Consider the following 54,277-nt stretch of genomic DNA (forward strand, 5'->3'; position numbering starts at 1 on the left):
CATTTTCAGAGTGGAGAAAATAAAGATGTTTGTAAGGAACTTCAGAGAAACCTCAGCCAACAAAGTGACTTGATCAGATATGCAATGATGGAGAATTACAAAACTTTTGAAAAGTGCCTACAAGAAGGAGTCGAAAAATCCAAACATTCTTTTGAAAAAATCTTGAGGACCTTTCTCTATCCTCCAGTATGTTTTTGGATACTAAAAACCTAGTAAACAGTACTTTGTATTTATTCATACTCTGAAATGTTTGTATTTCTTCAGAGAAAGAGTGATCGTGGTTTTTATAAACAACTAAGAAAATTGGTCGAAAATAAAGGGGTCCTGAAACCAAAACGTCGGCCCGAAAAAAACTTGAACACAAAGTTAATTTCACTCCTGACAGATAGCATTGATGAGGAATTCAAAAAAACTTTCCCGTAAGTATTGTACTTTATAAGCTGCTTAAATTAGGAGAATGTGTGCAATAAACAATGAGTGTACTAGGGATGGAACGGTTTTTGAAAACCGTCTGAACCGTTCGGTTCGACTGTCTCGGTTCGGTTCATGCGCTGCTCCATTTTCTCATAGGCGAAGCGTGTACACTCCAGAGCAGAAGGTGGCGGTACTGCGACCACAGCCAACCACCAGTAGTAAACAAGAAGAAGAAGCGAAGCAGCATAGCAGAAAAAAATTAGTTGTTGTGGAGAATCGTGTGGGTATGGCGAGTGGGAAAGAACAGGAGTTGGAAGACGCGCCAGCAGCACTTTATAGGTCTGCTGTATGGGACAACTTTGCATTTAGAGTGACCTACGATGACGGCGGAAAGAAAGTTGTGGATAAAAGTGCAACAGTGTGCAAGCATTGTGCAACACCTTTTGTTTATGCTAACAGCAACTTGACCAACATGTCATGTTAACCCCGAAATCCCACATACTCTGTTAGTGCTCCGCCCCGCTGGGCTCTAGACCGCCTGCACAAAGCAAAGCATACAGCCTCCACTGTGGCTCCCGTCCGCTCCGCTCTGAGTTCCTTGGAGATCATAGAGGGCATGCGCGAGATGATTGAATTCAAAGCAGTAAAACATGCAGAAATGATCCATGGTTTCTTTAAAAATAATTACAATTCATTAATTTTTGGGGATTTTTTTCATTAATTTCATTTAAAAACAAATCATTAATTTTTATAATTTTTATAAAAAATTTTATTTTTCGGTGTAACAATAAACATATACCGAACCGAAAACCGTGACCACGAAACTGTGAACCGAACCGTGGATTTTGTGAACCGTTCCACCCCTAGAGTGTACTAATTTAAAGAAGTGTAAGATAATCAGAAAATACATTTAAATATTTCAGGAATGACGGAAAATGTGGTCCAATCTACGGAGTAATCAAAGAATTTTCACTTGATGTTGAAGGGCTAAAACAGAAGTACAGTGATGTTGAACTACAGCTGGTATTTCTGAAGAATGAGGTAACTGATGGGGAAAGTATTATGTTCATGTCAATCAACAGATAAATGCTTTTTTACAGACCAACAACATGTACAATTAATACAGTTTGCCCAAAAGTCTGTTTTTTTAACAGTTCATTTCTAATATTTTTCTTAGGAAGAACAATTAAAGACAAAACTGACCAAACTTATTCGTAACCGTAAAAAAAACATCTACAACAGTCTAGCAAGGACAGCTGAGGAAATCCTGCAGGAATGCTATGACAGTAAGAGTAATTGATATATAAATTAACAAAAGTTCTGCATTTATGCATTCCTTGTCATTTTACATTTGTAATAAATTTCAACATTCTCTTTTGCAGAAGCAGCAGGATTTTCAGGAACTGGTTTACTGCAGAACATGAGGGAAACTATAGAGAGACATGTCCATAAATCAAAGGACATCCTGTTTGAAAAGGCTAAAGATGAAATGTTGGATCTGCATAGCAGTTTGACGGTATGTTACATATTATAAGTTGAAATAAATACGAAAAATGTTTTCTTTCATATGAAACTATCAACTGCTACCATAGTCGCTTGTGCAATAAACTTTCCCAATGTTGAGTGCATTGATTATTCTGTAAGAAACCATTTTACTAGGTCAATATCCTTTTTAAAATACATTAGGATCAGTCATGCTTTTAACCACTGATCTTTATTTATTCACTGGGTTGGACTCCAGATGAGTTAGAGGAACTGTTACCAGCAAATACAGAAATGTTTAAGAGTCTGACCGTGACAGAGAAGCTATAGTTGGATAAGTCCTAAAATAAGCCTCTCCACTAAACCACATAGTAAAGATCTCAGAAAACCAAAATGACATTTAAAAGATTAACTTTATCTTCTACTTTGAAACAAATGATTTACTGCAATAAATGACACAAATTCAAATGCCAACTTAGACGGAGATCTTGGCGACTCTGGAGAGAACCATGAAGGAATCAATTGAGCTCTCATTCAAGATTGATAAGGAATCAATTCCAGGTAAAGTACCTGTTCTTTAAATAATATTAATTAACTTTCAATAATAGTCTAAGGAGTATGTCATCAAAACTGTATGTTTAGACGTTTCAGAAGAACTAACCAGGGTTCAACAACTCCATGAAGAGTTTCTGAAAAGCAGCTGAAAATGGTAAAGTTCTTGGAGATGACATATTTTAAAAAGTTGTTCTGCTGTTTACTATCATCAAAGCTTCCAGTTATATTATTTTGTTTGTTCAACAGCTTTCTTTGATCGCAGAACGGTCATCATGACGTGTGGGATCTAGGGTTGTTCGAGATGAGGGAGCCTTCACTGAGGATGAATTGTTTGCCACAATTGTTTTTGTAATGTTTGGTTTAGAGTGATTTACAATCAATATCAGTGTGAAAAAATGTTTAGGAAAGAGAAACTGTTAAAAAAGTATTTTTTTTTTTTCTGATGAACATACAGTAGTAGTAGCCTTTTTTACATCAGATTCTTTGTAATTACGATGAAGAATGTAATACAGATGAAGTGAGGGGGAAAAACTCAAATTCTATTATTCAATCCAATCAGAAACGTTTTTGGTGTCGATTTTTTATTGTTCTAAATTTAGGATTTAAGGAAATTTATTCATTCAATATTTTGTATCAGACTCTTTTTCTTTGGTTCATGTAATGGTAACAAAATAATAGGATTTAAGATACACCATGAAAAGATTAATTATCAAGGCTATACACTTTGCATTGAAAATGAGTAGTAACCAATGAGAGAAAAAAAGAAAGAGCTACTTTTTTATTCTGTGTTTAAATTATCTTTTGTTGATTCAGTGCCAAACAGGTAATATTTTAATAACCATCCAGCAATGTTTGATTTTGTTAATTCTGACTAAATTCATGTGCCTTGCATAATACAGTAAAAAAAAAAGTGAAAATATTTCACTGCAAAATGCAATTGGTATTTTTTTTTTTTTCACAGTTTAATATAAGTGTTGAGTGTGTCCAGTTGTTTGGCTTGTTAGCAGAAACTAAGTGTTAGACACAGGAAGTCAGGAGCAGCATGTTGGGAAGAACAATAGTACATAAACTAGTAAACATAGAGCTGTACACGGTCCGGTCCGTGTGCGGGGTGGGGGGCCGGGCTTGAAGCAGGAAAGAGATGGGTTGGTGTGGCGGTGTCGCCGCTCCCCTCCCCTCACATCCGGATTTTAGGTTCACTTATGGGGTCATCCGATAGTCCCGGGACCGACCACCGGTGTCGCCGGGTTTTTGGTCCTGGTATTATTGGATGTGAGTGTTATGTGTGAATGTGTGTCCGCGTTGTGATTTTCTTTATTTATTATTATTATTATTATTTTATTCAATTTTTATTTTTATTTATTTTTTTTTATTTTTTATTTTTTTTATTTATTATTTTTTTTCCTTGTGGTACGAGTGGGGGCACTAGGGAGGGAAGGCATGATTGAGATGGTGTGTTTTTTTTTTTTTTCCCAGGTTGGGGTCTCAACCGCACCCTCTCCCAAATACATCTCAAGTCTCCGCTAAGTGCGGAGCCCATTCCCCCCGTCCTGCTCTCCCTCCGCTGGCTGGCGTCGGGGCTCACCGGTGCACTGGTGGAGCTGGGGGTGGATGCCCGGGGGACTGCTGGCTCATTCCTGGCGGCCTCTCCGCTGGCCCCGGCCGGCCGGGGCTTTGCTGGGGCTCCCGTCTGGGGATCGGGTGCCCTTGGGGGCCTCGGATCCCTGGGGCCTGGGACTGGATCCGCTTCGGGGTGGGGCTGGGTGTTGTTCGGGGATTTTCGGGGTCGGTGCCGGTGCCTTCGCTACGATGCCGGTTCCTGGGCGGTGTTTCTTTCCTATGCCGGGTCTGTGGTATCGGTTCGGGGGGGGGGGGCAGCTGCACGGCATGGTGGGGTGCGGGTCTTGGGTCCTGTTTTGGGCTCCGGTTTTTCCGCTTGCACTTCTCCTCTTGCCTATTTATTTTAATTGTAATTATTAATTTATCAATTAATTTATGTATTTACCTATGTATTTATGTTTTTTTTATTTTATTTTTACTCTCTTCCTCGGTGGGGGGGAGCGGTTGCGGGTCGGTGTCTGGTGTCCGCTGTTTTTTTTTTTTTTTTTTTTTTTTTTTTTTTTTTTTTTTTTTTTGGGGGGGGTTTGGCATGTCTGTTTTCTCGGGGGGCGGGCGGGCCTGCTGGGTGGGGGTCCTGCTGGCGTGTCTGGGCGGGCTGGCTGCGCTGGCTGGGTATTCGGGTGGGTTTTCCCTCCTGGAGGCATGGCGGGGCTGCTCTGTTCCCGCTGATCGCGGCGGGTGGGGCTGCGGGGCGGGTGGGGGCCTGGAGTGGCTATGGCCGGCGTGTGTTGAGGGGCCGGGGCGGCGGAGCTCCTCTGGCCGTGTGTCAGGTCCTGGTGCGGGCGGCGGGGGGGGGGGCGGCGGGCATGGCTGAGCTGCTTTGGCTTCGTCCGGTGGGGGGGCGGCGCGGTTCGCTCCGCTTTGTGCTGCCCCTCGGGCTGCTGGGGGGGGTGGTTGCGCCGGCTGCGGTCTGCTCTTCTTGCGGTTTTGCGCCGGGCGGCTTTTCTGCTCTCGGGCTGATTCTGTGCGCGGTGTGTTTCGTTGCGCGCTGTTGGCATCGGTCTCGGTGGGGTGGGGCTGCGCTTTTGGCCGGGGGGGGCGTTTTGGAGGGGTCCCGCGGCGCTCGCGGCCGGTTCGCGGTGGATGCGCGTGGGCCCCGGCCGGGGGCGGGGCCGCCTGAGTGTTTTTCCTGGGTGGTGCGGTCGCGGTGGGTGTTGCGGCCGGTCGCCGGGGCTTGGTGCCGGGGGGCGGGGCGTGTTTCGGTGCTCTGTGGGGCTGGGGCGTTTCGGTCGGCGCCGTGGGGGGGCTGGTGTTCGGTGCCCGGCCCTACTTCGGGGTGGCCGGCTGCCAGCGGGGCCCGCGGACTCGTCCCCGCGGCTCCCCGGGGTGCCGGCATGGCGATGGCTGGGGGGCTTCTTCGTGGCTGTCTCTCCTCCTGCCTTGGTGGGGGTCTGATTTCCGGGGCTGGCCCCGCCTTGGTGCCTTCGCTTCTGGGGTCCCCTTGGGCGCTTGGGGCTTTGGGTCTCCCGGCGCTGGACTCAGTGCTCTGGGGGGTGTGCCTCTCCGGCTCTCCACAACCACTATTGAGCATTTTTTCTATGGTTAAAACTTTACATGCACAAGTTCACCCTCACAAACAACTACAGGTGCTAGGCTTCAGGTACTTAGAGATTCACTTCCAAACAGAAACCCCACATTCATATCTTCAGGTAACACAGAGTACATGTCAGACTTAATAATATTACTTTAGCGATAGTTTCAAGGTGTTTGCTTTATTGTATATCTCGTACCGTGTCTTTTGGTTGTGCTGTTCTTTTTTTTTTTTTTCTCCATCTCATTACAGGTGTTGAAGCAGACTGAAAATGTTTTGTCATTGTCTCCTTCCTATCTCCTCTTTCTTTCATCTTTTGTCCTGTTTTTTTTTCTTTTTCCTTCTTCTTCTTCTGTTTTTCTGCTCTACTTACATTGTAAAAGTCCCTGCATAATTATAATAAAGCAATTTATATACATGAAACAAGTGGAGCAGTATGGCAATTGCGATACCGCTACACTTGTGAAAGTAAAATCTGTTGGCCTCCTTTTGGCATCAAGACAATTATTCTTATTGCCACCTTGCCAGACAGGACACTGTAAAAAAAAAAAAAAAGTAAACATAGAGCTGAAATACAAGGAGAAAGTGATATTTGATACCACTGTTGAATAAAGATTCAATTCTTTTTATATTATTGTCTGTTCATTTGTATATCTGTTCACTCTTCTGTGTAAGTTAGCTAAAATTGACATTCTTATGTTTACATATGATGTCTACAGTGGCTCCAGAATCACCTTATATGGTAAAACTCAAGGCTGTGTGAGAAGGTCCAAAGCTGAAGCTGGGCTTTGGGGAGACACCTCGTTGCACACTTATAGATAAAATTGGAAAGTGTGCAGAGGCTCTTGGCCATTTAGCTGGTTCTCCCAGCTGAGGGGTGAAGATGTAAAAAGGGCCTAATATAGAAGAGATCTTTTTCTCTAATTTGTGCTTATATCAATGATTTGTTAACCATGACAGGAATACATTCTGTTAATGCTTAAACATGTTTTCTCCTTTACACAATCTGAGAAACATTACCTAATCGGATTGAACTGGAGTGATCAAAGGATGAACCAATACCACCAATTCCCTTTTACAATCAGATACTGTATAAAACACTTGGTATTGGTGGTACTAATCGGACACAGATAGTTTTTTGCAAATAAACCTTGGGTCTAATCTTCAGAAGGTTAGCTTGTCTTTAAACGGATGAAAAGGAATTTCCATACTTCAACGACCTGATTCAGGTGTGTGGAAGCAGACCCAGATCTTAAAGGTGCAAAGCTCTGGAAATCAAGGCCTAAGGTTGAAGACGCCTTATTTAGATTTTTCTTATTGCACGGTATTGGTGCCAAAATTAAGACTATTGCATACCCACCAGTGCATACTTCATTGGCACAAGAGGCTATATCCATTCCCATGCCAGCTTCTGATCTGATCAATTATAGGCTGGCAGCGGTAACTGAGCGGCACGCACTAGCAAATGAGATGCACAAGCTAGTAACTTAGAGGAAGAGAACTCTTGCATTAGCTTTGGAGAGGCTGGGGTCTACCATGCCTATGCTGGTCACTCACTGAATTAGCAACTTCTTCTGCTGCCCATCAACACAGATCAGCTGGTATTAGCCTTGGATAGGCTCCTACAAGCATTGGATAAGCTGGCGTTAGAAATTGATTGGCTGGCATTAGCACTGGATGCAATTCAATGATTCACCAAGACAACAGGCAACACAAAGTGCCTATTTCATCCCACTTGACCTTGAGATTTTAATGAAGAAATGGAAAAAAAAGGTAATGTGTTTAAAAGACAGAGAAACGGCATTACAACTGCAAAGGAGAGGAAGATGGCAATGTTTAGATGAAATTTATAATGGCCGCCACCAACTGAGAAGAGAGTAAAACTGTTTAACTGAACCCAACATAATAAATACTTAATCAAATTTGCCCTCATAATTTCTAATTTATCTTTAGGTTATTGTCACTCTGCCAGTTTCTGATGGTCCTACTGGTTTTCCCATCATGCTTTCCACCATTTCCTAGTTTAAATCTTTAACTTCAAGATACATGCTGTTTTAAAGAAATATACACTTGTAACATTTTATACATGTTTACACATGTGTTCTAAGCTACTAGTGTGAATTACATGTGTGTGGGACAATTTTTAAATTAAAAACAAGCAGGATGCATTTTTGGGCAGGTCCTTGTCGAAAATTGCATCCCATGCTAACTCAGAGGAGTTGACACTTGTATGACTGTATTCCTGTATATCCATCTGTAGTTAAAGGACAAGGGTCAGCAAATGCAAATTCTGCCCTGTAAAACAATGACAGCGCAATTGTCGCTGTATCTGAAGCCTTTACACAGGCTTTTGAAAAACTTTGATAATTTGTTGCTGTATTATTATAGATTTTTTACAATAAAAAGCTAGCAGATTTGCATAATCAAAAATGATAGAAATACAATTATAGAGCATTCAGTGTTGTGAGAAAGCCCACACTGTTTCTGAAAAAATATATTATTGTATGAGTTAAGTTCTGTTCCGTTATGTCTCTTTCCTGTGTGTGTAATAATCTTGTGTGTAATGTCCCATACTCCTGAATCCACCATAGCTATCTGACACTCGTGAATGCATCACACTGGTCTGTGAACATTGTGCTGTGTAGATGCGCATCTAATTTTCCACTTAAAACTTTATTAGCAGATTTCAATAACACTAGTTGAGATTTCCAAAATGTCTTGTGTTTTGAAAAAAATAATAAGTTGTAGTTGTATGTTGTAGTGGTGAAACACTTTTCATTTCACTTAGGAAGAGAAGGTTAAACAAAACACTTAACAGAAGCTTCAAGATCAGAAGAAAATAATCTACCTCAGCCTGACACAGACATCCATCCATCCATCCATTATCTGACACTCTTGTCCCAATTGGGGTCGCAAGGGGTGCTGGTGCCTATCTCCAGCAGTCAATGGGCAACAGGCGGGATACACCCTGGACAGGTCGCCAGTCCATCGCAGGGCAACACAGAGACACACAGGACAAACAACCATTCATGCACACACTTACACCTAAGGACAATTCAGAGAAGCCAATTAACCTAACAGTCATGGTTTTGGACTGTGGGAGGAACCCAGAGTACCCAGAGAGAACCCATGCATGCTCAGGGAGAACATGCAAACTCCATGCAAAAGGACCCTGGGCCGGGAATCGAACCAAGAACCTTCTTGCTGCAAGGCTGCAGTGCTAGCAGCCTAGCATGACACAGACAATTGAGCAAAAAATGCAAAAGTTCTACAAGAGTAAGAAATGTTTATTTTGAAATTAGATATATCTTAATTCGTTCTATACCATTTGTAATAAATCTCTAATCAACTATTTTTGCAGCTGCAGCAGAATACTCAGGTACCTGGAGAAAATGAGAGAAACCCTAAAAAAGCGTGTTCATTGATTAAAAGACACATTTGAGGATGCTAAAAAAGCCATGTTGGATCATCTCCTGGGCTCAAGGGTTTGTCGATCAACTAATTTTGAAACAGTGTTTATGTTGCACAGTCTAAATTAAAGCTGAACTTTACAAATATATCAGAATCAAAACCTTCCACAATTATTAAATATGGTATTTTTTATTATTGGGCCACAATTATGTTCTCAATCAACCCAAAAGACTCCTTAATATCAAAGTTTCATATTTTTGGAAGTTGATGTGGTCTTTGTTTTAGATTTGGCCATTTTATAAGGATGTCTGTGTGTGCAGGTAAATATTACTGTGCAGAATTATTAGGCAACGTAATAAAAAACTAATCTATACCCATCTCACTTGTTTTTTTCAACAGGTAAACCAATATAACAACTCAAAATTCCGAAATAAACATTTGCGACATTCAAAAAAAACAAAAACAAAAAAACAAAATCAGTTACCTTCCATCCATAGATTTTGACAGTGTCTTGAGCTGTTTGCGATCCACATTGCGTGCAGCAGCCACCACAGCCTCCCAGACACTGTTCAGAGAGGTCTACTGTTTTCCCTCACTGTGGATCTCACATTTCATAAAGGACCACAGGTTCTCCATGGGGTTCAGATCAGGTGAACAAGGGGGCCATGTCACTATTTTTCCTCCTTTTAGACTTTTTCTGGCGAGCCAGGCTGTGGTGTATTTTGATGAGTGTGACGGAGGGTTGTCCTGTATGAATATAATTTTTTTCTTGAATGATGGCGACTTCTTCTTGAACCACTGTTTGAAGAAGGCGTCTTCCAGAAACTGCCAGTAGGTCTGGGAGTTGATCTTGACTCCATCATCAACCCGAAAAGGTCCAATAAGCTCATCTTTGATGATACCAGCCCATGCCAGTACCCCACCCCCACCTTGCTGGCGTGTGATTTGATAAGGAACTTGCTGCCCTTTACTGATCCAGCCTGGTGTCCATCCATCTGGCCCATCATTTCATCAGACCCAAACACCTTGGAGAAATCAGTCTTCAGATATTTCTTGGCCCAATCTTGACGTTTTGTCTTGTGTGTCTTGTTGAAAAGTGGTCTTTTCTCGGCTTTCCTTACCTTGGCCAGATCCCTGAGTATTGAGCACCTTGTGCTCCTCGGTACTCCAGACATGTTGCAGCTCTGAAATATGGCACAACTGGCGGCTAATGGCTTCCTGGCAGCTTCATGCTTGATCCTTATCAATTATTATTATTATCAGTTATTTTGCGTCTTCTTTTTCCAACACGCTTCTGGCACCCCTGTTGGTTATTTGCCATGAACCGCTTAATTATGCGATGATCCCGCTTAAAAAGCTTCGTAATTTCCAAACTGCTGCACCCCACTGAAAGACATCTGGCAATTTTAGACTTTTCAGAGTCTTTTAAATCTCTTTTCTGACCCATTTTTCCAAGGTAAAGGAAGTTGCACCCCTTCTCATTACAGAGATGCACACCACCTGATTTACGTAATTGCTAGTTGGCTTTCAAGCCTATACAGCTTGGAGTAGGATAACATGTATGAAAAGGATGATGTTGTCCAATTACTCATTTGCCTATTAATTCTGCACACAGTGTATGTTTTGGAGTCCATACTTTCTACCCTTTCACAAGATTCCAAGATCATTCAAAAAAATGCCCACTGCATCATAAATCATTTTTAATCATTAATAGAGGCCATTAGGACCCAGCAGTGGATCTTTAACCCGGTTCAAAGGACCCAACGGCGAGCATGTTTTAGATAAGTCCCTGCCTCCACACAACCCTTTGGTGACTGCTGACGAAAGAATTGAATCATTTAATACAGGTGTGCTGGAGCAGAGACAGAGACGCTGGAGCAGAGATTACAGTATAATATTCAGTACATTGGTCCTGGGGATTATTTGAAAACCACTGCAAGATAATATCCTCAAATAGATTAAACATTATTACCAAAAACACTATTTTCACAAGAAAATAAAATAAAAACTTGCTTGGCAGAAAGATAATGAATTATAAATATATAGCAATAAAAACTATTGCCTGATATGTTTGGTATGTGCATACATTCACACAGTGGTGTCTGGTGGAGTTTTCTCCAGGGGAGGCTAAAAATTCAAAATAGATGTATACCAAAAAACAATTAAACATATACTAAGTTATCATACCAGAATATTTATATGATAGCCAACAACAACAAAAAAAAACATTTTAAAAACATTTTTGAAAAAAACAAAACTTAATTTCACATACAGGTTTACTTTTTGTACATAAATGTTGCTCTTATGAGGCTTTGTGAAGGCAAATCTGTGTTTTGCATGGTCCAATACTGTGTCACACACCTAAAAAAAATATGTACCAGTTTAATAGGATAACACAATGCACACATACGTACACTCTCACCCAAGGACAATAAAGAGATGCCAGTTAACCTAATAGTCAGATTTTTGGACTGTGGGGGAAGTTGGAGAACCCAAATACCCCATGCAAACTCCATGTAGAAAGATTCTAGGCCAGGAGTCAAACCCAGCCGCTCTGTAAACTGTTCCACCTTACAGTGGTCTAACTTTAATTATCACTAAATAGTGAAAGTAATTTTTATATGATCATCAGATCATTATCGATTAAAAGTTTTTGTTTACTTTATTTTGAAAGACTTGAGTTTTTTAAATTTTTTAACTATTTTTTTTTTCCAGATATTTCAGATAAGAGTGAAATCTCAAATTAATGCTGATGTTTAATCTGTGCTGGTTATAAGAACTCTGGTTTAATGGTTAAAATAAGTGTGATGTGAATAGCTACAGGTAATGTTTCTTTCTTCTTTTCTTTCTATCATGCTATCCTTCTTTTTCTGCATTTAGGTTAGTTTATAGAGAATTTGCTTACATTTGACTGCGTGTGGTCACAAGCTGCCCCCCCCGCCGTCCTCCCTTTCATCATATGAAAAGGCGGGTTTTACACACACATTGCCCTGCTCCTCCCGTTTGCTGAACGAACTTCTGCTGCTGTTGAAAATGCATTTTTAACCATTTATCATTTAAGCTGAATGTATTTTATGTTGCTTTAATTGCACTGTTGTTCTCATCATACCTGCTGCAATTCCAAACGGACATTATTGAATGTATTAACATCTGACCTATCTTGGGCAATCTCAGAAGCCAGTTAAGCGGACTCTTAGGGTTGTTTTCCTTTTTCTTTCAAAACTAGTCATTTAGTCTACCTCAAGTTTATTTTATAATACGGTGTAGTGTTTTTTATAGATGTTGGATTTCTGTAATCCTGAACTATTAGAATAAAGCTGTCATTGTTTAACTTACAGTTGTTTGTGATTCATATACGAATGGTTTATCACTCAGGCCAGATCCGCCCTCTTTTGGTGATAGTTTAAATAGACAGAGTGTCATGTTCGGCTGAACGTATTTTGCCCACATGCAGAACACACACGGCAACAGGGATCAGTTAACTGTTTATTGAGAGAGAGAAAATGGAAGCAACGGAGTCGACGGGGAAGCCACAGCACCGGGACCCGTTCGACTTCTGAAAGGAGAAGTTAGTGATTAGCCGGAAAGGGCAACCAGGCAAAAATGAACAGAGGAACGTGAGCTTACCACCGGACGCAGCAACCTAACCGGGGGAGGAGGGAGCGGACTCAGGCTCTGATCGATGGAGCTGGTGGCGGGTGTCTCAGTGACAGGAGGGGCTCGGGCTTGAGGGTGACAGAGCTGCGCTTACTTAACAATGATCCGGGGCAGCAGGAGAAGCCAGAGTGGCTCGAAGCACCTTGCTTGGAGCCAAGAGAAAGGGAGGACCCTGTGGGAACTCAGAACCTGGAGTCAGCACGAGTGGGACCCTCTGAAAGGCGATCGAGAGGTAACCTGGGGAACACAGAGGTTTGGGTTAACGAGGGAAGTCAGAACTCAGTAGAGAGACTGTGGCCTTAGTCGTACCACTACGGTTAACACTCTGGCGTCCTCCTGCTGTCTGGATGCTGCTCTTATAGTGCGATCAGACGAATCTCAACCAGCCGCAGGTGCGTGCGCCCTGCCCACCTGTCAACTGCAAACACCTGCGGAGAAAGCAGAAAGAAGCAGAACCGGCAGAAACTGCATGGCCCTGTCGGCTGAGTCCGGACACCACCCCCCCTCAATGGTCGCCACCCGGCGACCTAGAGGAAGAGGAGAGGAAAGAGTCCACCAACAACCTGTCAGGGAGGGAGGAACCAGAAACCCAGGAACGTTCCTCCGGATCGCAGCCCACCCAGTCGACGAGGTATTGATACCCTCTACCACGCCGACGGGAGGCCACGACCCTTTGGACCTGACGTCCCAGGTGGTCGAGGGTGGGTGGAGGGGGTTCGGCCGGAGGGCAAAACGGGCTAGAGAGGATGGGCTTGATTTAGGAGACATGGAAGGTAGGGTGGGTCCTGGAATGGGACTTGATAGTTCGGAGGATTCCAGGATGGGCCGATAACTTTTCAGAGTGGGCCCACTGGATGAGGCGGGGCCGAACGGAGGAGGGGACATAGGTGCGGTTAGGTGGGCCATTACCTGGGTCCGGGTCAGCAGGCAGAGCTTGGGAAATGAGGTCCAGAATCTCCCACTGGAGGGCCCCAAAGGTGCAGGTCGGAGGTAGGATGGGAGAGGGCTCCTTAACTGAGTCGTGGGGGGCATACAGGCGGGACAGAGCATCGGGTTTTAGATTCTTGGAACCAGGTCGGTAAGAGATACTTAAATTAAAACGGGAAAAGAATAGGGACCAACGGGCTTGCCTAGGATTGAGTCGTTTAGCTGTTTGGAGATAAGCTAGATTCTTATGATCTGTCCATATTTGTACTGGCTGCCCCTCCAGCCAGTGGCGCCACTCCTCCAGGGCCAGTTTTATGGCCAGGAGCTCCCTGTCGCCGACGTGTAGTTGTGTTCAGCGGGGGACAGACGACGGGAGAAGAAGGCGCACGGGTGCATCTTCTGATCCAGGTCCGAGCACTGAGACAACACAGCTCCAACACCAGTGTCGGAAGCATCTATTTCAACAATGAACTGTTTGGAGGGGTCTGGATGAATGAGAATAGGGGCCTTGGAAAACCTGTCCTTAAGGTCACGGAAAGCTGAGTCGGCCTCTGTGTTCCACCTGAACGAAGTCTTCACAGACGTGAGGGCATGGAGGGGGGCGGCGATCTGACTGTACCCACGGATAAAGCGCCGATAAAAGTTAGCGAAACCTAAAAACCGCTGCAGCTCTCTTCTATTCTCTGGTTCAGGCCACTCGAGAACAGCCCTTATCTTTTCAGGGTCAGACCGGACACGCCCCCCTTCCAGGATGAGACCAAGGAAGGTGACAGAGGGTTTGTGGAACTCGCACTTTTCTGGTTTCACAAAAAGACGATTCTCCAGAAGGCGCTGAAGAACGAGGCGGACATGGTGTCTGTGTTCAGAGAGGGTTCGTGAATAAATGAGTATATCATCCAGGTAGACAAAAACTAAGAGGTTTACAATAGGAAATCACGGAGGACATCGTTCACAAGGGATTGGAAGACCGCTGGAGCATTGCTGAGCCCAAAAGGCATTACCAGGTATTCAAAATGGCCCAAGGGTGTCTTGAAGGCCGTTTTCCACTCGTCCCCCCGGCGGATCCGGACCAGGTGGTAAGCATTACGCAGACCTAATTTAGAAAAGACCGTAGCGGACTGGACCGGTTCAAGAGCGGAGGAAAGGAGAGGAAGGGGGTACCTGTTCTTTACCGTTATAGCATTTAACCCACGGTAGTCTATGCACGGGAGAAGGGAGCCATCCTTCTTCGCAACAAAAAAGAACCCAGCCCCGAGGGGGGAAGACGAGGGTCTAATCAGCCCGGCAGCTAGTGACTCCTTAATGTAATTCTCCAAAGCCTGTCGCTCGGCCTGAGAAATGTTATACAGGCGACTGGCTGGGAGCGGGCGCCCGGCAGGAGGTTGATTGCGCAATCGTAGGGTCGATGCGGTGGCAAAGAGCAGGCCTGGGACTTACTAAAAACCAACTTGAGGTCGTGATACGACTCTGGAACGAGTCTTAACATATCCGGACCAACCTCAGCAGAAGGCTGGACCGTGATCGGGCTGGCGGGTTCCGCCGACAGCAGGCAGCTGGAATGGCATTTAATCGACCAGGCTTCGATGCGCCGGTCAGCCCAGTTAATGTTTGGGTTGTGTTGCTGTAACCAAGAATAACCCAACACCAGAGGAGCCTGCTTAACAGAAAAAACCAAGAAGGAGATCTGCTCCCTGTGAATTCCTGAAACCACGAGCTCAAGGGGCTTAGTACGGTGGGTTATCTGAGGGAGAGCCCCTCCATCTAAGGCAGAGACCTGGAGAGGGGTGCACAGGGGCACGGTTTCGAGCTGGGAGCGTTGAACGAAAGAACAGTCTATTAAATTAAAGTCGCACCCTGAATAAACCAGAGCGGAAAACTTAAAGGTTTCACGGGAAGAAATTAAGGCGTCGCGTAAGCACAGACGCGGAGGAGCAGGGGCTGTCAGCTTAACTTGGTTCGACGGTCTCCCTGCTACAGCCGGCGGACCCGGTCTTTTGACCGCTCAGGGCAGTCGCCAATAAAATGATTCGGGGAAGCACAATAAATACATAATTTGGCAGCTATACGCTGCTGCCTCTCCTCGGGGGTGAGCCGTAACCGGCCCAACTGCATGGGCTCAGGAGGAGAAGGAGGACGCGCTGCGGGCCGACCGGGAATAGGATCAGGTGGAGAAGACGGGAGGGATCTCTCAGCTCGTCCTCTAAACCTTCCCCTTAGACGGTTATCTAATCTAACCGCAAGGGAGATGAACTCATTTAAAGAGGCGGGCACCTCTAGACGGGCTAATTCATCCTTTAGTGGCTGGTCTAGAGCCTGAAAAAACACAGTCTTAAGCGCGCGCTCTTCCCAGCCATCTGCAGCCGCAAGAGTTCTAAACTCAATTGCGAAGTCTGCAACGCGCCCTCCCCGCTGCCTGAGGGCGAGGAGCCATCGGGAATCAGTCGTCTCATCCGACTCGGCAGCAAAAACCATCTTGAATTCTGTTATGAATTCACTAAATGAGCAGCGGAATGTTCGGCAGTCTGGAAAACGGGATTCCGCCCATCTGAGGGCTCTCCCGGTGAGAAGGCGCAAAATAAAGGCTATTTTGGAGTCGTCATGGGGAAAAGAGCGTGGACTACGATTTAAAGCCAGGGAGCATTGGAAGAGAAAACCAGAACAATCTACACTGTCTCTGGAGAATTTCTTCAGACTGGGAGAAAAAGTCTCAGGGACAGGTGAAAACGAATCAGCTGGCGCTGGACCGGGGGCGGGGTCGGGCTGTGCAGAGGCTGCAGGCTGAGCGCTTGCATTCAGTAAACCTGTCAGCTGATTGAGCTGGGCGGCTATGCCCTGCAGCTGATTCTGAACAGCTAGAACAGTGGACTCTAATCCCCGAATCTGATCCTGCTGGGCATTTAACGCCCTGCCGAATGTGTCCGCTGGGCCTGTCTGGCCAGAGTGTTCTTCTGTCATGTTCGGCTGAACGTATTTTGCCCACATGCAGAACACACATGGCAACAGGGATCAGTTAACTGTTTATTGAGAGAGAGAAAATGGAAGCAACGGAGTCGACGGGAAAGCCACAGCACCGGGACCCGTTCGACTTCTGAAAGGAGAAGTTAGTGATTAGCCGGAAAGGGCAATCAGGAAAAAATGAACAGAGGAACATGAGCTTACCACCGGACGCAGCAACCTAACCGGGGGAGGACGGAGCGGACTCAGGCTCTGATCGATGGAGCTGGTGGCGGGTGTCTCAGTGACAGGTGGGGCTCGGGCTTGAGGGTGACAGAGCTGCGCTTACTTAACAATGATCCGGGGCAGCAGGAGAAACTAGAGTGGCTCGAAGCACCTTGCTTGGAGCCAGGAGAAAGGGAGGACCCTGTGGGAACTCAGAACCTGGAGTCAGCACGAGTGGGACCCTCTGAAAGGCGATCGAGAGGTAACCTGGGGAACACAGAGGTTTGGGTTAACGAGGGAAGTCAGAACTCAGTAGAGAGACTGTGGCCTTAGTCATACCAATACGGTTAACACTCTGGCGTCCTCCTGCTGTCTGGATGCTGCTCTTATAGTGCGATCAGACGCAGCTCAACCAGCCACAGGTGCGTGCGCCCTGCCCACCTGTCAACTGCAAACACCTGCGGAGAAAGCAGAAAGAAGCAGAACCGGCAGAAACTGCACGGCCCTGTCGGCTGAGTCCTGACACCGTCATAAATAGTTCTTTGATTGATAATTAAAAGCTCTGCTGATAACCTTGCCCAGGTCACATTAATTGTCGTGGATACCTGGATTTTAACAGCTGCTCCAGGAACCATCCAGAGGTGAAAGGCATAAACCCTGGTAAGTAAGAAAATTAGAGCTACAATTATTCAACTAAGAACACTAAATTGATTTCATCTCCAACGTTTAATAAGCTAAATAATTAACTACAACTCCAGTTCTAGTTAATCATTTATTCATTATCTGCAGGATATCGTTTTGCACAACAACACCAAACCTTTACATCCTTCTCATTAATACCACAGATCAGTGGCAGCCGCTGCCCTTATCGGGTACAGTCCAGATTTGGCACCAACCTGACTTTGGGGTGAATATAAACCATTGCTCTCTCAGAAATTTTCTAGTCCTAGATTTTATGTGGAATTTCACAAAATATGTGCCAAGACAGCAATTGCCCTTGAAATATATTTTCATATTTATATGTCCTGTAGTTTCTTGACAAATACACATTACTGTAGCTCCTGATTTGTTATTCTGTGTTTCTCGGGTAACTAAGCAGTTGTCCCATAATAAGGCTGGTTATTCCCCATTAAGTACTGGTTAAATAAACAAATTACCCATTTGTTTATTTATCACTTCTTTCCCTGCTGGTACAGAACCTTTACATTCCTCCTAATCTCTGTCATAAGACATGCCACACCTTTCACTTTATACAGCAGTCTCTTTGTTTATAAACAAAACCAGTTTCATCCCATGTGGGATATCCCACATGGGATAGTATAAGTGAATGTATACAAACACTGGTACAAATGTTTGTATATGTTCTACTAATTTATAAGTAATCACATATTAACCAGAAGAGATTTGGGGAGTTGAAAAGTTAAGCTATAACAACTACTTCCACAATGGAATTAGTGATATGATTTGTCTTTCAGCTTCTGTGCTTTTGGATGACTTTGTTTGTCGCTAACTGAAATCAGTCAAAAAAGAACACATTGATAAGTTTAAATTAGGGATATAAATACTAATGTCATGCTTTCGGTTTTAGGCGATATTGACTTTATTGGGCCATAATATTGGTTAAAATTCCAACACTGTGCATCTCTAGTTTAACAAGCCTCTACAACATTATCGCTCTTGTGCAAAATATTATTGTTTTTTTTTTTGTATAAGGATTAATAACCATGCATGATGAAACAAAATAATTATTACATAGTTAAAACCTCGAAAAAGTTGATTCTGCATGATATATGGCTTTAAGCGTGGCGTGACAATATGCACTAAATGATTGCTAATGGAAATGGAATTTTGTTGATCTGGTTGTCTGCTGTTAATCATATTTGTTGAAAGTTAAATTGGAAACTTACTCTGAGGTCCAGAGTGCTCTGGATTGTATTTTGGAATCTCTTTGTATTCTTAATCTTGTCATCTTACTTTAGCAAAATACTATTTTAGAAAATCGGAGCCAGATAATTATAGCGTCACTACCTCAAAAGGATGATATTAGTCAGGTAATAACTGGTTTATGTTTTTTCTCAAAACATGACAATGTTTTTTCTCAAAACATGACACGAGGATTTCACAAGACAAAGTTGTATTCTGGTTTCTATTTGGATTGTTTGTTCAAATTGAGTCCGGTCAACTGAATTTACCACAGACAGACGTTAATAAAGTTATACACACAATGGAACATGTACTTGTTCTCACTTTTGCATGTCATAGCAAAAGATGTGAATGCTGACTGCAAGCAATGCAAAATATAAATTTTACTTTTCAGTAAAACTTTTTCGTCCCCTTAATTCAAATGATTCAAGTATGTTGAGGCATTAGGGATTGGACTGGATAATGTTTGTGTGGATGACAAAATAATTTTGATAATGCATTAAACATTCACTAAAGGCCTTTAATACTTCATAAAGAGGGGAATATTAATGCAACCCTCTGTTGCCACAATATAATGTGTCATGATCCATTTATGGCTCCAATTTAAATGCTTTGACTGGTTTTATATAAAAAAAAATATTTTTTATATAAAACATGATAAAGATCTTTTTTTTTTAACTGTTGAAAACAGAATGCAGTCTTACATCCCATTCCAAGCTATAGAAACCAACAAAATTTTGTCCAAACAGGAGTTGCAGCCTTTTCCTGTTTCTAAAAAAAGTCATCTAATTTCACTACACAGTCGGGGACACACCTTCAATAGTTTCTGCGGAAGTTATGTGGCTGCATGTGACTGAATTGGTAAGTATGAATCATATAAGTAAATATAAAAACACTGACTGATTTAAAGGAGAACAGAACTTAACAGAGTCCATAGGTGGATCCGAGAGAAGCATTCAAGAACAGACCTAAGCTGTTGAAGGTACCGTCCTACAAGGTAAACATATTTTTTTATTTTCAATCTAATACTATAAAACTTATGTGTGCTTTGACAGTTGAACTAGTATGTTGCAGCTTAACAAAGCCACAATCATTTTTTGGTTTACAAATACAAATGTACCGTTGTTTATAACAGTTCTTAATTTATGAAACTTTTACATTTACACATTAACTTTCTTTGTTAAATGTGATATTTGATCTAAAATATTTGAAAAGATGATTCTTTGTTTTTTCCAAAAGTATTGCCTAAACATCCAGCAGATGACAGCCACTGCAAGGGGGAAAAATCTAACTACAGTATATGGCCAATTTACTGGGGGAAAAAAGTGCTGATGTTAGGAGGATTGTGGCAACCAGAAGAGCTCTGAGTCTTACCACAGCCAGGGCTAGCATTAGCCCGTCTACAGCAGCCCTCTCTCATTATAGTGGATGTGAAGTACTGTTGGCTTTAATGCCGTTTTTATTTTTTGGCAAAACATTAATTTGTCTTGTGTTTATCTGACTAAATGAAATACGTAATGTATCATTATCTCAAGACTATCAATAACAGGAGGTGAAATGCAGGTCCAGATCACCAGTGTTGGTGGCGATGTCATGAAAATGTTTCTGTTCCATTTCACACAGATTTGTTCTACATGTTGCTGTTCTCCCTGAGTCCATACTTCCTGTGTTCTTGTCAAGAACGTACTTGGTGAGAAAACAAGTTCTTGTGAAATGGCCCGTGAGACAAAGGTAAGGTTTACAGTCAGAGTCATTATGGGTTTAACTCCTATCCCCTTCCTGTTAAAGTGGTTATGGATATGTTGACAGATTAGGTCAGATAAGAAACTCTTTGGAACATGATGCCTTTGCTGTTCTGTCCACTCAGTGCAGGGGGAAATAATTGGACCATATCATTGTGAGGTCCAGAACCACTGTTTTTAGACAGGGATCAGATCTCTGATGTTTGCAGATGACCTTGTGGTCTTTGATGAAAGACTTAGGCCAGGGATATTGTGACAAAAGAATGTCAACAAGATTGAACAAGAAGTCTATTAGAAAATAAAGAGACATGTGATGATGTATAGTTTGGAGACAGCATTACTTAAATAGACAAAAAACTAAAGGTGTTGAGATTTTTATATGAAGTACAGTAACCTGGAAAAGAGAGAGATCACAAAGAAACTGATGGACATAGTGAAGGAGGACAATGACAAGGTTCTGTGTAATAGTTCATCAGGTAACAGATAGGGTTAGGTAGAGGAAGGTTATATGGTATTATGAACCCTCAGAGAAGCAGCCAGAATAAGATAATGTTGTAGAGTAAAAAAAGAACAATTTTATTTCCTCATCTCAGCTAAATAAAGTAGTAAATAAAACTTTAATTCATAAGATAAACAGATAAATTAAGTGTAATGCTTTTAAACAGTTGCAAGACGTTTGTTAATAAATTCCATTATTTAATTTACAGATTTCACCATCTCTAAGTGTTACAGGTAAGACTCATAGTAGCCTTTACTATATTATCCCTTATTTTAATCTTAATGTCTTAACTGTGTGTTTTTTATAGTGCTCAAGCATGTCTGAATGCAGATGGAGAAAAAGCTATGTTGATAAAAAGCCAAAAAAGCCCCTCTGGTCATCATCACCTTTCCCAGTGACAAAACACCAGCTCACTATGGACCACAGTGTACCATCTCCCCTTTCGAGGTTGGATGGAAACAACTTCACTACCACCTGCATGTCATTTGGTTTACTGAACATCCGCTCTTTGAACAAGAAGAGTCAAATTGTCTACAGGCTCCTAGAGGACAAACAGTTGGATTTCTTATGTCTTACTGAAACCTGGCAGCAAGAAAATGATTTTATGCAGCTCAAAAAGGCTGTACCATCTGGATTTGTTTACACCTGTAAACCACGTTCTGGTGGAAGAGGGGGTGGTCTTGCAATGATCTACAGTAACAAATGGATTGTGTCTCCTCTCCAAGTCTCTGCCTACAACTCATTTGAAACAGCAATATATCAAATCCATGGACTTCCTCCCATCATTTTAGGTATCCTCTATCGACCACCAACACACAGTAAGGATTTTATAAGTGATCTGTCTTCTCTTTTAGGGCATCTGCGCCCTTTATCCCAAAATATTATCCTGCTGGGAGATTTCAATATTCCCATGGACAAAATCAACAGCCCTCTGGTGAGAGATTTAGCTTCTGTTTTAGACAGTTTTAAAATGCAGCAGCATGTTAATTTTCCCACACACAATAAAGGACATATCCTTGACCTTGTATGCTGCTCCGCTCTAACTCCTTTCAGCTTTGCTGCATCAGATCTGAAGGACTCTGACCATAAACTTATTTTATTTGATGTTATGAAACCATGCAAGACCAATGTCCTCTGAAATGTAAGAAACTATTATCTTCTTCCTCTAGATAACATAACAGATTCAAGGATTCTAAAAATGTTATGAACTGTAAAAAAAGAAAAAAAGAAAGAAAAAGAAAACTTCAGCAAAATCCCACTTTTTGTGATCAAGTGTCCTCCTGTGTCCATGTGCATTAAGGTTAGCTACAGTCCTATGGATCATGAATTTCTGAAAAATGTATGGAACTGTAATCACAGGAACATCAAGGTACTTGGAGATGGTTTTTAAGCCTTTACCTTTGTCCATAATTTTAGTCCATGTTGGGTGCAGTATTCACCATGGCACCAAACAGTACAGTGACTACCTATAGCCTAAATATACAGTATATAGGCCCACTAACTAATTACAAGATTATAGACACCTCTAAAGCTAATTAGTGGACAAACCTTAAATTAATATGTCCCTTTTGTCACATTATTTTTCTTTTGTATAGGTACCCTCATTCTCAGACCCCTTTTATAAGTTTATTAATATATCATTCTGTTAAAGCATGGTTGAAAAGCAATATCTGACTTTAATTTGTTCTTATATGTAGAATTTTTATTTGTCACTATGTTTTTCAGATTCAAGTTATTTTTTTGAGAATTGTGTTTGTTTATTTTTTAATAAATGAGGGGTATGTACCGTTTTGTCTGAATCTTTTGAGCATATGATGTCCCTTTGCAGTCACTTTTTTATTGAAGTAAATGGAAACCATCTTTAGTCAATGCCTATTAAACTGTGGGAAAAAAAACACTGAGAACTTGCAAAGGCTTCCTATAAGTTAAGCACTTTGCATTGTCTTGGTGCTGAAATGTGCTATGCAAACACATTTGCATTCCTTGGGCCTAACCCTGGGGCCTAAATTTGCTTTAAACTCAATGAGCACACATAGGAAAATCATGCTCGAAATTAAACAATTAATACTATTTTTACATTTATATTGTCAAGGAATTTCAGGGAAACCTAAAAGTTTCAAAATAGCAGTGCTAAGTGATAGCTGTAAGTCCCATTGTCATGATCTTATCAAGAGCTCAGACCCACATGAAGATAAAACCAGTCCAGAGAGACAAGGGAAAAAGTTTAAAAGGTTTATTGAGAAGTTATTGTGGAGATTCCAGTGTTGCTCTAAACACTGCTCAACCGGAACTGAAAGGTGAGGGGAAGACACTGCGGTTAGTTCAGGTTCAGTGGGAGAATTGACTCTCGAACTTGAAGACTCACGTTTCCAGAGATTAGGTTTACTCTTAGACTCCAGCAGGTGAGGAATGTGTTCTGGTGTTTGTCTCATGCGGAGGAGGACGGACAGGGTTACCCAGAATGCGGTTGCTTGTAGATGAACGGAGAAAGACTGACTGTCACTCAGATTTCCTGTGGTACGTGAAGATGAATCCCTTGCTCGGTGTGAAGCTCAAACGTTTCCTCGGGGAAAAGAGGATCCAAACCTCGGGTTTGTATCCTGAGCTCAGTCTGAAGCTCAGCTGATCCTTCCAGGGAGAGAAGGTCAGAAAAATCCAGTTTGCAGGATGACTTCCTGCCGAGAGGCAAAGACAAAAAACAATGTTAAGACTCAGGTTAACAAAAACTCAGTTTGACTTAGCAAAACTCAGCTTGGCTAGAGTACCCAAAACTGGCAAACACTCTGGCCTCGAGGTAATGGCAGTCAGCAGCTTAAGAACACTCCGTTAAAGAGGTAACCTCTTGCAGGTGTGTGAGGAGGCGAATCAGAACCAGGCGCTGCCTGGTGGAGGAAGGAAGACAAACACACAAAAACAAAGACCACACAGACTGGAGGCCTAACACCCGTATGTTCAGCAGTGATGGGCAGTAGCGCTGTTACAAGTAGCACTACCTTAACTACAGTTATCAGTAGTGTGGTCGCAACATTGCTTTTCACTTTAAATAGCTTTTCGGTATTGAAGCTACTTTTATGGCCAAGTACTGGGGTTATGCACCAGGAAACTTCAAGCTACACTTTCCTGTATCCTGGAATCTCCTCCATGCTCTTGAGATTGTGCTGGGAGACACAGCATCCTTCTTGCAATGGCATGTGTTGATGTGCCATCCTGGAGGAGTTGGACTGCCTGTGCAACCTTTGTAGGGCCCAGGTAGCCTCTCATGCTAGCAGTAGTGACAGTGACCCCAGCCAAATGGAAAACTGGTAAAAAAAAGAGTCAGAAAGATGAGGAGGGGAAAAAATGTCAGTGGCCTCCACCTGTAAAACCATTCCTGTTTTGATGGTCGTCTCGTTGTTGCCCCTCTAGTGCTCCTGTTATTAATTTCATTAAAGGGGACTTCCCTACCTGTTCTTTTCCTGGGAGCAAGTTGTTTACTACTCTTAACTCAAACTGGGAAAAACCATATAAAAAGGACTATAAAAACAGGAGTAAAAAGTGACAGAGTTTATTCCAGATCAGGTCGTTACAGTACAAAGAAAATGCTTGGAGCTTGCAAGGCTGTGGGCTCAAAAAACGTCAGCGAGCGTCCGGCAAAGTTCGAACCCCGAACAAGGTCATCTCCTGCTTCTTATACCTCATGAGTCTATGTGTTGCATCAGGTGGATGCTTAGCTGTACGTATCAGAAATTGACATGCCATCAATGCCCTGACCGTTATGCGTCTTGCCTCTATGCCCAAGAATTATAGATAGCTCCCCTTTATCAGAGATAAGATGTGCCCATATCCTGTGTATTTCTAAAGACACGAAGGCTGTCCTGATTAGATTACCTCCATACACACAGTGACATCCACCATATGAAGAAAGGCCTTCTACTTCGTCTAATCTGGCTAACAGAACAACAATGCACATGCTGTATAAAGAGTAACCCTAACATGTGTTACTGAAATAGTTAGAGAAAAAGTGTTAATTTTGTGGATTGCAATATAATATAAGACTATTATTTACTAAAATTCTAGTTAAAATTGAGACTTGGCTAACATTACATTTTGTTTTGATATATCTCACACATATATCACACACATATAAATCATGTGTGTGATAAAAGGTGACAAAATATGTCAGCAAGATGAGGGGTGAATTCTTCATAGAAACATGTAAGGTTACAACAGACTAAAGCACAAAAATATTTCTTACAAATTAAAAATATAGCATAAACATAGTAACGCACAATGTTTTCACAATTGCAAGAGTATATCCTTTATATTTTTCAATTGAATTTCTGAACTCCTCATACCTTTCAACAAGTGACATATAGTGCCCGTTTACATTTTGCCTGGTTAGACTGCACAGTGTGCTTATGTTGACAGCAACAATGCTTATCCTAATCTGTTTTGCACTGGTGACATTAAACAAGTAAGACCTTTTGGTGAACCCATTAATCTCACAAGGTCTGCCTTAATTGAGTCCGAAAAGGGCGTCCAAGTCTTGCTTTGCTGAGCGAGTTGAGACCTGTTTGCCATTGCATAACAAAATTGGGGGGAAAAAACTGGCATGATTTTGAAACACATGAGTATGACTAATACTGCCCAAGGTGTTTGTCTTTTTAATTTGTTAAAAGTGGAACCATTCAACTGTCATTTCTGTTTTTCACTCTCATTATTCGTTTCTTAAACCCCTCCTCTTTTCTCTGAGTTTTTTCAACAGACTATTATTACTGTTAGTAGGTTCATCTCTCCATGCAACTTTGCTGTTAGTTTGAAAGCAGGCATTTTGTCTTCACATTTATGATTTCTTCTTCCATCTCCTTGACTTAACTCTCTGCATTACCTTCAGAAATAGGTGAGTAATTTAACCCTAAAGTATAATTTTCAACTGTAAAAAGTTTATTCTTACTGGATTTCTTCAATGTGCATGCTGGAAAATTTACTTATGGTTGTTTCAATACTAACAGTATGATTATTTACTTTCAGTTTCAGTTTTTTGAAATGGATACCTTTGTGCGTGACAAACTAAAACAGTGGGGTCTCAATGAATTCATACAAAAATTTGAAGGTAAAGTATGGCAATGCATGACAGTTAATAAGTCTTTTGTGCATTGTATCCTCAGCATTAAGTGTTGTTTGGTGAATATCTTTAATGTTTCTTCATGATTTTTTCTATGTATATATTTTTTTAATTCATTAGAAAAACATTTTTAAACATGGTTGTCAAACATAAATAACTTTAGGGTCAATTGTTTTGCTAGGCCTTAGACATTGTTTCATTTTAGGAAATGCACACATTTTTGATTACATTGTCTAATCCTTGCTTGTTGTTATAACAAGTTTACTTGATTTTTGCCAGTAAATGGCACCAAAAACACTTCTAAATATTTGTATGGCTTATTTGAAAAAGACAGGCTTTGAGAACAGCTTTAGTTTCATTACATACATGTTTTTTATGTTGTTGAGGCAAACAACATAAAAAACAACGTAAATAACAGAATTTCTGAATCACAGATGAAGAAGTGGATAAAGACAGTCTTTATTGTCTGGAGGAGAAAGATATTTTAATATTGATACCAAAAGTGGGACCAAGGGCACGGTTTAAGGAGAAACTCAGGATGTTAAAGGTAAGATTGAAACATATCTATCTATCTACATCTAAATCTAACTATGCATCTATATGTATATATAAATGTATATATGTATTTTTTTTTTATTGTATATATAATCGTTAGGGCTGCAACTAACGATTATTTTGCAAATCGATTAATATGTTGATTCTTTTTTGATTAATAATCAGATATAAAAAGGCTTTTAAAAAAAGACTTTTTGTGAAATTAAACCAAGTGAAACTAAAACTTTTCCATTTGAGGTGTTATGGATAGAGCATACAAAACGATAAATGATTTTTTTTTTTTTTTTAGCTTAAATGCGAAATGTTGATATATTTTTCTACAATCTTGGTATAATTACTGCTCTAAGTGGGTTGCTCCGTCAGCTAAGGGCATGTTTTGGAGTCTCTAAACTTTTTAATGATAATTCCATTACTAAATAAAATATATATATATATATATATATATACAATATGACCTTTCTTTTTAGGAGGAGGAAAGTAAAAGAAATGATGGAGAACTTTGTCCTAAAATGGTAGGCCAAAGCTATTTCCACCATGAATGTGTAACAGACGTCAAACTATAAATATCTATGTATTTTCCTGAGCACATTAATGGTATAACTAAAATAACTCTCTCACCACAGTGCCAACAGCAAGAAAAAGATGCACCTGGTTTATCCAAGGTAAGGGGGTCTACGGTTAAAGTCTTTTACATTAGTATTTAGGAGCCCTTGCTCTCAGGGCTCTGAGTAAAATCTAGTACAATGATTTGCCTCCTGAACTTTCTTTGCCACTAAATAGCATTCATTATTATTTTTTTATTATTTGTTAATCAAGCTATTCTTTAAAGTCCTTATGAAACATTAGGGAACAAGTAGCCTCGTGAAAAACAGAACACAGCAGAGAGGTCAGTAATGAGACTGTGAAGCTCAAACATTCGCAGTTACTAATGTCTATGTCTGGTCACATCTTGTTATAGATCTACACAAAAGCAAGTTCTTTACTGGGAGATATAGAAAAAAACAAGCTTCAAAAAACAGAAATAAAATATAACAATATGTGTGATAATTAAAATGGAAACCAGAGTTAGTTACTGCTGTAGAAATCCATAAAGTCATTGTAAGCGCATAGTGCAGAATTACCTACAGTATATAGTTTTTACATATGCTAGGCAGATACTGATTATTTTGACATCAGTGTAACCAATCCCAGATATATGCTGTCCATATATATGGCCCAATATTTTAACCCAGTATTGCTTTTTCTTCCTCCATTTACATGATAAACTTGACACCATGATAACAAAGGTCACACAAGTATCAATTTAAATAAAAAGATTTATCATTTAGTATTTATCATTTACTAAAAATAATTTAGTAACAAATCAAAATAAACATTGTCAATCAATAAAAAATGGAGGGAGCAGCAATTTAGGCTATTCACATGATCTCATAGAACCGCCTCAGTCGTATCTAGGCCCACAGATAGTTCGTGATTGTCCCTCTTGCATTGTAGCATGGAATAACATAGCACAGACCACGCTTCAATATTGGGCATAGATCAAAAATATCACACTGCTGCGGGAGTATAACCAGCCCTTTACACCCAAGCTAAGAAGAAACTAACCACTAACGGAGTCACAAGTGGGGTGCTTGAGGAAAATAAATAAAAACTATATATATTAAAGTCTAAAGAAAAAGGAAAAAAAGAGAAACAAACACAGCATATGATGGATGAGGGATTGCGAGGGTTCCCCCTTCCTCAGCAGATGTCAGCTGGTTAAGGAAGCTGGTTAAGGAAATTTAACCACCACACTGTGTGTTCTGTAAGGTGCCCATTTTTTTTTTTTTTTTTCAGCCCCTATCCTCTTGCAATGATAAGAAAGACAAACAAGCCAGAGTTAGAGGTAGTGGTTCGTAACAAGTGGGGGCTTGTCCGAAGTCACAGACTTAATCAAAACCTACATTTTTAATATCAGGGTTTTGTTCTTTCCTGTAACAGTGGCTGACAGTGGTGAGAAATTATGGAGGAATTCAACATTGAAGAATTCTTAAAGGATGGTTGGAGAATGAGAGACTGGTAGCAAATGAAAAAAGGAAGAACAGTTAAAAATAGCAGAGTCCTTGAAGGTCCAGTATCCACCTGGTACAAAAAAGCTAATCTAATTGAAGCCTTAATAGGTACGTTTTCCCCTGGAAGTCTTGTGGAAACGAACCTCAAGGTTGTGGGGTTACATTTTGCACAATTGGAGTTGGAAAAAAAATTTATAAGGCAGAAAGCAGTACAGGAAGCTGCCACACTTGAGTAGGATAAAGAACGGATGAGCCAGGAATTTGAGTACAAACAGAAAGAGCTGGAGAAACATTCCACCTGCTGCGCTGATTCCTATCCCAGTGGTCGGAGAACCATGCAGTCGTGTTTTAATAAATTGTGTGGATCCCCTACCAAAAACAAAGCATGGACCAATATCTGTTAACAGTTATGGACATTGCAACACGTTATGTATATCTGGATGTGATAATAAATGAAAATACATAAGAAAAATATGTATAAAAAACATAACCATTTTTAAGCATTTTTATTTCTAAAAATGAAACTGAAATAGAATTTTCACAAGATGTAAGTGAAGGGACTTTACATGTGCAAACAATTCAATAATTTCATGATTTTTTTTTTTTTTACACTTTTCCATATCCCATTCTCCACCCTTACAAACATTATTTGCTGTGACATTCTTGTTTGGTTCTATTGTTTAACTTCCATAATGTGGGCTGGATGGGCTTTTCATGACATCAGGTGGGAATTTCATGCCAATTATACCTAAAGAATATATGTACCTAAAAGGCTTTGTACTGTTTAATGCTTACTTTACCTGCCATATTTTTTACAAATGTTTTCATGAGTGAACACTAGAAATATGTTATCTATAGAATCAACACCACCCTGAAGAAGAAACTCATTTGAAAGAGGTAATTTTCTTTTCACAGAATAATAGGGGGGGGGGGGGGGGGGGGGGGGGGGAATCTCCTTAAGAAGAATTCAAAACAAAAAATAAAATGCATAAATGAATTAATCTTCAGCCGAGACATAAAACAAATTTCTAAATGGCAAGATTTTATAATAGTAATAGTTTATGTAGGGCCCCAACCACACAAATACAAGCTCAGGCTTAAACACAAAAACACTTTATTTGATCGAGGTTGAAACTATATTGTGGAAATTAAGGCTGCATTCACACCACAGGCCTATATGCTCAATTCAGATTTTTTTGTGAAATCGAAGCTTACAGATCTGCATTTGTGTTGTAGTCTAAAGTAGGTTCTTGAACCCTGGTCCTCCAAACCACTGTCCTGCATGTTTTCGATATGAGTATCAGCTTCCCATGTGCCACCAGTTTGTTTTATTCAAGTTTGATGTTTGAAAGTAGGGAAAAACCTTGAATATGCAGAACAGTGAGTCCTAAAGTCATGAGTTTAAGAATGCTGATCTAGGGCATTTTTACTGTTTTGACCTGGTCTTTATTTAATAGATAAAGATTAATTCAGATCTGTTGTGTGTTTTTGATAATTTAAAATTCTTCATCCTTTTAAAATAATTTAAAAGGATGTGCTGTCCTTCTTTTACTATAATGCTATGCATTCCAAACCAATTTAAGGGGACTCCAATAAAATCATTTTAGGAAAAAGAATATCTAAATTTGATGTTGAAAAAATAATTTCTATGAAGCTTATCATTTATATTATCTCATAGCAAACTTATCATACTAAATTACGTGGCAGAGTGTCCTTAGTCCTAGACGTGGCTGACCGGGGTTCGACCTGTGGTCCAAACTGTAGTCCTTTGCCACATGCCTCTCCCCCTCTCTCATACCCCCTTTCCTGTCAGCCTACAGTCAGAAAAACAACCACTTGTGACGTAAAAAAAAAAATTGATATAAATGGATTTTGTATTGACTGCCATTTTTTTCAACAAAGACTAAAATAACATCTGTGTTCATCCTCAGACTTTACAATCCACCAGTGATACAAGTAAGAAATACACATATTTTACTGTTAAAAAACTTGTTGATAGTAATGACCAACAAATCTTTTTTTTTTTTATGATGACAAGGAAAGAGAAAGGATGCTTTCCAGAGTGATTCCAGCAAAGATCAACCGACAGAAAAAAAGAAACGCAAAACTGCCATCTCCTCAGGTGTTTCTTTGAGAATATTGAAAAAAATAGATAAACAATTATTCAGCCGATATTTTGGGCAAAAAGTGGTAAACTACCTGGAATACAGCTGACAAATTTTACCTCTTTGGTTAAAGAATATTGTATTTCTTAAAATATGGTTTTAATTTATGCTTTGACATTACATTTTTTTTTACTTTCACTTACAGATTTATCGATTTTCTTTAGTGTAAAAAACTTAATGGCAGAAGTCCAAGCAAAACTACATAACCAAGAGGACACAAAGGTTAACAATTTTTTAAAGTAAGTAGTTTTCTGTGTTCTTGGACAGTCTGCTCCAAAATCACAAATTATTTTGGTTTTGATTCATCAATAAGTACAATTATAATTATATATCTAATGTATATAATATATATATATATATATATATATATATATATATATATATATATATATATATATATATATATATATATATATATATAGAGAGAGAGAGAGAGAGAGAGAGAGAGAGAGAGAGAGAGAGAGAATTTTATGCTGATGAGTTGCAAAGGCATATTCTAAATAGCATTCTTAGTTTTTTTTTTTTTTTTTTTGGGGGGGGGGGGGGGGTCCTAACTTAAGTTTTCTGGCATCCTTATCCTAAATAACTATTACTTCAATTTGAAGAAACATGCTTTTAATTATATATTCTTTGTTAAGTGTTTTTGGTTCCATAATGTATTTGGTTGAAATGTACTTCACTTACAGTTTACCTCAGCATTTATGGCCTGGTTTCTTTTTATGCCTAACCTTCTTGAAATGAAAGAAAAATAGTTATCAGTGGAAAGTTTGTATCCTTCTTATGGCTAATATAATATTTAAACCCTTTTGGGGTTGAGTTCAAGTCAAAATATGACTGCTAAAAACCGTTGGTTTCAAAAATACACACATTTGTTACTTAAGCAGAAGTATAGATACTGCAGTTTAAAAACACTGTGGTAAAAGTTGAAGTATCAACCGCAGGCCGCTAATCCGTGACCTCTGCATTAAACCTAAGCCAAGAGTAACGAGTAACAGCTGTTTTAAAAATGTAAGGAATAGAAAGTACAGATACTTGTTTGAAAATGTAATGAGTAGAAGTCAGAAGTAGGAAGAAATATAAGTAATGGATTAAAGTATAGATACCAAAAAAGTGTACTTAAGTACAGTAACAAAGTATTTGTACTGTACTTCGTTACTTGACACCTCTGCTAAAAATTGACTTTGAATCAGACTTTACACTGATATTTATTCTAGGGCTGAAGGTAGTCAAACAGGGAAATAGAGTATTACCAAACTGACAAAACTTACTGACTGACATGTTATTTGCAAATAAAAACCACAGTATGGACTGCACAAACCAGAACCTAAAATTATTGACATAGTGCTAGACCAGACGATTAAGCAAGCGACAACTGCGGACACAGAGGCAGATTTAACAGTTTATTTCCTGGTTAAATGGAGAAGAGCTCAGTCAACTTACCGTATTTTCACGACCATAAGGCGCACCGTACTAAAAGGCGCACTCTCAATTATGTGTCCCATTTCTGTATTTAACACACACATGAGGCGCACCGGACTATAGGGCGCGTTTTTTATATACAGGTACATGTCCTCTACTACCTTTAAATACCTCTACTGCATATTTAAAAATACAGCAGGGGCAAAACTGAGTATGACTGTGCTTTATTCATGTATTTATTACAAAGTATTAATCAAACCTGGCAGCTGGCCGTGAGACAGACACATCGCAGATGACACAGCGCTGTGATTACTCCTAAATTAACTTAAAATCCTGAAACCTGCCGACGGAATATGTTCGCTTTTATTGCTGGTATCCTGGTGCCTGCAGTTTAAATTGTTTAGATAAAAAACACCTGCCAGCCGCCGCGGTGAGGCTGCTGTTGAAGGGATTTACTGTCGGTGCACCGCTGGTATGTGGGGGTCTGAGCGCCTCCGACAGAAATAGTATATGCAGGATAATAATCTGGATGAACTGACTGCAATTATTAAGTTTTCAGGTGGACTTTCTCACTTAAAAACATATTAAAACTACTTTTTTCCCACTGATCACAGCAAATATAGCTGCGAGATTTAGATTATTTAGATGAAAAAACACCTGCCAGCCGCCGAGGTGAACCCGGAGGAGACCTGCCCAGAGGCTGCTGTTGAATTAAGTTTTCAGGTAGAAAAATAGAGCGGGAGCAAAACTGAGTATGATTGTGCTTTATTCATGTATTTATTACAAAGTATTAATCGAACCCATCAAAGTCATCATCCTCTGTTTCTGAATTAAACAGCTGCGCTAAATCAGACATGCCAATTTCCCCTTCTTCGCTGTCAGAGTCACTTTCAGTGCAGCGCGGCTCCTCAGAAATAATGCCGGCTTTTGCGAAAGCTTGAACAACAGAGCCAGCAGACACGTTAGTCCAAGCATCAACAATCCATCCGCAAACGGTGGCGTAACTTGCCCGGCGCTGCCTTCCACTTATCCTGGAACTGTGGTCTCTGTCGGCCATCCATCGCTCCCACGCCGCTCGCAGCCGTACTTTGAACGGCCGGTTCACACCGATGTCGAGCGGTGGAAGTTCCTTTGTCAGACCCCCCGGGATAACGGTGAGCACAGCGTTCATTTGATTCACCTTTTTTTCACATCGGCTGTGAGATGGGCACGCAGCGATGGTGATGCGTGGAAAAAAGCACCTGGTCTCCTCACATACACCTGCCTGCATCATCTCCTCATCCATCCAGCCCTTTCATTTGTGTTATATCATATGTCATCAGAGCGCTGTGTCTGTCTCGCTGTCAGCTCCCAGATCAGCTTCTCTGATTGGTTGATGCGGCGCGTCCAGCAGCAAAACTTCAATTTTTCCATCTCGAGCAGCAGCGGCACGACGCGCTGCGCCTGCTGCTCAAAACGCGCTGCGGGACCTTTTGCTGCGCCTATACGCGCGTCAACCATTGACTTTGCATGTAAACTCGCTGCTTCTGCTGCACCTGCTGGGTCCGGTTCACACCGATGTCGAGCGGTTGAACAGCGAGCACAGCGTTAATTTGTTTCCCCATGTTTTTCACATCAGCTGTGAGATGGGCACATGGAGTTACATATTAACAGCAATGGTGATGAGTGGAAAAAAAAACACCTGGTCTCCTTACATACAGCCACTCTTTCATCATCTCCTCAATGAGGTGGTCACAAAAGTCGCAGTTACAACACACATAAGGCGCACCGCACCAAAGGGCGCACCGCACATTTTGAGGGAAAAAAAAGACGTTTAAGTGCGCCTTATAGTCGTGAAAATACGGTAGACAAAACCAGGGAGAGAGAGAATCTGAGTTTTGGATCCTTTTCGAGAGGATGGTCCTGTGTTGGATTGAGGGTGGACAGGCAGGCTGATTGTTCCCGTAAGGGGTCACCGGAGAGGAGACAGTTCCAGAGGAGCAATTAGATGGAGGAAACGGACCTGATCCTGGTGAGCATCTGATCTGGTTCTGTGGAGGACGAGAGCAAGGAGAGATTAGAGGAGACTCTGGGAGCTTAGTTCACTAACAGAGCTTGACCTGTTTTACCACTGAGAGAGCGGAACCAACTGGTAGCTTGCTCCAGGAAACTGCTCCAATATAAAGGCCCCCCACTGATTGTCATCAAGGAGTAACAGCTGGAACCCATCAAGCCTGCCAACCTGAAATTAAGCAGAAACACAAAGACCTAACAATTTTATGATAAAATTGTTTTAAATTATTTCTATTTTGGATAAAATCTTAATGCTACATAATTTGTGTGTACAATCAAATACTTAATAATATATTTGCTATGTTTTTATTTGTCTAATGTTTACAAATGAAAAACATTGCACTGTGAACATTTTCAAAGAGTAATCAGTTTCAAAGATATAAACCTTAATTATGTACTTAAAAAAATCATCCATATTTAATATGCATGCATATATAAAAGTAATTCAATCTGAAAAACTCACAGAGAGAGAAAGATGCAATTAGAAGAGTTTATTGATACAATAGTTTGAACTTTGGCGCTCAGGCCTCGGCAGGAAACATAAACGCTGGTTTATACTTTAATGCAGATAAACTGATGTATGAGAATAAGGATATTCCCCCCGGGCCTGAAACTGGTGGTGGAGTTTAGATAGGTGAAGTTTGGTTAATCCATAGAGGCTGGTATACAGGGTGATGCTTGAGTTAGATGTCACTGAATGAACAAAGTTGCATAAACTGTCCATGAAGAGCAAGCATGAAGCGACTGTGGAGAGAAAAAACTCCCCTTTGGGAAGAAATCTCTGGCAGAACCAGGCTCAACGTGGCGGTCTTCTGCCGGACCGTTTAAAGTGACAGGGAACTCCATGAAAGTCTGGAGGGAGTACACACTGGAGGTGAGGTTGAAGGAGCATCGAGGAGGAGTCGGATGAGCTTACTACAATGGTGGAGAAGGGGATGGAGGTGGGTTGTCTGAATCAAAGTCCAACATAGGAGCGATGGATCTTGCGCTTGTTGAAGAGCAGGCCTAGAGATGATTTGGAGTGGCTTTAAGTAGAGTGCTGGAAGATGATTGGGCATCGAGGAAAGTGGCTTGAAGCGGGTTGGCTGCGTCGGAGGCGGATCAGCCTCAGATTGAATGGAAGTAATCAGAGTTTCTTCAGTTGAATTTCCGCCTTAGCTTCATTTCAATCTGAAAAACTCACAGAGAGAGAAAGATGCAATTAGAAGAGTTTATTGATACAATAGTTTGAACTTTGGCGCTCAGGCCTCGGCAGGAAACATAAACGCTGGTTTATACTTTAATGCAGATAAACTGATGTATGAGAATAAGGATATTCCCCCCAAAAATTGCCGAGGTACAGGCCTGAGTGCCAGCATATGCAGAAAGCGGAGGGAGAAGGATGAGTACAGAAGGACTTCATTATGCACAGGCTGATACACGTGATAAATGAATAATCATGACAGGGATCATAGCAGTGAGCATGGCAGAGAGAAAATAAAGGAGTTTTGCAGAATGCCTAGCAGGGTGCATTGCAGGAAGCATAGAAACATTGCAGGGAGCATTGCAGGAAGCATAGGAACATGCAGGGAGCATAGCAGAAAGCAAGGCAGGAAACGACAGGGGATGTGGCGAGGAAGCAGGTTGGAAACACACAGGGAGCAGGCAGGGAGCAAGGCCAGGGACCACAGGGAGCATGGCAGGGAACAAGGCTGGGGACCACAGGGAGCATGGCAGGGAACACACAGGGAGCATGACAGGGAACAAGGCCAGGGACCACAGGGAGCATGGCAGGGAACACACAGGGAGCATGGCAGGGAACAAGGCCAGGGACCACAGGGAGCATGGCAGGGAACACACAGGGAGCATGGCAGGGAACAAGGCCAGGGAGCATGGCAGGGAACAAGGCCAGGGAGCATGGCAGGGAACAAGGCCGGGGACCACAGGGAGCATGGCAGGGAACAAGGCAGGGGACCACAGGGAGCATGGCAGGGAACACACAGGGAGCATAGCAGGGAGCATGGCAGGGAACAAGGCCAGGGAGCACACAGGGAGCATGGCAGGGAGCACACAGGGAGCATGGCAGGGAGCACACAGGGAGCATGGCAGGGAGCACACAGGGAGCATGGCAGGGGGCACACAGGGAGCATGGCAGGGAGCAAGGCCAGGGACCACAGGGAGCATGGCAGGGAGCACACAGGGAGCACACAGGGAGCATGGCAGGGAGCACACAGGGAGCATGGCAGGGAGCACACAGGGAGCATGGCAGGGAACACACAGGGAGCATGGCAGGGAACACACAGGGAGCATGGCAGGCAGGTAAAGTGGCAGGGATCACACGGGGAGCGTGGCAGGGCGCATGGCAAGGAACATGACTCACGGGGAGCATAGCGGGAAGCGTAGCAGGAAACACCCAGGGAGCATGGCAGAATGCAAGGCAGGGAATGAGGCAGGGAACACACAGGGAACATAGCAGGGTGCGTGGCAGGGAGCAATGATTTAGCAAAGATGAGAATATATTTTAAACCACCACCAGTATTCGAAGTTAGCTTACCTTACAGACAGAGAGAGCGTTGAGCTGCTAAGATTGAAGAGTGTTCAGGGCGGATATGGGATTTATAGGCTGAAAAAGTCTATCGGCCCAACTGCTGGAGAGAAGCCACAGAGACACCACGAGCAGCTGTTTGTGGCTGCCCCTATCCTAAATGAGTGGCTGGAATAATGACTGGATGAAAAGCCACAGGATTCTAATAGTATTCTGAGATGGTCTGGAACCAGCATGGTGATGCGGGAGAACCCTTGCGCGTGACGAAGTGGCTTGAAATGAGGGAAAAACTTTTGGCGCTTTGAACAGATTAAACATGGTAATAAACGGGCAAAGGGGCCATCTGTACGTAAGATAGAAATAAAACAAGGGCCTTTCCTTTAGAATGATTCAAGATATTTGTAAGATCGATGTGGAAACGAAGATCCGAAAGAGACAAATGCCGGGAAGGATCGAAACGACTATTAGTTGAAGTGAAGCTAAACCTGATTTATGTAGAAACTGGAGGAAGTAAGTACGAACGAAGAGAGTGGGTTAGTTAAGGATGAGTTCTTCTAGCGGATGAACGGGGGTCTGAAGGAGATCGGCAGAAGGACGAAGATGTGGAAGGTCTGAAATTTAAAACGAGAAAGAGCATCAGCAGCATGGTTAGAAAGACCAGGAACGTGTCAAGCAGAGATGATGGAGTTGTAAGAGACTGCTTGCCAAGTTATGCCTCTAATGAATGGCATGAGAGATTGAGAGGAGGAGCGACCTTAGAGATGGCGTCAACGACTGCCATGTTGTCGCAGAAGTGGATATGCGCATTCTCCTCCAAAGCGGGCCCCACAGACGGCAAGCTACGGCTAAAGGTAAACCTCGCATAGCGCAAATGACTGAGAACTAGTAAAAGAGGGAGCCATGAACCAGCAAACACCTGTCCTGAAAGAAACCCCCCAAAACCTACGGATGGGGCAGCATCCGTGAAAAATTGGAGCGTGTCAGCGTTTGAATGATGCCATCGAAAATAATTTGCCCTTCCATTTACAAGAAGTCTAGCCCAGAAGGAAGGATCGGAACGGCAACCTTCGTCCAGAGAAACCTAATCTAAGAGAGAGGGAACAGAGTTAGCTAGGTCAAGCAGTCGGGAAATGAAGGAACGACCATGATGCGCACAGCAAAATAAGGTGACCAAGCAAAGAAGCAACTGACGTTTGGAAATAATTGATGCAGAGCTATAAGACTGAGAAATCTCACGAATCTGAGACAGCTTGTCCGCGGGCAGGGATGCCATCATGGCCACTGAAACGAGAGCTATGCCTAGAAACACAATTTGTAACAGGGCCGATGGTTTTTCTTCGGACAGGGGAACACCAAGTGGTTAAGAGCTTTAGTTTAAGGAGTGACGAACTGGGCTAATGGAGGGAGGATCTATGCGTAGGAAACCATCCTGAGATGAAGAACGCATGGCAAATGAGTAACATTAAGGAGAATCCAACACAGAGCTTCTGAGATTGTCAAACAGACAATGACTGCTCCTGCAGCAAAAGGTGAGACGGACAGCAAAGTAGAACAGAGACTTCCATTTAGCTCCGAACAGGAGCCATTGAGAAGGATGAATGAAAATAATTTTGTCTGCTTTGGCCAGCCAGGCCCCTTGGCCGGTGGTCTTAATGAGAGAAAATAGCGTGGTCTACAGAAGCGTAGTGAAGAGAAAAGGAGGAAAGAGGGAAGAGGCTATTTATGGAGGAGTGACGGCCAGAATGAGGGGCAGATAAGTCCAATATGAGCCTCATTTTCCCGGAATATAGCGGTTAGCTACCACTAGGGGGCTCACACGAAAGGGAGCAGACAGAGAATGTTTTGAAAGGACCAATCGTGAAACTCTTGGACACAACTTGTGAAGCAGCTGATCTACGACGTCTGGTTCTTTAAAGCAGATTGGAGATTAGGGGAGACATGGGTGAGGGGGGGTGGGGGGGGTGGTGGTGCAGACTCCGAAATGAAAACCTTGAGACAGACCGGTAAGAATGAAGTTGACGAAAGTGTGGTCGGATGATGGGTAAGATAAATTGCCAATTCAGAAATAATGATGGGAGTAGAAGATGACGGGCTATTAATGTTTGAAGGTACGATTTCTCATGAACAGAACACAACGGGGATAGATGGACTTGGGATGCGCATCCTAGCAAAGCTGCAAATGTGGCGAAACTGCAATTAGGAAAGGTGCATGTACTTTCATTAAACTTATTACAGATGGGTCTGGAATTGAATATCTGGACGTTTCTACCAGAGTCTGTGGGCTGGGCAAGTGTAGAAGAGAACGGAGGAGGAATAGATTGAATGCTAGACTTAAAGGGTATAGATGGGCAAAACGCCCTCGGATGATTTGAAACAGCTGTAATGTCACCTGCTGAGGCGACTTGATGTTCAACTTCACAGGAGGGGAGGGTGAGTGAAACTAAATTAATATATTTCCCATATATAATATTGCAACAGGCAAGGAGAAACGTTAGAATACATAGAAATATATAAACTGCCTGGATGGAAAGGGCGGGGGAAGCATAATGAGCAGAATGAAAAAAAAAAGAAAAAAGAAAATTATAATAGAAACATGGTTAGATACGTCTTACCTAGAGCTGGCTCAGGGCGGGCGTAGGGAGTGTGAATGTAGGAGGAGGAGGGAGGGGATCCCGCTGCGAAGCTGAAGGCAGTGATGACGTGGCAGTGTGGGGAATTCCCAAGGCTTGGACACGTGCAGACAGAGTCTGAACGGAGCGATTTAGAGAGTCCAGGGTGGAGCATAGAGAAGCCGAAAACTGGTCAACTGCGGGAGGATTGTGGAAGGGTGGAGCCGCTATGGATTGAGAAACTGACATGGTGGGAACATCTGAAGAAGGACCTGGGTTTGCGTCGGAACGGAGAGAGGGACCGGGCGCTATGGCGGCTGGAGCTGGGACGTTCTCTGCTGCGTTTGCATGACCGCTTACGAACCCTGGAGCGGAGTGCGGAGGACGGAGATGAGAGAGCGGCTAGACGGGAACTCCTTCGAGCCGGAGGATTGGAGGTAAGTTGATTTGTCTGAATCAAAGTCCGACATAGGAGCGATGGATCTTGCGCTTGTTGAAGAGCAGGCCTAGAGATGATTTGGAGTGGCTTTAAGTAGAGTGCTGGAAGATGATTGGGCATCGAGGAAAGTGGCTTGAAGCGGGTTGGCTGCGTCGGAGGCGGATCAGCCTCAGATTGAATGGAAGTAATCAGAGTTTCTTCAGTTGAATTTCCGCCTTAGCTTCATTACAAAGCTATGCTTTAAAGTTTACCCTATGGAAGTAAATCTGTGTTGCTAGGATTTGAATTAAAAATACCACTGAAATTTAAATGTTGTATGTTTGTACTTACTGTTTCAGTGTTAAAATATATTCGGAACACATTTTTGGCCTAAAAAAAAAATCGTCATTATTTCTACACAGTTGAAATTTAATTTGTTATTTACTCTAAAAGCTAAAAATTCACATTACTATTTCAAAGTGATTACATTTTCAATACTTATTTTTCAGTTTAATTTTTCAGTGTTAAAAAAATCTGCATTTAAAAAAAACTCAACCTTTCAAAATTCAAACTCAATATTTTCAGCCTCCTGAGATTCAACTGGCTCTATTTCACTGTCTTAAATTCGGCGTCTAAATTCAGTGTAAAAAGGGAAGGGGTTACTTCAGGTCACCGATTTAACTTTCAGTGCCATTTTTAATTCAAATCCCAGCGACACAGATTTACTTCCATATTACCCTAAGCTTTTACTTGAATTTGAAAGGTTGTTCAAGGTTTAAAAGTTTAGTTTCTGAACAGGACTAAAATAATGAATCTGGAGACGGAAAAAAGAGAGCTGGTTGGAGTCTTTGGGAAAACAGGAGCTGGAAAGACATCTTTGATAAATGCTGTCATTGAAGAGGAAAGGCTTTTACCATCTGGAAGTCTCAGTGCCTGTACCTCAGTCATGATCAAAGTGGAGGCTAACAGGCTCAACCAAAAATATGAGGCAGAGATTGAGTTCATCACAAAAGAGGTAAACTATAGATATATTTTTCTTTCTTTTGAAATACTTTTCAAATACATTTCTTTCACACCTTCATAATAAAATCACCCCTTTTTCAGGAGTGGGAAGATGAATTGAGCAACAGAGATCAGTTTCTTAAGGATAACGAAGATCAGGAGAAAGATGAAGAATATAATGATGAATATCATGATGTTGTTGAAAAACTGTCTGCAATTTATGGGGAAGACTGGAAATGGAAAACTACTGAGCAACTCATGGATCACAAATACTTCAGGGAAATTCCAGAATTTCGTCAGTCGATACGAAAAACCTTGACATGTGAATCAGTAAGAAAAATATATGTTAATTATTTGTCTAATGTTTAGTGACAGATGGTTTACATGATTATAGTAAGATCTGCTAAGATTCATATTGTGGAGCAGTAATAAGGTCACTAACCGTGACTAGGGGCAGAGCTTTTAAAGTATGATTTAACAAAAAAATATATTCCATTTAGGAAGCTGGTGGACTGCTTTTTGGCATGGTGTGAAAACTATCATCTTGTATTTAACAGGAGATTATTGTCATTTTTAGAATGAAACTAGAACAGAACAAACATTATTTGTTATTTAAACCTTAACAAGCTTATAAAGAAGTATTCAACTGGAATATTTAAATTAGTGGTGCTGAATGGGGAAAAAATTCAAATTGGGCTATTAGATTGTCCATATAGTGGTCAAAACTGGTAGTTTATAATTTCTATTCATTGGTTTTGCTAGAAGAGAAAAACATTTTAGACCTTGACATTGACCCTTCCCAATAGTCACAAATAAAGGAAAACATTTTAACTATGCAGAGCTCTAAGAACAATTTAAGGTTTTGTGAATCAGTGTTCCTGTCTACATATAAGCTAATTTTACACGACTGTGGACTCTCTGACAGTCTTCCAGGCAAGAAAGGATGCCTTGTTCTAAAACAGACTTTTTCACAATGCATACAATTTTTTTTTGTTGTTTTGCAGGCTGAAGCTCTATCTGCAAAGATGATCAAATACACACGAAGTGACACTAAACAAGAAGGAGATGAGGTTGTAAAAAGGTGGTATTGGCCACTGGTGAAGTGTGTCACTGTCAGGGTGCCACATACAAATTTTCTACAACACGTCACACTTGTGGACCTTCCAGGAAATGGGGACCGAAACAAAAGCAGAGATGAGATGTGGAAAGGGGTAATATATACTTCATTATCGAGGTGTTGACTGAAGGTCTGATTATTATTATATGCTGTCACTGATAGTACTAGTTGTTATTATAGAAGTAGAGGTATTTATTACTATGTATATGTCACCTTAGATTGTTGGAAACTGTTCAACTGTGTGGATTGTATCTGAAATCAACCGAGCAGCAGCAGAAAGAGAATCCTGGGATATCCTAAAAAGTGCAAGCAGCCTTCTTGGAAATGGAGGGGAATGTCGGCACATCCACTTTATCTGCACCAAGTCTGATGTTATTGAATATTCACATAATGAGTAAGTTAGCTATTACATTTAATCCAATACAATCCACCATATTTATATACTGTAGCACATTTAAACTACAAAATGTTCCAAAGTGCTGCACACGCAACTATAACCATTACCTCCACCCCTGTAACCATTACCTCCACCCCTAAAACAATAAATATAAATAAAACAGTTTAAACAATAAATACAATAAAATAATTACAAAGCCACAGGGGACTACACAACTTATGCAATGACGAGATTTAAAACACACCACAGTGGGAGCCATATGTATATTGAGGGGCAGAGCATTCCACAGCTTTGGACGGACAACAGAAAACGCTCTGTCCCCTCTGGTTTTCCGATTTATCTTAGGAGCCACAAGCTTTAGCTTGCTTTCAGACCTCAAAGCAAGCAGGTGACGGTAATTTTGGATGAGGTACGCGATGTACTGAGCTGCCAGTCCATTCAAAAACAAAAAATTTTTTTAAATCAATTCTAAACTTAACAACGAACCAGTGCAAATCATGCATAACTTGCTCAAAAAGATTAAAGCATAGAAACAGCTTAACTTTGGATAAAAGACAAGTGTGATAAAATCCTGATTTTAAACTGCCATTGATCTGTTTATCAAATTTAAAATTGCTATCATGATGATGTCAAAGCTGATGACTTTGGGACACAAGTAATGTCTGAGTGATCCCAAATTTACGTGGGCAGATCCAACCTAATTCAGCTTTAAAACACCTCTTGGTTAACCAAGCCTTGACCTCACCTAGATAGTTGAGCAGGCCTGTCAGGGGGCTTGGCAATAGGCATGTAAATTTGACAGTCATCAGCGTAGAAGTGGTAAGACATGCCATGCTTCTTAAAAATCTCCCCATGTGGGAGGAGGTACAAAGCAAAAAGAATGGGTCCCAGGATAGATCCCTGGGGAACTCCACAGTGATGTGGGGCAGAAGATGAGGTGGAGTCTCCCAGCCTGACTGAGAAGGACCTCTCTGACAGGTAAAACTTAAACCACTGCAAAGCAACCCCCCTGACACCTACACAATCTCTTAGGTAGTTTAAAAGAATTGTGTGGTCAACTGTGTCAGAAACAGCCATCAGGTCTAAAAGCACTAAAATGTCAGAGCCTCCGTCATCTGTCATTAAAAGCAGGTCATCAGAAGCCTTTAAGAGTACAGATTCAGTACTGTGCAAAGCTTTGTAAACCGCCTGAAACGGGTCTAAAGTACCATTTTAATCTAAAAAAAGGTTGCAAATGTACAAAAACACATTTCTCTAACACAAATTGGGTAATAATTTGCCAAATTTGCATGGTCATGGCTAGGCTAGGGCTAGGCATAGCACCAGAAGCCAACCTGACAGAAAGGCCAATGGTGTCCCAAACCTTTTTTTAAAAAAATAGGAGGGAACAGGTGTGTGGGACAGGAAGAGGGTTTTAGTTTTTTATCTATCCCTATGAACACAGACAATGACACAGACTGAAACTGACAAAAAACAGCTGAGCACTGAGTGGACACTGAGCAACACAATGAAGAGATAGATATGTTGGCCCTAATAGCAGAAACCTTCTCATTAAAAAAAGAGAGGGATTTTTCACAAGTTTTCCTTGTCATCTCAGATGTAGTGGACTGATTTGGATTGAAAACAGAACCCACGCTTACTGACATAAGTCAAGATCAAGTGCAAAAAATACTGACCGTGTCAATTTTAACTTGACTTTGATATTATCTCCAGTGCTCTCTAAGAATCACCTCCAAGTGATTCCTCTTCCACCTATCCTCCACTCACGCCGAGCTGTGTTGTAGTGTCATTGAGCAACGGTTTGGCTTAGGACAAATGGCTCTAAGAGGAGCAACACTGGCAGGTGGAAATAAAGAGTTGCTCCATGTCCATGAATGCAGCGGATTTTAGATGATCCAGAGAAGATGCAGTAAAAGAAAAAGAGGAGAAAAAACAGCAAATTAGGTCCAAAGTAAGAACAAACATGACAGGACTGTAGTCAGAGAACAAGTTATCCCCAAGAACGACATTGTTAATGGGAAAACCACTGGAAAACACAATTGTTGCCCAACACATGTGCTTGTGCACTTGTGTTGGACCAGTGACTTGTTGTGTAAAATTAAAAACTTCCCCCAAGTCTAAAAACTCACTGGTTATGGGCTTAGAAGGGCAACATACATGCACAAACCTTGTCATAACTCGTGAGCACAAAGGCAACAAATTCAGAAAAGTCTTTAATACACAACTGGGTAGACTTACCGTATTTTCACGACCATAAGGCGCACCGTACTAAAAGGCGCACTCTCAGTTATGTGTCCCATTTCTGTATTTAACACACACATAAGGCTATAGGGCGCGTTTTTTTATATACAGGTACATGTTCTCTACTACCTTTAAATACCTCTACTGCGTATTTAAAAATACAGCGGGGGCAAAACTGAGTATGATTGTGCTTTATTCATGTATTTATTACAAAGTATTAATCAAACCTGGCTGCTGGCCGTGAGACAGACACATCGCAGATGACACAGCGCTGTGATCGCTCCTAAATTAACTTAAAATCCTGAAACCTGCCGACGGAATTTGTTCGCTTTTATTGCCGGTATCCTGGTGCCTGCAGTTAAAATTATTTAGATGAAAAACACCTGCCAGCAGCCGCGGTGAACCTGGAGGCTGCCCAGCCTAGAGGCTGCTGATGAAAGGATTTCTGCTGTCGGTGCACCGCTGGTATGTGGGGGTCTGAGCGCCTCCGACAGAAATAGATAATCTGGATTAACTGACTGCAATTATTAAGTTTTCAGGTGGACTTTCTCACTTAAAAACATATTAAAACTACTTTTTTCCCACTGATCACAGCAAATATAGCTGCAAGATTTAGATTATTTAGATGAAAAAACACCTGCCAGCCACCGCGGTGAAGAGGAGGAGACCCGGCCCAGAGGATGCTGTTGAATTAAGTTTTCCGGTAGAAAAATAGAGCGGGAGCAAAACTGAGTATGATTGTGCTTTATTCATGTATTTATTACAAAGTATTAATCAAACCCATCAAAGTCATCATCCTCTGTTTCTGAATTAAACAGCTGCGCTACATCAGACATGCCAGTTTCCCCTTCTTCGCTGTCAGAGTCACTTTCCGTGCAGCGCAGCTCCTCAGAAATAATGCCGACTTTTGCGAAAGCTTGAACAACAGAGCCAGCAGACACGTTAGTCCAAGCATCAACAATCCTTCTGCTAACGGTGGCGTAACGTTCCCGGCGCTGCCTTCCACTTATCCTGAAACTGTGGTCTCCGTCTGTCATCCATCGCTCCCACGCCGCTCGCAGCCTAACTTTGAACGGCCGCTTCACACCGATGTCGAGCGGTTGAAGTTCCTTTGTCAGACCCCCCGGGATAACGGCGAGCACAGCGTCCATTTGATTCACCTTTTTTTTTTCACATCGGCTGTGAGATGGGCACGCAGCGATGGTGATGCGTGGAAAAAAACACCTGTTCTCCTCACATACACCTGCCTCAGCCAGGCTTTCATCATCTCCTCATCCATCCAGCCCTTTTCATTGGCGTTAATATCATATGTCATCAGAGCGCTGTGTCTGTCTCGCTGTCAGCTCCCAGATCTGCTTCTCTGATTGGTTGATGCGGCGCGTCCAGCAGCAAAACTTCAATTTTTCCATCTCGAGCAGCAGCAGCGCGTTGGCAGATGCTTAAATGCACCTGCTGCTCAAAACGCGCTGCGGGACCTTTTGCTGCGCCTATACGCGCGTCAACCATTGACTGCATGTAAACTCGCTGCTTCTTCTGCACCTGCTGCGTCCGGTTCACACCGATGTCGAGCGGTTGAACAGCGAGCACAGCGTTAATTTGTTTCCCCATGTTTTTGACATCAGCTGTGAGATGGGCATGCATGGAGTTACATATTAACAGCGATGGTGATGAGTGGAAAAAAAACACCTGGTCTCCTTACATTCAGCCACTCTTTCATCATCTCCTCAATGAGGTGGTCTCAAAAGTAGCAGTTACAACACACATAGGGCGCACCGCACCAAAGGGCGCACCGCACATTTTGAGGGGAAAAAAAGACGTTTAAGTGCGCCTTATAGTCGTGAAAATACGGTAATCTGACTTGTTAGCACCACAAATAGTACACAAATGCACTGTTTCCCTTATTTTTAGCAATTCTTGAGAATAATACACCAGCTGGTCCTTGAGACAGATGATGAAATGAGCATAAAACAAAAAAAAATTGAGCAGAGCCAAGCGGCGTACCAGACATTCAACGGTTTCAATTTAGACACGTGCTGTTAAACATTCCAAAATGTGTAACATATATACTATTATTGCTTATTTTTCTCCAGAGCTGCTGTGTTGGATTCTATACTCAAAAGAAACATGTCAGCCAAAGAATCTGTGAGAAAAGAATTCAACAAGCTAGACAGAGTTAAGGTGAGCTTTAATGGGTTAAAAAAAAATCCAACAGCAAAATAAGCCACTTCTAGAAACAGGATACAAACATAATGCCTATTAACCTTTATTGTTTTAGAAACATTTCAATGAAGGCTGTTTCCAAGTGTTCACGGTGAGCTCCAAAGAGTTTGTCAAGAGGAAATATCTAAGTCCAGAATACACTGGTAGGATAAGTATCCCTTTTTTGGGTGATAAAAACTTAAGAATTATGTTTATAAAGAGTACCACTATAAGTTGAATTTTGTTTTCACAGAAATCCCCAAGCTTCAGGAGTTTCTGCAAAATCTCAATGACTGTCACTCAGAAACATCGAACTACTTTTCTGGAGCTAATGGGATCCTCTCTTTGATTCAAGGAGCAAAGTCAAGGAATATGGTAAGATTTAGGCCCTTAAGTTTTTTTCTGGTTAAAAAAAAAACACCTTCCAAGTTCCACTTCTCCTAACCTTATTAAGGTTAAGTAGAAATCCATATAAGAACTGTCTTAAAACTGATAAACTCAATATAACAATTTTGTCCTTATCCAAACTGCCATAGGAAACTGTGGCCTGACCTGAAAAGTTATTTCAAATTATTTGAACACCTTTTTTTTCCTGATGAAAACAGAACCAAACATCATTAGAGATCTAAGTCAGAACACTGAGAGGTGAAGCAGTTCCGTATTAAACCCAGTGATTCATTCTGTTTTGTTCTGACAAACCTGGGGCTGAAGCTAGAAGACACAAAATACATTCGAGAGGACAGAGAAGGAGAACATCTGCTTTTCGAGGTTACTTCTTTTGAAGTAAAGTTTGATTGGAATCAGTCTTATGCCATCAAAAGCCTTTTAATGAGACAGTTGCTGCTAAACTTTGGCTGCATAGTCGGTAGTACAGTTGCCTTGCAGCAAAAAGTTCATATTCAAAACCCAGCTTTAATGTCCTTTTTAAGGGTACCATCATTTTTATCTAGGCCTGTTTCAGCATGGCTGAAAATCAATTTCTGATTTGTTCTTGTTCTTAGAATCATATCTAATTACCTTTGTCTTATCTTATTACTTTTTCTTTCAATAATTGAAGGGTGCCAACAATTCCTTTATGTATAATAGTCTGGAAATGTCGCTTATTTATAATATGGATGTTATTTAAGTGACTAAAATGTGTGCATTGAAATAGGTAAATGTAGTTTAAGTAAAAAGAATGAAGAGAAGATGAAAGCTACAGCAACATGACTTGATAAACACAGTAAGAGCTACTCATACTACACATTTTTTCTACCTCATATTTTTATTTCCTTTTCAGGGTGGAGAAAACAAAGATGTTTGTAAAGAACTGGAGAGAAACCTTAGCCAACAAAGTGACTTGATCAGATATGCAATGATGGAGAATTACAAAATGTTTGAAAAGTGCCTACAAGAAGGAGTCGAAAAATCCAAAGATTCATTTGAAAAAATCTTGAAGAACTTTCTCTATCCTCCAGTATGTTTTTGGATACTAAAAACTTAGTAAACAGTACTTTGTATTTATTTATACTCTAAAATTTTTGTATTTCTTCAGAGAAAGAGTGGACGTGGTTTTCATAGACAACTAAGAAAACTGGTCGAAAATAAAGGGGTCCTGAAACTAAAACGTGGGCGGGAAAAAAACTTCAACACAAAGTTAATTTCACTCTTGACAGATAGCATTGATGAGGAATTCAGAAAAACTTTCCCGTAAGTATTGTACTTTATAAGCTGCTTAAATTAAGAGAATGTTTATAATAAATGAGTTTACTAATTTAATGTATGTATACAGTGTAAGATAATCAGAAAATACATTTAAATATTTCAGGAATGACGGAAAATGTGGTCCAATCTACGGAGTAATCAATGAATTTTCACTTGATGTTGAAGGGCTAAAACAGAAGTACAGTGATGTTGAACTACAGCTGGTATTTCTGAAGAATGAGGTAACTAATGGGGAATAGGGCTGGGCGATATAGAAAAAAAGCGTATCGATAAAAAAAAATGCATATTGATCGATATTGATAATTATTGAAAAGATTTGAAACCATATTTTATGTGCAGCTCTGCCTGGACATTTTATGATATTGCTAAATGATTTAATTTTAATAAAGGACACAAAAGCAGACTTCGAATTAAATCTTTATTTTACCAACTTTTTTAACCATACTCAGAATTGTTTTAAAGAAAAATAACTTAAGAGACCTGAGTTATATTATTAAATACTGACAAAGAATAAACTAAAGTGACCAGAAAAGTGACCAATATAAATATAACAAATAAATAAATGGACAACCTGAACCTGGTTCAGCTTAGTTTCCTGCTTTAACCTGAGTTATTACTTTGAAGTTGCTGCCCCCTCAGCATTTTTCTCTCAATTGTTAGAACTACATGGGAAACTGCCCAGAACTGAAAATATATATATTTTTGCCCGAAGATTCCTCGGAGGAGAGCCGCGCCGGGGCCTACACAGCTCGTACTCCTGCGGGTGTGAGCGGCTGAGATAATAAAAAAAAGTTGGTTGTGTTATCAGACTTCGTTTTCACTGGTTCCCTACATATTTTACAGATGACTGTGGTTTGTTTTTTTTCGGACTTGCCATGACCAAAATACTGCCAAACTGGCGAACTACAAAAACCCTTCTTTGGAACAATTTCCTCCGCCTCTCCTTGCTGCGACATCTTCATGTGCTCTGTGTTGTGGTTTGAGAGGGCGGCGCTTTGTGACGGCGTGCCTGGGTCCGCGATTGTGATTGGTTGGGAGGAAGTAGTGACTAGCATAAACCTACATGCTAGGCTACAATGAGAAGGAAGGAAAACTGCATGTCTTTATCGAACTTTTATCAACTCTCTTTTTTTCTATTGCACCACACGTCTATCGATCGATATATATCGTTATTGAATTATCGCCCAGCCCTAATGGGGAAAGTATTATGTTCATGTCATTCAGCAGATAAATGTTTTTTTTACAGACCAACAACATGTACAATTAATACAATTTGCCCAAAAGTCTGTTTTTTTTTTTTTAAACAGTTGTTTACAGCTTATATTTTTCTTAGGAAGAACAATTAAAGACAAAACTGACCAAACTTGTTCGTAACGGTAAAAAAAACATCTACAACAGTCTAGCAAAGACAGCTGAGGAAAACCTGCTGGAATGCTATGACAGTAAGATTAACTGATATATAAATTCACAAAAGTTCCTTGTTATTTTACATTTGCAATAAATTTCAACATTCTCTTTTGCAGAAGCAGCAGGATTTTCAGGAACTGGTTTACTGCAGAACATGAGGGAAACTATAGAGAGACATGTCCATAAATCAAATAACATCCTGTTTGAAAAGGCTAAAGATGAAATGTTAGATCTGCATAGCAGTTTGAGGGTATGTTACATATTGAAATAAATACAAAGAATGTTTTCTTTCATATCAAATTATCAACTGCTACCATTGTCACTTGTGCAATGATCTTTCCCAATGCTGAGTGCATTGATTATTCTGTAAGAGACCAGTTTACTCTGTGAATCTCCTTTTTGAAATACATTAGTATCAGTCATACATTTAACCACTGATTTTTATTTATTCACTGGATTGTACTCCAGATGAGTTAGAGGAACTGTTACCAGCGAATACAGAAAGTTTTGAGAGTCTGACCATGACAGAGAAGCTATAGTTGGATAAGTCCTAAAACAAGCCTCTACATTAAACCACACAGATAAATAAAGGTCTCAGAAAACCAGATTAACTTTGTATTCTACTTTGAAACAAATGTTTTACTGCAATAAATAACACAAATTCAAATGCCAACTTAGACCGAGATCTTGGCGACTCTGGAGAGTACCATGAAGGAATCAATTGAGCTCTCATTCAAGATAGATAAGGACTCAATTCCAGGTAAAGTACCCATTCTTAAAATAATATTAATAAACTTTCAATAAAAGTCTAAGAAGTATGTCAGCAAAACTTTATGTGTAGACGTTTCAGAAGAACTTACCAGGGTTCAACAACTCCATGAAGAGTTTCTGAAAAGCAGCTGAAAAAGGTAAAGTTCTTGGAGATGGCATATTTAAAAAGTTACTCTGCTGTTTACTTTTATCAAAGCTTCTAGTTATATTATTTTCTTTGTTCAACAGCTTTCTTTGATCCCAGAATGGTCATGATGACATGTTGGATCTAGGGTTGTTCAAGATGAGGGTGCCTTCACTGAGAATTAATTGTTTGCCACAATTGTTTTTGTCATTATTGGTTTAAAGTGTTTTACAATCAATTTAAGTGTGAAAAAATGTTTAGGAAAGAGAAAAAAATATTTTTTTCCTGATGAATATAAAGAAGTAGTAGCCTTTTTCACATTAGATTCTGATAGAAAAATTTAATACTGATGAAGTGAGGGGAAAAAACGTATGTACTATTATTCAATCCAATCAGCAATGTTTTTGGTGTAATTTTTATTGTTCGTAATTTAGGATTTAAGGAAATTTATTCATTCAATATTTTGTATCCAACTCTTTTTCTTTGGTTCATGTAATGGTAATAAAATCATCTGATCTAATATCTTTTTTTTTTTCTTGGTAAGAAAATAAAGTACCGACTGAGTGAATTACCCTCAACCTCCTTTATTTAACAGGATTGAATAGTTAAATACCTTTTCCCCACTAAACTCTACAACTTTAATATATTGTTGCGCCATATGCCATGATCATACTTTCTGGACATTGGGAACCAGTGTCCATATTTCATCTTGACATGATGATGTGGATTCAGCTGTGAATCTATGCAACCCCCCATCTGTTTGAGGACAGACAAAATCACAGAGCACATAAGATTATTTTCTCTCTTTGCCTCAAGGATAAGTCAGAAGCTTTCAGAACCAAACTGCTGCAAAACAGACCTTTTGCAACACATTTCTGTTGAGTTTTAGCACTTATAGAGCTAGACTGGATGAGAAGCCTGCCCTGGGTGTGAAACACTGAGACAAAGAGGACCCCCTGGAAACCCCTGCCTGTTGCCCTGACTGCTGAGCTGCAGCTGGATTAAACTCAAGCTTTCCAAACTGACGTGGAAAAAAGCTTTGCAGGTCTGGCATAATTTGGGACAGAACAAACAATATGTCTATTGATGATGTTGATCCTTTCATGAGTTTACTGATGAGTAAAGACAACGCTAACAGAATGGACTGCATGCTACACTATGCTATACAGAAACATGTGTTGAGCTGTTGTTGAAGCTTGGACAACCTTTATTTCACTAAGGGTTAAACACTAATATAACATTTGTGTTCATGTGTTCCTCATAGGTTAATTACATTTCGATTACCAAGTATGACCAAGAGTCATTAATGGAATCCTCATGTCTGTTCGCTGCTAGATATTTCAAAGAGGGTTAAGAATCATTAGACTAAAGGTTATTGGTTCTTGATTAAGAAAATCATTTAATAAAACATTATTACACCACATTATTACACCACTTAAATCGGTAATTGAAGTACCGGGAGCAAACTCCTTAAGTAGTCTGGAGCTGATGAGGAACAGGTGCAGGCAATCAATCAGTGCAACCCAACCAACCATGCTCTCAGATGACCTCTGGATGATGGTCTTGAAAACTGCAGAAGAAAATAGAACATACTCCCAGATCCCAACACAGGGAATATAAAATATGTAGTTATCAACATATAACTGGTGGATTTGATAAAATTAAACCACATCCCACTATTAAAAAAAGTAGAAAATTATTTTGCCAGATGGAAATCCCTACCATATCACTTTTTGGTACACAGGATAGCTTCAATAAAAATTGCTCTTGCCAAAAATAAATAACCTATTTTTGATGATTCCAAGTGAACCATACTCAGAATGGTTTAAATCTCTAAGATTGTTCCAGTACCAGATTTCTCTGGAAAGATAAACCCCCACATATTAGCTGAAGACCTAAGAAAAATGAGGATTAGTATGCTCTATCTCCACTGCCCAGTCCCTGGCCTCTCCTTATCTGGGGAATGGCTCTCCCTTTCTAAGACGAGGGACAAGGTATTGGAGCTGCGGTTGGCATTTGAGGGTTGGGGAGTGATGGGGGGGACTTGGGGCCCCGGGTATGGGTTTTGGTCTGCCCCTAAAACTTGGTGCCTCGATCCCCTGGTTGAGGCTGGAGAACAAGATGTCTATTAAGGGCATTAGGTGAGTTGGCTCTCTGGGAGAACCCCTTCCCAGTTCTCTGCTTCCGATCTCGGATGCTTCCCCTGATCTGCTTAATCACAGTGCTGCACACATAGGATCCTGGAGTAGCAATCATCAAATGAGTGGCTCCTCCCATGCTGGTGCTGGCCTTTGCCCTAATTTTTTTTAACACATTAGTCAGCATCATTTATCATTTTTAACATTTCCAAGACACACATAAGTAGGACATCAGGGTGGGCATACTTGGGGCACTAGAGGTGAGTCAGGCTTTTTGTTTGCTTCTGATGCTCATGTGAGCCTGTGGTTCTTGGTTGTTGGAATGCATTTAGACACAATTTTTAGGGTGGGAGGTGGGGAATTCTATGCCCCCAGACCTCCGACCCCGGGGCTCTGACCAGGGTCCATCTTGGACAAGACCCCTTTGGGCTTTGGCCCCTTGGGGGTCGGGCTCCGGGTGCTTTTGTCTGCCCTTCTCTGCTGGGTGCGGCTATCCCTATGTCTGCCTTCCTTGTGTCCAAATGATCTGGGGTTCTTCTAGATATCCGGGACTCATGTCAACTCTTATTCTATCAGGCCCCTAAGTCTGGGGCCACTGAACACCTGCTACTGAGCATATTCTCCCCCTGAAGAAGCTTTGTAAATCCTTTTTACGCGAACATACCCATGCAACCACACCACGTAAGTTTGGGTCCAGGTGTTCACGCATGCACACTGATACTAAATTCTAAGCTAAAGCTACAGATATATACCACCCAGAATAAAATTGTGTAATCACCATAGGTTTTTCCCCTCAAAAACTTTATTTTCATGGTATATACACAGTGTAAACAAAAAGAAGTTTCAATGCATACGTTTTTCAACAGTGAATGGGAAGCTTACAACAGTGAAATTAACATTTCCACAGTGAAGGTGAAAAGGTAACCAGTTTAAAGACATGGTGCAAAATGCAGTAGAAACATTGCATTCAGTTCTATATAAACGGATATTAAAAAAGAAAATCTGCCATATACACTGCATGAAAAGTGAGATTTTCGTCCCCGTAAACCCCCGTAAACTCCCGCAGATCTATTTGATTTTCGTCAGTTTCCGACAATTTGCAACCCGTGCTTGTCCGCGTTTGTCGTGCCACAAATTGTCGAAAACGTACCGTGACGTATGTGGAGAGCGATCAGCTGTACAAATGGCCCTAATTAGCATATGAATGCAGCAAACCCGCGCGGCTGGCCAGGTCTGGCTTGAATAACCTTCTCAGTATTGGCTGAAACCACTATTCTCAAACAAATGAAATCGCTCGTGATTGGCAGCAAAACCACACGTGGCCACGCCAGGCTTTAATTTTCTTACTGAGTATTGGACG

The 54,277-nt window shown here is 41.1% G+C and overlaps 2 protein-coding genes and 1 long non-coding RNA gene across 6 annotated transcripts in view; all 3 read left to right on the top strand.

Annotated features, from left to right (window-relative positions):
• Positions 1-2,855, top strand: part of LOC119773212 (nuclear GTPase SLIP-GC-like) — a 20,131-nt gene extending 17,276 nt beyond the window's left edge. Inside the window, exons 15-22 of the mRNA XM_038270102.1 lie at positions 10-186; positions 265-419; positions 1,338-1,455; positions 1,592-1,700; positions 1,797-1,930; positions 2,376-2,457; positions 2,539-2,605; positions 2,698-2,855. Coding sequence (XP_038126030.1) covers positions 10-186; positions 265-419; positions 1,338-1,455; positions 1,592-1,700; positions 1,797-1,930; positions 2,376-2,457; positions 2,539-2,600 — 837 coding nt within the window. The 3' untranslated portion in view covers positions 2,601-2,605; positions 2,698-2,855. The remainder of the gene's footprint in view (positions 1-9; positions 187-264; positions 420-1,337; positions 1,456-1,591; positions 1,701-1,796; positions 1,931-2,375; positions 2,458-2,538; positions 2,606-2,697) is intronic.
• A 16,694-nt stretch (positions 2,856-19,549) lies between these two features.
• Positions 19,550-22,699, top strand: LOC119773206. Its single transcript, XR_005279362.1, has 4 exons — positions 19,550-19,676; positions 20,303-20,410; positions 21,129-21,153; positions 21,228-22,699. It is a non-coding gene; the product is annotated as an uncharacterized LOC119773206 (long non-coding RNA).
• Positions 22,700-25,657: 2,958 nt separating this feature from the next.
• Positions 25,658-51,289, top strand: LOC119773204 (nuclear GTPase SLIP-GC-like). Of its 4 annotated transcripts, XM_038270091.1 has the most exons (23): positions 25,659-25,799; positions 25,931-26,012; positions 26,459-26,571; positions 27,047-27,091; positions 27,203-27,241; positions 30,562-30,586; positions 30,669-30,752; positions 30,941-31,034; positions 40,616-40,832; positions 40,922-41,149; positions 41,824-42,030; positions 42,155-42,330; positions 46,665-46,752; positions 46,850-46,937; positions 47,027-47,148; positions 48,053-48,229; positions 48,308-48,462; positions 48,581-48,698; positions 49,811-49,919; positions 50,001-50,134; positions 50,563-50,644; positions 50,726-50,792; positions 50,884-51,289. In XM_038270091.1, exons 2-22 carry the CDS (start codon positions 25,946-25,948, stop codon positions 50,785-50,787), a joined length of 2,430 nt encoding a protein of 809 aa, XP_038126019.1. In that variant the 5' UTR covers positions 25,659-25,799; positions 25,931-25,945; the 3' UTR covers positions 50,788-50,792; positions 50,884-51,289. The 4 variants fall into 4 exon arrangements, 3 of the variants coding, with proteins under 3 accessions (XP_038126019.1, XP_038126020.1, XP_038126021.1); XM_038270092.1 differs by lacking the exon at positions 25,931-26,012 and having other exon boundaries at positions 25,666-25,799; XR_005279361.1 differs by lacking the exons at positions 49,811-49,919; positions 50,726-50,792; positions 50,884-51,289 and having other exon boundaries at positions 25,658-25,799.
• The last annotated feature ends 2,988 nt before the right edge of the window (positions 51,290-54,277 follow it).

Source organism: Cyprinodon tularosa, unplaced genomic scaffold (genome assembly GCF_016077235.1).
Source record: "Cyprinodon tularosa strain WSP-4 unplaced genomic scaffold, ASM1607723v1 ctg75, whole genome shotgun sequence".
NCBI classification, from domain to species: Eukaryota; Metazoa; Chordata; class Actinopteri; order Cyprinodontiformes; family Cyprinodontidae; genus Cyprinodon; species Cyprinodon tularosa.

What these genes read in the sequence shown, in the direction of transcription:
- LOC119773204 (XM_038270091.1), top strand. Translation starts at nt 25,946, where the DNA reads ATGGATACCTTTGTGCGTGACAAACTAAAACAGTGGGGTCTCAATGAA. An exon ending in GAGAACTTTGTCCTAAAATG is followed by an intron (nt 27,092 to 27,202) that starts GTAGGCCAAAGC and finishes CTCTCACCACAG; the next exon opens with TGCCAACAGCAAGAAAAAGA. An exon ending in TGGTATTTCTGAAGAATGAG is followed by an intron (nt 48,699 to 49,810) that starts GTAACTAATGGG and finishes TATTTTTCTTAG; the next exon opens with GAAGAACAATTAAAGACAAA.